General features: G+C 43.7%; 1 protein-coding gene and 1 pseudogene across 5 annotated transcripts; both read left to right on the top strand.

Annotated features, from left to right (window-relative positions):
• The first annotated feature begins 1,160 nt into the window (after nucleotides 1-1,160).
• LOC311104064 (uncharacterized protein) lies at nucleotides 1,161-12,526 on the top strand. Of its 4 annotated transcripts, none has more exons than XM_084145723.1 (5): nucleotides 1,161-1,283; nucleotides 1,619-1,697; nucleotides 2,064-2,168; nucleotides 6,284-6,413; nucleotides 11,355-12,171. In XM_084145723.1, exons 3-5 carry the CDS (start codon nucleotides 2,078-2,080, stop codon nucleotides 11,695-11,697), a joined length of 564 nt encoding a protein of 187 aa, XP_084001849.1. In that variant the 5' UTR covers nucleotides 1,161-1,283; nucleotides 1,619-1,697; nucleotides 2,064-2,077; the 3' UTR covers nucleotides 11,698-12,171. The 4 variants fall into 4 exon arrangements, with proteins under 4 accessions (XP_084001849.1, XP_084001850.1, XP_084001852.1 ...); XM_084145725.1 differs by having other exon boundaries at nucleotides 1,185-1,283; nucleotides 6,287-6,413; XM_084145724.1 differs by lacking the exon at nucleotides 1,619-1,697.
• A 24,113-nt stretch (nucleotides 12,527-36,639) lies between these two features.
• On the top strand, nucleotides 36,640-38,376 carry LOC311103252 (tetraspanin-10-like; annotated as a pseudogene). Its single transcript has 3 exons — nucleotides 36,640-36,711; nucleotides 37,115-37,731; nucleotides 38,077-38,376. The product of its transcript is annotated as a tetraspanin-10-like (transcript).
• Nucleotides 38,377-61,664: the final 23,288 nt, after the last annotated feature.

Below are 61,664 nucleotides of genomic sequence, written 5' to 3'. Positions count from 1 at the left end.
GTGTGTTTCAGTACTGGTTTTAGTCATGATCTTAGGTTAACTCCATGGGATCTTTAATTGAACTATAGGGTATTACATCATCTGGAATATCAGGCAACACTGTGTATAACCATGGAAACTGCAACAACATGACAGTAACAGAGTGTCTTATTTTCTGTGAACATGAACAGTGTATACAGTGTAGTTTGTTACATGTTTCATTTCTCCATCACATGATTCAGACTCGGCCCAAACAATGATGTAAGGTGTTATTCTCCTATGTTTACTGCTGAATAATCTCCTGATTAGAACTTTATGAGCTGTCAGTGTGTGTATGTGACTCCCTGGTTGTGAGACTGGGTTAACCGCTTTACTCTTGACAGTCTCAGACCCTTTTCACACTATCATGCCAACCTGAACCCTACTGAGCTGGCTCAGATATCAGACCCTTTTCACACTATCATGCCAACCTGAACCCTACTGAGCTGGCTCAGATATCAGACCCTTTTCACACTATCATGCCAACCTGAACCCTACTGAGCTGGCTCAGATATCAGACCCTTTTCACACTATCATGCCAACCTGAAACCTACTGAACAGGCTCAGATATTTTAGTTTCACATTGTCATTTGCAGGATTGTTCCAGCAACTATGGTGGTTGGATGGGGAACCAGGCCAGCGCAGCTGAGTTCAGCTCATCTTGTCTCGGCTCGGTTCGGTTCAACTCAGTAGTGTAAAAAGGGTATTAGAGAGCGGTCGGAGCTGGCTGGGCTGGGCTGCAGGCAGAGCCCAGATGTTCCACAGATGATTACAGTAGGCTTCAGGAACGTAGTTCTGGAGGAAGAGGAGGAGGAGCGGGGAGGTGGGGGGGGGGGGGGGGGGGGGGGGGGAGGAGGGATACTGCTGCTACATCAAACACCTCCACTGTATCTGTGGCCAGACAGCCTTTAGAGATGACATTTCACTGTAACACTACAGACCTCCAGACCAGCTTTTCTTTATGTGTGTGTGTGTGTGTGTGTGTGTGTGTGTGCACAGGAACCATGTGTGTGTGTGTGTGTGTGTGTGTGTGTGTGTGTGTGCGTTTACAGAGGGGTGTCCTGGTTATAAAGGGGAGGAGTCCAGCAGGTGGGGGATGGCTTAGAGAGTTTATAAGAGAGCTGTCCACATCATGTTCTTCTACAGAGCTTCAGTCATACTGGAATACTACCACACACTGTTCTGGTCTGGTCTAATCTGGTCTAGTCTGGTCTGGTCTGGTCTGGTCTGGGGATAAACAGCTCACATCTCAGCTTCACAGTCAGGTAGAGTATCTACAGATAAACCAGCTGTAATCACTGGATATTAGGGATCAATATTCAATATTATTTGATTGATATTAGATTTATTTACAGAGGAAAATGTTTTCTATTGTGAAACAATCATCCACTGGATATCTGCATGCCAAATGGAATGTGAACATGAACTAGTCTGAAAATAATGACTGTGTAAATAATATGACAGTATAACATCACATCAACTTCAGATAATAAATTGATTCTGCATGTAACTGATGGCGGGTTATTCTGTGCCGAACTGTAGTAACAACTTCCAGTTCAGCCAATCACATAATGATGGTGTTTTATCTGCTTTTGCCCAGAGAGACTATTCTCTGATAATCACCATTTGGGTCTGAGGGCTGGACTACAAAGACACAGACTAATCATCTACAGAACCAGGTCCAATCTCATCTATTCATCAACTATGACATGCTAACCAGTTCAGCATCTATCATGTTTTTACTGTGTTCTGCACCTGTTGTCACTGAGAGGTGACACTGGTTCCAGATCCTCACATGTAGGCTTGTCTATGTCAGACGTAGTGGAGGGGTTGAATGAATTATGTTGTTGTTGTTGATTATGTTGTTGTTGTTGTTGGTTGTGAGGATGATGATGATGATGATTATGATGATATTGTTGTTGTTGATGTTGTTGATGATGATGAGGATGATGATGATGAGGATGATGTTGTTGTTGTTGTTGATGATGATGATGATGATGATGATGATGATGATGATGATGATGATGTTGTTGTTGTTGTTGTAGTTTTCCTGAGGAAGATGATGATGAGGAGGGTTCTAGCCCTGCTGTCTCTGCTCTCTCTGTGTCTCTCTCAGAAGTGGAAGCAGGAGACATCAGAGTGGGATAGAGGTAAGGTAGACCAGATACAGTCACTAGTATGTAATCTACTTCCTGTATGTGTAGAGTCTCTTTGATAGAGGTAAGGCAGACCAGACACAGTCACTAGTATGTAATCTACTTCCTGTATGTGTAGAGTCTCTTTGATAGAGGTAAGGTAGACCAGACACAGTCACGAGTGTGTAATATACTTCTTGTAAACATTTACATTTACATCATTTAACAGACGCTCTTATCCAGAGCGACTTACAAATTGGTGCATTCAACTTATGATAGCCAGTGGGACAACCACTTTATTATTTTATTTATTATTATTATTATTATTATTATTATTATTATTATTATTATTATTATTATTATATATTTGTTATTTTTTTATGGGGGGTGGGGGAAGAAGGATTACTTTATACTATTCCAGGTATTCCTTAAAGAGGTAGGGTTTCAAGTGTCTCCGGAAGGTGATCAGTGACTCCACTGTCCTGGCGTCGTGGGGGAGCTTGTTCCACCATTGGGGTGCCAGAGCAGTGAATAGCTTTGACTGGGCTGAGCGGGACTGTGCTTCCGTAGAGGTAGGGGAGCTAGCAGGCCAGAGGTGGATGAAAGTAGTGCCCTCGTTTGGGTGTAGGGTCTGATCAGAGCCTGAAGGTAAGGAGGTGCCGTTCCCCTCACAGCTCCGTAGGCAAGCACCATGGTCTTGTAGTAGATGCGAGCCTCAACTGGAAGCCAGTGGAGTGTGCGGAGGAGCGGGGTGACATGAGAGAACTTGGGAAGGTTGAACACCAGACGGGCTGCAGCGTTATGGATAAGTTGTAGGGGTTTAATGGCACAGGCAGGGAGCCCAGCCAACAGCGAGTTGCAGTAATCCAGACTGGAGATGACAAGTGCCTGGATTAGGACCTGTGCCGCTTTCTGTGTAAGGTAGGGTCGTACTCTGCGAACGTTGTAGAGCATGAACCTGCAGGATCGGGTCACCGCTTTGATGTTAGCGGAGAATGACAGGGTGTTCTCCAGGGTCACGCCAAGGTTCTTTGCACTCTGGGAGGAGGACACAATGGAGTTGTCAACCGAGATGGTGAGATCATGGAGCGGGCAGTCCTTCCCCGGGAGGAAGAGTAGCTCCGTCTTGCCGAGGTTCAGCTTGAGGTGGTGATCCGACATCTAATATGTCTGCCAGACATGCAGAGATGCGATTCGCCACCTGGTTATCAGAAGGGGGAAAGGAGAAAATTAATTGTGTGTCGTCTGCGTGGCAATGATACGAGAGACCATGTGAGGATATGACAGAGCCAAGTGACTTGGTGTATAGAGAGAATAGGAGAGGGCCTAGAACTGAGCCCTGGGGGACAACAGTGGTGAGAGTACGTGGTGCGGAGACAGATTCTCACCACGCCACCTGGTAGGAGCGACCTGTCAGGTAGGACGCAATCCAAGAGTGAGCAGCGCTGGAGATGCCCAACTCGGAGAGGGTGGAGAGGAGGATCTGATGGTTCACAGTATCAAAGGCAGCGGATAGGTCTAGAAGGATAAGAGCAGAGGAGAGAGAGTTAGCTTTAGCAGTGCGGAGAGCCTCCGTGACACAGAGAAAAGCAGTCTCAGTTGAATGACCAGTCTTGAAACCTGACTGGTTTGGATCAAGAAGGTCATTCTGAGAGAGATAGCAGGAGAGTTGGCTAGAGACGGCACGCTCAAGAGTTTTGGAGAGAAAAGAAAGAAGGGATACTGGTCTGTAGTTGTTGACATCGGAGGGATCGAGTGTAGGTTTTTTGAGGAGGGGCGCAACTCTCGCTCTCTTGAAGACGGAAGGGACATGGCCAGCGGTCAAGAATGAGTTGATGAGCGAGGTGAGGTAAGGGAGAAGGTCTCCGGAAATGGTCTGGAGAAGAGAGGAGGGGATAGGGTCAAGCGGGCAGGTTGTTGGGCGGCCCGGCCGTCACAAGTCGCAAGATTTCATCTGGAGAGAGAAGGGAGAAAGAAGTCAAAGCATAGGGTAGGGCAGTGTGAGCAGGAGTGTCTGTCAAGTGGCTCAGTGACTCGTGTTTGCATCTCAATGTGAAAAAAACTGTTTGCATGTTCTTCACAAAGAGGGCAACAGATGCTACTGAGCCAGAAGTCTATGTGTCAGGGGAGAAGCTCCAGGGGGTATCTGATTTTAAGTACCTTGGCATCATACTTGATTCCAACCTCTCTTTTAAAAAGCATGTGAAAAAGGTAATTCAAATAACCAAATTCAACCTAGCTAATTTCCGATTTATACGAAATTGTTTGACTACAGAGGTAGCAAAACTGTACTTCAAATCTATGATACTCCCCCACTTAACATACTGCTTGACTAGTTGGGCCCAAGCTTGCTGTACAACAGTAAGACCTATTCAGTCTGTCTACAAACAGGCTCTCAAAGTGCTTAATAGGAAGCCCAATAGCCATCATCACTGTAACATCCTTAGAAAGCATGAGCTCCTGAGTTGGGAAAATCTTGTGCAATACACCGATGCATGTCTTGTATTCAAGATCCTAAATGGCTTGGCTCCCCCTCCACTCAGTATTTTTGTTAAACAGAAAACCCAAACATATGGCAGCAGATCCACAAGGTCTGCCATGAGAGGTGACTGTGTAGTTCCCCTAAGGAAAAGCACCTTTAGTAAATCTGCTTTTTCTGTGAGAGCTTCCCATGTCTGGAATACACTGCCATCAGACACACACAACTGCACCACATATCACACTTTCACAAAATGCTTGAAGACATGGCTAAAGGTCAATCAGATTTGTGAACATGGTCCCTAGCTGTGTGTTGCCGCTTTCCATGTCTGTTGTCTGTAACTTGTGAGGTGTGGAAACACTTTGTTGCTTTTATGAATTTTGTCTTGCTGCTTTTTGTTCTATGTTGCTCTGTCTGTATGCTACGTCTTGCTTGTCCTATGTTGCTATGTCTGTATGCTATGTCTTGTTCTATGTTGTTATTGTCTATATTGTAATTGTTTTTAATAACCTGCCCAGGGACTGCGGTTGAAAATTAGCCGGCTGGCTAAAACCGGCACTTTTACTGAAACGTTGATTAATGTGCACTGTCCCTGTAAAAATAAACTCAAACTCAAACTCAAACTTAATAAATGAGGATCGGATGTTGTCAACCTTCTTTTCAAAATGGTTGACGAAGTCATCCACAGAGAGGGAGGAGGGAGTGGGAGGAGGAGGAGGATTCAGCAGGGAGGAGAAGGTGGCAAAGAGCTTCCTAGGGTTAGAGGCAGAGGCTTGAAATTTAGAGTGGTAGAAAGTGGCTTTAGCAGCGGAAACAGAGGAAGAGAATGTAGAGAGGAGGGAGTGAATAGATGACAGGTCCGCAGGGAGTCTAGTTTTCCTCCATTTCCGCTCGGCTGCCCGGAGCCCTCTTCTATGAGCTCGCAATGATTCGTCAAGCCACGGAGCAGGAGGGGAGGACCGAGCCGGCCGGGAGGATAGGGGACATAGAGAGTCAAAAGATGCAGAAAGGGAGGAGAGGAGGGTTGAGGAGGCAGAATCAGGAGATCGGAGGGAGAAGGATTTAGTAGAGGGAAGAGATGATAGGATGGAAGAGGAGAGAGTAGCGGGAGAGAGAGAGCGAAGGTTGCGACGGCACATTACCATCTGAGTAGGGGCAGAGTGAGTAGTGTTGGAGGAGAGCGAGAGAGAAAAGGATACAAAGTAGTGGTCGGAGACTTGGAGGGGAGTTGCAGTGAGATTAGTAGAAGAACAGCATCTAGTAAAGCTGAGGTCAAGCGTATTGCCTGCCTTGTGAGTAGGGGGTGACGATGAGAGGGTGAGGTCAAAAGACGAAAGGAGTCTCTTTGATAGAGGTAAGGTAGACCAGACACAGTCACTATTATGTAATCTACATACTGTATGTGTGTAGTCTCTTTAATAGAGGTACGGCAGAACAGACACAGTCACTAGTTTGTAAACTACTTCCTGTATGTGTAGAGTCTCTTATGTAGCACACTTCAAGCAGTATGTTCTATACATCCATTGATATTGAATAGATATTGTGTTCTAATAGCTTGTTATCTTCAAGACATGAACAGCCAGTGGTACAGTACAGTATAGTCTACCTTCTGTATCTGAGTGGTGAATGAACATTCCCATGTCATCTCCAGCAGATAAAAGCCAGACTAAGATCTGCTCCAACCTGACCCAGGTGCTGGACAACTGGAAGTTTGCCATCATCAACCAGGTGAAGGACCTGCTGATCAACGATCACGCCTCCGTCCTTCCAGAATACGTCAGGTAGGTGACATCATCCCACGTGTCAGAAAGAAAGAGAGAAAGAGAAAAAGAGAGAGAGAGAGAGAGAGAGAGAGAGAGAGAGAGAGAGAGAGAGAGAGAGAGAGAGAGAGAGAGAGAGAGAGAGAGAGAGAGAGAGAGAGAGAGAGAGAGAGAAATATTGTGTTCAACAACAAACTACACATACCTCGGCCTAAACATCAGCGCCACAGGTAACTTCCACAAAGCTGTGAACGATCTGAGAGAGACAAGGCGAGAAGGGCCTTCTATGCCATCAAAAGGAACATAAAATTCGACATACCAATTAGGATCTGGCAAAAAATACTTGAATCAGTTATAGAACCCATTGCCCTTCATGGTTGTGAGGTCTGGGGTCTGCTCACAAACCAAGAATTCACAAAATGGGACAAACACCAAATTGAGACTCTGCATGCAGAATTCTGCAAAAATATCCTCCGTGTACAACGAAAAACACCAAATAATACATGTAGAGCAGAATTAGGCCGATACCCGCTAATTATCAAAATCCAGAAAATAGCAGTTAAATTCTACAACCACCTAAAAGGAAGCGATTCCCAAACCTTCCATAACAAAGCCATCACCTACAGAGGGCTGAACCTGGAGAAGAGTCCCCTAAGCAAACTGGTCCAGGGGCTCTGTTCACAAACACAAACAGACCCCACAGAGACCCAGGACAGCAGCACAATTAGATCCAACCAAATCATGAGAAAACAAAAAGATAATTACTTGACACATTGGAAAGAATTAACAAAAAACTGAGCAAACTAGAATGCAATTTGGCCTTAAACAGAGAGTACACAGCGGCAGAATACCTGACCACTGTGACTGACCCAAAGTTAGGAAAGCTTTGACTATGATCAGAATCAGTGAGCATAGCCTTGCTATTGAGAAAGGCCGCCGAAGGCAGACCTGGCTCTCAGAGGAGAAGACAGGCTATGTGCACACTGCCCACAAAAGGAGGTGGAAACTGAGCTGCACTTCCTAACCTCCTGCCAAATGTATGACCCTATTAGAGACACATATTTCCCTCAGATTACAAAGACCCACAAATAATTCGAAAACAAACCCAATTTTGATAAACTCCCATATCTATTGGGTGAAACACCACAGTGTGCCATCACAGCAGCAAGATTTGTGACCTGTTGCCAAAAGAAAAGGGCAACCAGTGAAGAACAAACACCATTGTATATACAACCCATATTTATGTTAATTTATTTTCCCTTTTGTACTTTAACTATTAGCACATAATATGATATTTGAAATGTCTTTATTCTTTTGGAACTTTTGTGAGTGTAAAGTTTACTGTCATTTTTTATTTAATTTTTTTCACTTTTGTTTATTATCTACTTCACTTGATTTGACAATGTTAACATATGTTTCCCATGCCAATAAAGCCCTTAAATTGAAATTGAATTGAATAGAGAGAGAGAGAGAGAGAGAGAGAGAGAGAGAGAGAGAGAGAGAGAGAGAGAGAGAGAGAGAGAGAGAAAGAGAGAGAGAGAGAGAGAGAGAGAGAGAGAGAGAGAGAGAGAGAGAGAGAGAGAGAGAGAGAGAGAGAGAGAGAGAGAGAGAGTGAGAGTGACGGTTGTTTGAGAGAGAAGAGAGAGAGAGCAGGAAAGAGAGCGAGAAGTTCATGATTATAGTACAGCGAGAACTTCACATTTTTTGCTTTACTATAAATGATTTGTTGACCTAACTTTTAGCTCATAGCTTGACTGCAGGCCAGTCATTGTTCATCAACGTGATGGATGAGTGTAGCGGTCCGTGCATGACGGGGTCTGTACGTGTAAGGACCTCACTATGGAAAGCTCCAGTCAGAAAATCTGTAACTGCAGCAGCCTCCTGGGCCTGTAATCACAAAGCATCTCAGAGTAGTGAGGAGTGCTGATCTAGGATCAGTTTTAGATCATAATGAATAATATTATGCTGAACAAAAGCATGAGCGCAACATGCAACAATTTCAAAGATTTTACTGAGTTACAGTTCATATAAGGAAATCAGTCAATTGAAATAAATTCATCAGGCCCTAATCTATGTATTTCACATGACTGGACAGGAGTGCAGCCATGAATGGGCCTGGGAGGGCAAAGGCCCACCCACTGGGGAGCCAGGCCCAGCCACTGGGAGCCAGGCCCAGCCAATCAGAATGTGTTTTTCCCCACAAAAGGGCTTTATTACAGACATAAATACTCCTCATTACCCTCGCCCCAACCCCCCTCAGACAATCCCACAGGTGAAGAAGCCGGATGTGGAGGTCCTTGGCTGGTGTGGTTACACGTGGTCTTTGGATCTGAGGCCAGTTGGAAGTACTGCCAAATTCTCTAAAACAACGTTGTAGGTAGCTTATGGTAGATAAATGAATATTCAATTCTCTGGCAACAGCTCTTGTGGACTTTCTTGCAGTCAGCATGACAATTGCACGCTCCCTCAAAACTTGAGACGTCTGTGGCATTGTGTTGTGTGACAAAACTGCACATTTTACATTTACATTTACGTCATTTAGCAGACGCTCTTATCCAGAGTGACTTACAAATTGCTGCATTCAACTTATGATAGCCAGTGGGACAACCACTTTTTTATTTTATGGGGGGGGGGGTAGAAGGATTACTTTTATACTATTCCAGGTATTCCTTAAAGAGGTAGGTTTTCAAGTGCCTTTTATTGTCCCCAGCACAAGGTGCACCTGTGTAATGATCATTCTGTTTAATCAGCTTGTTGATATGCCACTCCTGTCAGGTGGATAGATTATCATGACAAAGGAGAAATGCTCACTAACAAGGGTGTAAACAAACTTGTGCACAACATTTGCGTGAAAAAACGTTTTTGTCCATATCTTTTATTCAGCTCATGAAACAGGGGACCAACAATTTACATGTTGCGGTTGTATTTTTATTCAGTGTATATGGACAGAGAGGACCTGTTAAGTATTTATGCATAGTCACTTTAACTCTACCCACATGTACATATTACCTCAACTAGCCGGTGCCCCCGCACATTGACTATGCAACGGTACCCCCCTGTATATATAGCCTCCCTACTGTCACTTTATTCTATTGTATATATAGCCTCCCTACTGTCACTTTATTTTTTACTTCTGCTCTTTTTTTTCTCAACACTTTTTTGTTGTTGTTTTATTCTTACTTTTTTGTTTAAAATAAATGCACTGTTGGTTAAGGGCTGTAAGTAAGCATTTCACTGTAATGTCTGCACCTGTTGTATTCGGCGCATGTGACCAATAAAATTTGATTTGATTTGATTTGATTTGATCCTAGATCAGTGAACTAAGAGTTCTGGCTGAGACATCAAAGACGACTAGCTAGCAGCCATCCAACCAGTCCTGGAGAGACTCAGTGTTCCTACTCTGAGCCCTGCAGGCAGCCAATAACACATCACGTGTACCAGCATGTTTGCTGTAAGCGTTCACTCTCCAATATCAGGCCTGGATAGGCTGCAGTGCACGCACACAGTAACATAGCTTGACATTAAAGCCAGACATGTTTTCTCATTGATGAAGAATGTCATTGATGTTTAATGACGCTCTAGTTTCCCATGTCTTCTGTCCTGATGTTTCCTGCAAATTACACAATGAGACGTTTTCCATCATATTTTATTTTAATATATTCTAGCCTCTTTAGCAGCGTGGCCCATTAAAATGTAGTTGTCATTTCACAACGTGTAAAGCAGTGTGTAGACTACATCTTAGCAGCGTGGCTCATTAAATTGTAATAGGGATTTCACAATGTGTAAAGTGGTGTGTAGACTACGTAGTGTTATAATTTAGTGGGCGGCAGGTAGCTTAGTGGTTAAGAGCGTAGTGCCAGTAACCGAAAGGTCGCTGGTTCTAATCCCCGAGCCGACTAGGTGAAAAATCTGTCGATGTGCCCTTGAGCAAGGCACTTAACCCTAATTGCTCCTGTAAGTCGCTCTGGATAAGAGCGTCTGCTAAATAACTAAAATGTAAATGTAAATGTAGTGCACTAACATTTCAATTGCATTTCTAGTTCAAAACATATTGGGGTGGTTTCCCGGACACAGATGAAGCCTAAATCTGGACTGAAAAGCTTTTTAAATGGAGATTCTCCATTGATCATGCTTTTTTTTTTTTTTTTGCAGGACTGTTTCCAGGAACAGGCCCATAGTCCTTCGACTGACCCCTTCATGACAGTGGCCTGATCTAGTTAATTCCCTCTCTGTTGCTCTTCTCCTGTGTAGATCTGCTGGGCCTCTGCCTCTGTAACCGGCACCACTGTACTGCTAACAGTATAGCTTCCTTCACTGTCTCTGTTCCCTTACTGACCTCTGTAACCGGCACCACTGAACTGCTAACAGTATAGCTTCCTTCACTGTCCCTGTTCCTACCACTGCTAGAACTAGTGATCCTCTGCTTACTATCCAGCTGCACCACCACCACCTACCCACTGGGCACAGACGTTTGTTCAACGTTTAGTTTTGATTTACATTTGGTTGAGTTGTCAACTGACGTGAAATCAACAGAAAATGTCACCATGTCATTGGATTTAAGTAAAAAGTTGGATGAAGAAATACGTAATTCCCTTACGTTAATGACGTTTTTCTAATCCAATCAGTTTTCCACGTTGATTCAACGTCATCACATAGATTCTTTGGGTTGAAATGACGTGGAAACACTTTGATTCAACCAGTTTTTGCCCAGTTGGTAGCAATTCAGTGACACGACTTCTCTATTTCTCTCTCTCTCTCTCTCTCTCTCTCTCTCTCTCTCTCTCTCTCTCTCTCTCTCTCTCTCTCTCTCTCTCTCTCTCTCTCTCTCTCTCTCTCTCTCTCTCTCTCTCTCTCTCTCTCTCCCTCCCCCCTCTCTCTCTCTCTCTCTCTCTCTCTCTCTCTCTCTCTCTCTCTCTCTCTCTCTCTCTCTCTCTCTCTCTCTCTCTCTCTCTCCCTCTGCAGGATTCAGCCCCTGTCTGAGGCCCTGGGGGACCTCTACAAGCAGTTCAACTCTCTGAAGGATGAGCTGAGAAGGCTCAGCTCCAAGTTCGACAGGGTGGAGGGCTTCGTAGACGACCTGCAGGCTGGGAAACTCCCCCGACCCCCTGTGTGGACCCCTCAATGCCCCATACGGAGGGTCACTCCCTGGCCTCCGCTGAGGATGCCACTGAGGGCACCGTTAAGGGGAGAGGTGAGGGCACCACCAAGGGCACAGATGAGGGTACAGATGAGGATTCCAGAGCGGGGAAACGGCACGGGTCCAGGGTCCACAGGGACTAGAGGAAGGAGGGTCCCTAAACCTTAATCAGATGATTGACAGGTGTATTGTACAACGATAAACGATAAACTGTCATCTAGTGTGGATGCTCGCCAATGTTTTATAGTTATGAATAGTTTCTCATTACAGTTATCATTATATCTATCATTCTTGGTGTGGAAAGCCCTTCAGGACTAATATAGTCTCAACTACATCACTACACTCTTCTCTGAACCAGATCAACACAGAACTGATGAAAGCTTTGTACTGACAACAGAGCTACTGTACACTAACTATCAATAACATGATCATTGGTGATTGATTTGATATTGAAGGTGTGTGTTGATGATGTGTGATGGACATAGTGTAGTCTAGAAATGTTCTAATCATTGGATTCATCATCTCATATTATAAGAAGTGTATCCATACACAATATTTGTACGTATAGTATCTGTAAATACTGCAAATACAGAGTAAGGTACTACAGGACTACTTTACAAATAAACTGTTGAAATAAAACTCTTTCTCCCTGCTCGCAAATATACACATGCACAATCCATGCCTCAATTGTCTCAAGGCTTGAAAATCCTTCTTTAACCTGTCTCCTCCCCTTCATCTACACTGATTAAGTGGATCTAACAGGTGACATCAATAAGAGATCATAGCTTTAACCTGGATTCACCTGGTCAGTATATGGCATGGAAATAGCAGATGTTCCTAATGATTTGTCCACTCAGTATATACTGTTGAAATACAGCTCTTTCAGGCACAACGTGGCAGCATATTCAAACTTATTGAGCCACAAGGTGGCAGCATATTACAATATGATTCTATCTTCTCTTTCCACCTGCTGGCAAAGATATTAATGACTAAAATGTTATTGTACATCGTAGTAAGAATCAAGTTTATAACACTATTGAATATTGTAACTATAAACTATGAATATATTGAATATATCATGCTATTGTACTGTTCTTTTAATTCATCATACAGAGAAATATGATAGTACAAGAAAATTAGCCAGGAAATAATGTGATCCCCAATCACATGCTTTCTTTACAATTTTTTTTTTTTTTTAATATAGATATGGATGATTATTAAATAGGCACTTTTAGAATAATCTTATAATACAATCATATCGTACTAATGAAAGGTTCTCAATAATGTGAAGTTCTAATATAAACTAAACCTCTGGTCCATCTCTGGTTATTCATTAACATTACAGTAAACATGCCCTACATCCTGGATAGTTGATCAACAATTTCTGGATCTGGACAAATGTCAGAGAGCAGGCTACTGAATTTGGGTTCAGTTAAATTCCCCCTCATTTAGTGCTACTAACAATGATGCTCATCAACATGCTCAAATACAAACACTTGTTCTTTACAATGCTCTTTATTGAATATCCACAATACAGCAAAGCTCTAACAATTCCTCTATTATAAATCTGCAAAGCAACACATTTCAAATATACAGAGTCTACTTATCATATAGCCTAGCCTATGATATCAGTATTAGTAGCAATTTCTCTCTTTTTTGGACCCGAGTGTATATATGCAGGTAAACCTTCTGATGCATTAACAATAACTTGAAAAGCGATGTAGAATATCAAATTGACATTACAATGGTTCTCAAACTATTCAGTGCTGCATTCAGACTTCTTGATGCCTTTCTCAGCGAACTTGGAGCCCGCGGTGACTTTACATGAGAACACTTTGTCCTGGTTCCATTCTGACGTGTCAACCGTCAGACAGCTGCTGAGTTGGAACGTCTTGTCGGCTTGCGGCACGGGGCCACTCGTAGCGATGCCGCTGGTGACCGGATTCCCTCCCGCTGTCCAGCTCACATCAGCGTAGCCCATGGCCATCTGACTAGCCAGACACACCAGGGTGACAGAGCAGGTCTAGAACGATGACTTACTCAGTCCCCCCATCAGAGCAGGTCTATGAAGTTGAAGCCTTTATAGTGTACTCCTTTTGACCAGAGCCCATTTGTCCTTTCAAGTGCCCTTGTTAAAAGTAGTGCACTATAAAAGGAATGAAGAGCCATTTGGGCTCTGGTCAGCTGCAACCTCAGTTTCAGTTCACTTCTCCGGGCACCTGCAGATCTCCCCTCCTCTCCCCTCCTCTCCCACACAGTTCTGAGAGGAGATAAAATAACCTCTTCATTTACATGAAGCTATAAATAAGGAGAGGAGGAGGGGAAGCAGGTGTGTCCTGGGGGAGAAAGAGAGCAACACATCACTGCCTGTAACTCAGTGTCAGAGCTAGAACACGTCCCTGGTGAATTACTCTGATAACTACAGATAGTAGACATGAAACCATCATGTTTTTTATTTATTTTATTTATTTCACCTTTATTTAACCAGGTAAGCCAGTTGAGAACAAGTTCTCATTTACAACTGCGACCTGGCCAAAATAAAGCAAAGCAGTGCGATAAAAACAACAACACAGAGTTACATATGGGGTAAAAAAACATAAAGTAAAAAATACAACAGAAAATATATATACAGTGTGTGTTTTACTGGGGTGGGATGTAAGGATGGCCCAGCGAGACTAGGTGGGACTGAAACCAGTGGTCTGACCAGCACCAACTGGGCCTGCTGTAGAGTAGGTCTATCCTCAGTCATTAGTGGTGGTCCTATGTCTTTCTCTGGTGGACTTTAACAGAACTTCAGCCTTTATTCTGATCACTGATGCACAATGTAAAACATAACATGACACTGAGTGTACAAAACATTAAGAACATCTTCCTAATATTGAGTTGAATCTTACAAGGTCATAGTTCTTATTCATACTGAAAATAGTTCTTATTCATACTGAAAATTATACTGAGTCCAACATCTAATGTTAAAAATAGAGAACAGTTTAAACCATTTAATAATTGCAGCCAGGGGCGCAACTTGTCCCCCCCCACATTCTGAAATTGCATTTTTGTCCGCCCAGTTTTATCATTGCAATGTGATACAAAAAGCCGGGAGAGTTGAGCATAGTTCAGTGTGTATGTGTTGCGCTCTTTCACCAAGTTATAAAAGCAAGCAGAGCAGAAACTGGCTACTATTGAGTTGACTGATGTAGCTGGCAAGGTAACTGCTGTCAACTGAACAGAAAAAAACTAAACTAGTGATTATTCGCAGTACTGAGCTGGTATTGTAACCGACATGTTTCATCCCCTCTCCACTGAAGTGAATGAATAAGCTAAGCTAGCTAGTAGCTACCACAGCCAGGTCAGTTCTAGCCTCTAGTTATCCGACAGATAGCGATATGAGGTGGCTATTATTACAATCAAACAGCTGTTTTTTGTATGAAATGTTTTGTAGCCTTTGTTTTGTCTCGTTTCAGAAGTAAATGAACTTGGCTAATGTTGTATCTAAATAATAATGCTAATTATGCTGTTAGAACAAGGAGTCCGCTTACACTGTACTTTGATTATAAAGGTTTATTTATATCACAAGATTTCAGCGTAAGTTTACAGACATCTGCAGGCATCTGGAGAACAATGACCCAAAATAATATTATGTTCTGTCCTCCTTTGTCTCAACCAAGTATTTATACTTTTTAACATGATATGGGTGGTCTCTCCTAGAGACCAATCCCATGACTCCACACAACAGACTTCCTCTGTTTTATGGGGTGCCCCTATAAAACTGCTCCTCAGATGCTTCCCTAAGCTGAATCAACATCCTCCAAGATACCATTTGCAAACGTTAGCAAAGTCATAAATTCCTTAGACACCACATATTCCCCCCTTCGAGACAAATTAAGTCTCGAAAACAAAAAGAATAGGATTATGACAAATAACAATTTCTCTTATTGAGTATCTTTAACAATAAACCAAAAACACATTTTTCTATGGAGTGTAAATACATTTCTATGAAATATGAACAAATCTTTATGGTGTGTGAGAGCGAAAAACCTGTCTGGCAGCTTTCTTTCCAAATATCCATCAATCAATCAAGACAGTAAAATTCTCTCACGGCCCATCTGCCCCAGGCAACCACCTAAGTACTCCAGATCAATTCATAAATCTTTATCAATGCATTTGAAACTATGATGCAATTTGAATACACATGAAAGCCTCAGCAAACAAAATACAATCAAAAATGTCCACATTCAGGCTGGTCAACCCATCGGACCCTCCTGTGGATTCTCTCTATCCCTGTCTAGACCCAATATCCCTAAGCATCCACGAAATAAACAAAAACATCTGAGATCCCCACATGTACCCAATAACAGCAAATATCATTCTACAAAAATTCATACAGAAAGAATATGACACAAATTATGTATTACACATGCAAATATGTCTATATATCATTGCAGACACTGGAATGTAGTCCACTACACTTCATCTCCTCAGCAGTGTCGACTTCCAATGCAATGTTGATGATGGAATCGGAACATTTCCACACCTTCCTTGTTCCACTTCCTCCAGTCCATTCATATTGTCCTTTCATATTGTCCATGTTTGAGTATTTGAATCCCCTCTACACATTCCCCCATATGCTTCTGGAAGAAAAGAAAAGACCAAACAGTATCTTTTGCAAAACAACACATTCAAATTAAAACATCAATATCAACTAAAAATGATATATACAATTATATATAAAATGAATCACATACCATTACCCCCCTTTGATTCATCACAAAATACTAAAATCACACTAATATTTAAAAACATTTGAAAAATGATTGGATATTCAAAATGGATATCTATCCATCAATACTCCATCCAGTCCCACTTGTTCATCTTCATCTAGATCAGTAACAGTTAACAACGGCATCTGAGTGTTTTCTCCAGGCATCACAACTCCAACCCATCTCAATATCATAGCCTTCGCAAAAGTCAATAACAAAGTACAAAAGCAAAACATCACACACAGCGCTATCAGAGCTGCTACTAAAATCTGAACCATCACTGCTCCCACTGGGCCTAACTGATCTTGCAACCAAGCCTTCGCTGACCATCCAGCTCCTTCAGATCTACCAAATGCATCCCTTATATTCTTCAATGCATCTATAACACTAGTGATATTATCGGAACTATCTGGGATCAAAGTATAACAATCATCCCCCGTCAAATTCATAGCCAAACATAAGCCACCTTGTTTTGCTAAAATATAGTCAAGAGCCATGTCATGTTTCAACAGCGTCAGTCTGTGACTTCTTTGAGTATTCGACAGAAGGTTAAACCCTCTTATCGTTTCATTTGCAAAACCCTGCAAAGTATAGGTAATATTATCAATGTGATCTGCCAAAAATGTTACACCATACCATGGAAAAAGTCCCAGTCCCCACTTCTCTCCTAGACTTATCCTCCAATGGTAGGCTTCTAGACTATGAAATTCCGCCATGTCCCTTTTCACCCTATTTCCAAACCTAGACTCAGATTTATCTGTGTCCGGTGCTTCCCCTCTTTTAATGGTAAAAACCTTAAATGGAAGCTTCAACGTCGACATGTAACAACATCCTGTCCACCCATAGGGTAAGAATATATACTCTTTCTCACCACAAACCCACCAAATATCTCTAAAATTCCCAATAGTCACATTACCAGGCAAAAGCTGATCTTTCACCATCAAAGTCCTGCTCTTCTTACTAACTGGAACATGAAAAGTTACATTATATTTCTCATTACTAACCTTATGTTCATGCTTACCCAAAGTCATCATATAATCATCACAATCTGATATTCCCATAAACATCCCCTTTCCATCATATGTTTTAATAGAACAAAAACAGCTTTTAGCCCTCACTGGTTTCACCTCCAATGCTTCAGGAATCGCTGTTAACTGATTTTCCTTCCTATCTAACAAATTCACATAGGGTAATTCATTTAACCAAGAACACTTAAACCTAGGCCTAAACAAATGTTTCGACAACGACATTAATGTATCTGTTAATGATTGTTGCTGATACAACAGCCATGATAAAGCATAAGATTGACACATACTTGATAGAGGTTGAGCTACCTTCTCTAAGATTCAACCCCATGTTCCTTGTGCTAGAATTCTCAACAGACATGGACCCTCAAGATTCCTCACTGATCTTACAGTATGAGTTAACTGCTGGAACCAAAGATTCCTACCTGCCCATCCATCTTTAATTTGCAAAACAGAAGAATCAAATCCATATGCCTTCCATTTAGTTTCTCTCTTCCCTAACGGGCGGTATTGATCAGATATATCTTCTTGTCTTCCATTAAAATAAAAAAACTCATCCTGTACCTCCATGATAGTATTCTGCACTATTTCAGATGAATCTACATCATTCTCCCCTACCATCTGCTCTCCTATTTCAACACTATCCCTACTACCATTGACAGCATTCTCCATCCGTATCATAAACTCCTGAGTCACTCTTGCTACATCCTTTAGTTTCAGAAAAGTTGTTGTTGGTGTCTGTGTCATATTTCCTAAATTTGTTATTGCCGTCGTACCATTAATCTCTTTCAAAGTTGCTATTAAAATAGTTGCTTTAGTTGATGTATTAACACTCTTAACTATTTCCAGTGGGAAAGTTACAGATATCCTCTGTGTATTATTTACTGTTGGAGTGGCTACTGTAATATACTTCTCCTGAACTCCTTTGGTGACTGTGGAAGCTTGTGAAATCTTCCATCATAAGCGTCACCTTACGAGTTACATAGCTTTTAACCAATAATTCTTAGCCGGAACAAATGTTAATGCTTGCACTAAATAAGTACACATATATTCTCCCTGATCTTTCCATGTAACATTACGCAAAATAAGTGAGCAATCACTCATAACCCTCTTCCACTTCATATCGTTGTACAAAATATACTTCCTTTGACTAGGGGTCACAGCTTCTACTTCTGGTCCTGATAACAACACTTCTTCTCCATAATTATCTCTCCATGTGGGAGGAACGTCACCACCCCCACTCCATCTCTCACATCTACAAGGAAGATGAGCTGTACCACCCATCCTAACCCTAATGACAGTCTTTTCCTCTAAAATTGGTGCTGGAGCGATAGGCTCCCTTGTATTCAAATGTGATACATTTATAGCTTTAATAACTGTCAATGTTGAAAGAGTTGAATTGCTTCTCACTGTTGTTATAATAGGCTGAAGTGTTGATGTCATTGTTGTTGATTCATCCATTTTCCCTAAAGCTTTTAACTCTTTACTTGTATTTCCATCTATCACCACTAGTGTCACTACATTAACTCTCAGTCCCAACTCTAATCCCTCACTTTCAAACTGTTGATTATAAAAAATACATTTATAATCACCTTGATCTTCCTGCTGGGAATTGTAAATATAGATACTGCAATCACCCTCAATCTTCACTCTTCTCTTATCATTCAGCAACGCATACTTTCTCAATGCAACTGCTCCTAACATATCTAAACTCCTGCCATATCTATCTTCCCACTGAACTCTAAATTTCCCTTCACCACTGTTCTCTCTCGTGCACTTACATTGAAGCTGAGCTGACCGTCCTAGAGTTCCTTCAACTCTAGTTTTCTTAACTTTTTAATCTTACTTTTCTCCTAACTTTTCAAAAACCATTTCGCTGATTTATCCACAAATTCCTTTCCCACTAATTTGAGGATATGTGATCGGGAAGTCCCCACCTGCTTATGACTTCTTTACACAAAAACTTGGCAAACGACTGAGCATATTTTAGCTCAGTTTGACATCTTATTCACATCTATGTGTAGGAATGTAACCAAGAATAACAGTCACCCCCTGTAAACATTATTTTGCAGACAGACTGTCCTCCTTCCTATGATATAGTCAATCTGTTCAAGCAAATATGGTTCCCAAAAACCCTACTCCTTTGTGATCTTTCTCCTAATCTCCCCCCTTGCAACATTAGCTAACCCCTAGCTTCCTAAATCATCAGACCTAAGAGGTCTAGAGGCGCTACTATCAACCCCTTATGGTTTCTCCCAAAACAACAATTGATTGTTACTCTAAGGATTTTTTCTTGTCTTCAAAAACACCTGCTTTCGAAAGTCCTTCAATTTGTGGTTCAATCCCTTGGATTGCTTCATCTTTCAATGGATACTGATTCTTCCAAGGAGGTCTGGCTCCTGGTCGAAGTTCAACTTTCACAGATTGGGCTGATTTCACAAGTCCAATATCGGTACTGTGTTGAGACCACAAACATTCTGGAACTTGTTCCAACATCTTCTCTTTCATAGGGTCTGAATTCATCTGCACACTGCAAATAGATTAATGTGTCATCCGTACAGCTTGTGGCTCTCCTTGTCCTTGAGCCGAAATCATTATTTTGAGAAATCGCTGATCTTCACTCCTCCAAATCGCCAAATTCTCTTTCATCGGTATGAAAACAGCTTTCTCTGCTTCTGTCATAATTTCTCCTATTTGCTTCTGCTCATAGCCTTCCGAAACCAACAAGGTCACATGTGGCACACTCTTCTCAATCTCAAATTCTTTATTCAGATAATCGTCTGTGTTTATCTTCATAGCTGCTCCTTGTGGTCCTAAAATAATGCAACATGAGCTGAGTTGAACATTCTTTGGTTGAAGACTCAACCATTCCCCTGAGTTCGATTGGGCTGCATTCTTGAAATACTTGAGCATACAATGAAATGGATATTCCGGAAGCCTCGCATCTGGCATATTTGCCACAATAAATTTCTCCCATATCTTAGCCTGCTTCAAAAAATCTTCACTGAGATTTACAATCCAGAATACTGAAGACAAATCCATCTCTGTCATCATCAACAATTGGTAAACCTTTTCCTTTGGCACTTCTACCAGACAGCCGTCTGGTGTACATCTTATTGTACAGTTCAACTTACACAATGCATCTCTTCCCAACAATGCAATAGGTGTATGTTCTGATACCAGTATGGGTATTGTAATTTTTTGATTTTTATAGCAGAACTCAATTGGTTCCTTAAGAGTAATCAGCTGTTCCACTCCCTCAAATCCCTGTCCTAATTAGTTGATTTGACATAGTGAGATGTTAAACCTCTTAAGGCTGAACACAGATAAAAGCCTTAACGCTATCCATCATCACTTCCCATGGTCCGTTGTTTATTTTCACTTCAATTGTTGGATATTTTTTCCCTAACTGGTGCTACCAGCTGACACCCCCCTTTCGGATCTTCTAGGCACCCCTAGAATCCTTGCTCCGGGCCCCTATAGGGGTTCACCTGTCCTCCAGATGATCTTGACTTGCTCCTGTATCTTCCTCTGAAATTCCCTCTGATGTTTCCTTCTGGCCCATTACACTCACAGCAAAGTCACCAACCTGTCCACAATTATAAACACTTCTGGAGATTGCTGGAAGTATGGCTTAAATCTTCCTCCTCTTCCTCTTTCTAAGCCTTCTCATCCTCTTCCTCTCCAATTATGTGTCTGTCCAGAAACTGGCTGTGGATATGAAACAACTGGTACCGCCATTGGTGGCTGGTACAATTGCGGTTGGAACTGGTCCGGTTGAAGCTGTGGCAGTGATTGTTGATTTGGTGCACACTGATTCTGCATAACCAAAGCTTGTTTCTTCTCCTTCTTATTCTCCACCAGTTGTATTTGATTGAGTTTTCTGAGAGTTTCTTGGTCCTGTTCTTTCTGGTTGTGTTCCTTTTTCCTGTACAGATCCACTTGATGGGCTATATGATCTGTATAGACGCCTTTTGTCATGCTTCCAAGTCCAACCACCTCTGCCAGTTTGCTCCTTACTGGTGAGGGCAGTCCCATCTGCAGTTTAGCTCTCAAAATTGACTGCTCAATTTGACTCACATCTGGATCATTTCCAGTAATATTTCTCCACACTTGATGAACTCTTGACACATAGGCTCTCGGATTTTCTTGTTGTCCTAGTGGATCAATCAGAATGTTGTCAGGATGCACATTTGTTGGAAACGTATCTTTCAGTGCTCTCCACAGCCGATTCCTACTTGCAGCCAACAATTCAGGGTCGTTCACTGCAGTCCCCACATATCTATTGAGTCCAGCTCTCTGAAATATTTCTTCCATATCTGGAATCCCAAGGAGATTAGCCAAAAGTCTCTTAATGTCTCCTATGGCTGACTGTGTTCCCACCGTAATTTCTTCCAATTTTGAAATCCAAGGATAGGCTCCATCTTGAAGAGTAGGCAGCTTCTCAAGTATATCTGACATATCGGTATTTTGTAAAGGCTTATATTCTAGGTTTTGTCCTCGAATGATCACTGGCATCATCTTCTTACTGGTGCCCTCTTTCCTTGGCCTCAATGTATACTTTTTCTCCAATTCTTGGGATCCTTTCCTCAGCAGTTTTTTATTCTGTATCTTCAGCTTCTTGAGTTGTTGTTCCAGTTCTCTTACTTCTTCTAAATTATTCGCTTTATCCAGGCATGATACGCATCGGTCTATATCTCTTTCTATTTCTTCTGTGCTAGTCATTGTAGGATAAAATCCTCTTGAATATGAAGCACCTTTAATCTCCAAATCTTTATCGCTGTCTTCATCTTCGCTTTCATCAGAACTAGAATATCTTGTATTCTTCTTCTTCAAACATCCATCAGAGATCAAATCTCTAGTATCCTTCTTCTTCCTTCAACTTCCATCACCCCTTCTTTCCTCTCTTGCCAACTTCCTTCTGATCACAGAGTCATATCCACCCATGATCTCCTCTCAATCACTCTGATCATCATCATCATCTTCATCTTCAAGTTCCATCTTCCTTAACCTCACTCCACCCTTAGTTTCCAGACATCTCGTTTTCTTCCTACTTTTGGAGTTTTGATTCATCTTTATGGTCGTTTCTGCTTTTCCTCTCTCTATTATTCAATCACTTTTATCATGTTGATGACGTCAGGGTTAAGAGTCCCTTCCACTAGCCATGGTTGTTCAATGTCAGGCCAACATTTATTCCCTTTCCAGATAACCTTGCAATACCATTAACTAAAGGATTACTATTTTCTACTACCTCAACAGGAGTAATTACTTTCATAGTTTTGATGTCCTTTTTCCCCATTGTAACAACTCTTTTATATTCCTTTATTGTGAAGAAAAAAAATATTTTTCTTTTTTTCCCCAAATTAATTAATTAATCAATTATTTATTCATCAATATATTTATTTGTATCAATTTATTTTAATTTATTTTATTTTACCAAATTATTGATTAGTGGCAATCTTACCACATTCAATCAGGAAAGTAAATGAAAGTAGTCAACTTCAGAGCAATCCAAAAAAATAAAGACCTCTAATCCTGCAACACTACAGCACTCACAAATCAATTGCCTAATAAGCACCCAATGACCTTAATTTTACAGAATAATGTCAGTACTCGATTCCCAACACAACTCTAATCAAACCAACTTATGCACAAAAACTCCAATATGCAATCAATTGATCAGTCTGTTGCCAAGTCCCTGTCAAATTGTCACAACATCAAATATGCTAGGCACACAAAATATCCTGTATGGGAATGTAAGTTCTGTAAATAGAACAGTACTGGCCTTAGTTTGACTGGATCCGTTGCAGCACACCCTGTCGCGTGATGTACTTGTCAGCACTTCCTCTCTCTCTCTGTCTCCTCCTTCTCGTCTCTCATATGTCTCTCATATGACAGAAAAACAAAGGACAAGAATTTAGTATTTTATGCACTCACTGAGTTATTTCAACCATTCAATACTCCTCTGTTCACATTCGCGCTAAGAAATAAGCAAACAACTTAACTCAGGAATATTTATAGATCAATAACATTTGATTTTATTTATTTTTTATTATTTTTTATTTTTAATCCGTCAACATATCTCTCTCATTTATCAATTCAATAGATCTCAACAAATAGTTTCATCATTAAGTAACAGCCGATTTAACAAACAGAACATTCTATTCGTGTTCAAATCTCCCCCACTCCCTGTCTGTCTGCTCTGTTCTGAGTCTGCATCTCCCAGCAACTCAGTGCAGGCAGAGGAGTGGCACATTTGCCCTACGTAACTCTAAACTCATAAAATCACACGCATGCGTAGTACATTCACCAGTGCGATTTCAGAGTGGATGGAGCTCTCTCCCAGCTAAACAACAGAAAGTAGACACGCCAACTTTACCTCCGTTCTTCATGAGGCAAACAGTAACATTTAACAGAGCTCACAAACCAACATAAAACATTGAACACAAATCCTACTTTGAAGTTTCTTAACTTCCCTTTATCCTAATCTGCAGATTTATAGTTATTTTCTTATCCATTACAAAACATCTCTATACACTGTTAAAACTCCTCCCTGTAGGCTCATGATATTCTAATAGTTAGTAAACGTTCTCTTTTTATAGAGAGTCATGACATTTTTAACCTTAACGTCCTTCCAGGGGGCTCACATATAGTTACCAACCACCAACGTTCTCACCCACGGAGACTCACAAGATCTCCAACACAAATTCCATCCCAACATGAGTCAACACACAGCTCAGACACAACAGAGACGTCTCCACTCCACCATTTTTCTCTCTCCCACACACACACACACACACACATACACATACAGTTTAAGAGGCTTTTTCCGTTCCTACGGACCTCTAAGGCAGTATTATACCTCCATTGCGCCGTATATTTCCATTGTTCCTACATTTCTGCTACCACAAGTTTCGCGGACATTCGATGAGCGGTCACATCAAACATATAATTCGTCAACCATAAATTGAGCGGTAACTTGCAACCGAATATATATACCACAACCTCAAGTCCCCGGGACTTACCTAAATTCACCTAACATGCTTTTAGGATTTTTCATCCCATCCTAATGATCGCCTCGTTTGAGGGCTTCCATAGATTCGCAATGGCCTAATTTGTATACATTTACCTTGGCCTTATTCCTTCATTCTATTCTTCAATAGTTATAGACACTCCCCCCTGTTTGCGTTGTTACCAGCGCAAACAAATTTAGATTTTTAGAACGGACTCCTATCCCACAGCAAATAACAGCAAAATTTGCACACATAAGTCTTTTAAACGGTACATTTCTCCAGCGCACACACCCATAAGCAAGCGAACCAACCAGCGCACAAAATTGTGAGTAATCTCACCTTATGAACCGTCGTCTTGAGCGGGAGTCACTTCGCAGCTCATGAATGGAACACTGGAGAGACGCATCACGTCCCAAACGTTCCTCGTCGCCATTTCTGTTGTATCTAAATAATAATGCTAATTATGCTGTTAGAACAAGGAGTCCGCTTACACTGTACTTTGATTATAAAGGTTTATTTATATCACAAGATTTCAGCGTAACTTTACAGACATCTGCAGGCATCTGGAGAACAATGACCCAAAATAATATGTTGTCCTGTCCTCCTTTGTCTCAACCAAGTATTTATACTTTTTAACATGATATGGGTGGTCTCTCCTAGAGACCAATCCCATGACTCCACACAACAGACTTCCTCTGTTTTATGGGGTGCCCCTATAAAACTGCTCCCCAGATGCTTCCCTAAGCTGAATCAACATCCTCCAAGATACCATTTGCAAACGTTAGCAAAGTCATAAATTCCTTAGACACCACACTAACTTTCGCCAGGTGATGTACGGTTAGAGAAAGAGCTGGCCAAAAGTTGGCTAACATTAGCTATTATTTTTGCCTCAATCACACTAGACCTGAATGAAACGATGAAACCATCGGCCAAACGATTGAAGATTGATATTCTGACGTTTTTTCAGTGCAACGTGAGTTGTATTAGTCAGTATGGCAATGTAAAGTTATTGATCTGTCAGTTTCCCTAGCTAATTCCCTACTTTTCAGACTGACACAGTAACAAACAACTCTAACATTACATACGTCACTGTCATGGTGCACAGCAGAGGTCTGCACAGGACCGATTTCTTCATCTCGCTCCTGCCCGCATCCTGCTCCCTCCCGCACCTACTGGCGTTCGTCTGACTCCCACACGCTACCGCAAGAACTGGTCCCAAACCCAACCGCAGTCCTGCAATGTTATTTTAGGTCTATGTGATGCAGCTCACTTGCCAGCCATGGTCCGAGCAATTTTGCACCCTATAAGCAATATCAAATGCGCAAAAATAACTTAAGAAATAGGTTAGCAGAGATTCTCACATGGCCCGTACATTGTATTACTGGGATATATCAGTCAATATGCTAGATGTAGTTTCAAGAGAGCAGAGTTGGAGAGACTTGCACTTTCTCTTGAGCTATTTGTATAGCCTACCTTTTAGGAGTGGGAAGATTTTCAGACTGAGAAATATGGGTGATCAATATTTATACCGCAGGAGGCTGCTGAGGGGAGAACAGCTCATAATAATGGCCAGAATGGAGCAAATGGAATGGTATCAAACAACTGGAAACCATGTGTTTGATGTATTTGATACCATTCCACCTATTCCGCTCCAGTCATTACCACGAGCACGTCCTCCCAAATTAAGGTGCCACCAACCTCCTGTGATTTATACGTATTTCTAGGCAATGTAGTAAACTATAGTCTAATCATAGGCCTATTAGGAAGTACATTTCCTTGGAAAGATAACTGCTCCCTGCTTCTACGCCCATGCATAGGCTGTAGCCTACAATATTTAATTGAGACCACACGCGCACCTGATCTCGTAGGTATGGCTACTGAACTGGAAGCAGCAAGAATGATGACAGCAACACTTGCTACGTTTTGCATCTTTTAGGATGATGATTTGCAGGCAAAGAAATGGGCAATCAATACTTTGAAAATGAAAAGACGCAACGCTCGCTCACCATAGTAGCCTAACCTATGGTCACCATGGTAACTTAACCTACGGTCACCATCAGTGGCAACCCATCAGCCCCACCTGTTTTGAGCCCCACATGTTTAGCAAAAAATTAAATAAAATGAAAAATAAAATACAACATTTTGCCTGTTTTGCATGTTATTTGGTGTTAATATTAATACGTGTCACATATCAGTTTGCAAACAATGTGAAACGCATACAAACATGGTCTCTTTTTTACTGTCTTGAGTAAGGCAGCTCCAAAATACAGGTGTTTCAGCCTAGCTCAGTGCTTTCTGTGGTGGTGGGGCAAGCCAGCAGAAAATACAGCGTGTTGAGCCGTGATTGGCTCAGTGTTCTGTCACTCATGGGGACACTACATCGCCACCAAGTCTAAGGGTAGACCTAAAAAATTCTAGCCCCTTGGGTGCTGTCATAAAGTTACATTAGAAGTGCCCATCCAAGTAGGCTCAAGGTCATTGGCCACAGACAAAATGACATCAAATCACATTATATCTACAGTAGCTTTGATTGGACTGATCATGTCAGCATCATACTTTCAGAATCTTAGCTAGCAGTCATGAATCAAGTTGACAATCTACTGGCAAATCCTTTTTAATCCTTGTCATATAAAGAGAAATAATGAAGAGAAATTATCAGCCATTGGACATAAACATTACCCAACAAGTTGGAAATCGCAAATTCAACAACGAGTGGTTTGGAAGGAATCAGTGTCTAACTGCAAGCATTGCAAATCGATTATTAGCTTGCTGTTCAGTGGAGGGGCAGTGTGGTACCAAGTCTAAGATTAAGGGTCTCTTTTCCTAGTTTAAAATTATAAACGTTCAACATTGGCCATGCTGTCAATGAAGCACGTACAAAACAACTGTTAACTCGGAGCTGCAAAATCTGGCTTTAGTGAGTTCAAGACAACTGGGAACTTGGGGAAAACGAACTACGACTGGGAAAATTAATGTTGAACTTTCATCCAACTCGGAATTGTAAATCCGGAACTCAGGCCTCTTTCTAGAGCTACGACCTGAAGATCACTGACGTCATCATGATTCAAACTTTTTTATTTTCGAGTTCCTAGTTGTCTTAAAAGCACCATGAATCCAGAGAATGGCAGACTTTGATGACAAAGTTTGATGACAAAATTTGCCCACCTTCCTGTTCAAGTGAGCACAGCACAACAAAGTGAGTCCAAAAATATATTGTATGCTGCTGCATATATGATGTTATATGCCAGGGAGATATGTATACTGTAGCTAAGAAAGTAATACTAAGTGTATGTTGTTTAGTAAGCTGTTAGTAGCCCATGTGCCTCACTCTAATAATTGGTCTATTTTCACCTCTTAATTTCGCCTACAGTTTTGACTTGGTGGTGTACATGTACCCTATTACCTGTTTTTGAGAAATGTAATCATTGAATATTGTAAGAGCTTTCATTGTCTGCTTATATGCCCTCTATATTTATCCTACGGTTCGACTTGGTGTACATGGAGAACACTGTAAGAACGGCACATGTTCTGAATTCTGTCGCTGTACATTTCAAAAGTGCTGAACAAATCGTTATATTGACTACATCCGTCCTAGCTCGCACATTAATGCCTCTTATCCGCTTGTCGTCCCCTTATGCCATAGTTTGTACATCTCAATTGTCAATAGAAACCACATTTGTTTAAGCAAGTCAGCCATATCAGCTATGTTTTTTTAAAAGGCAGTAAATGAGGCTAAATGAATTGTTTCGCTGCCAGACAAGGCTCCACTGATAGCCAGGTGTAGCAATGGTAAGGTTGTTGGGACTCTGTTGGGACTCTGCTGTTGGGACAGCTTTATGTAGGCCCTAACAGTTTGTGGGCACCGTTTTTCACCTTTTTACAGCGATTAATGTATTGTTTAGTGTTGTGTTGTGTAGTGGCTTTGCTTGCATCCCACTTTTTTTTTTTTGCCCCACCAAGATTTACATGCTAAAATCGCCACTGGTCACCATAGTAACCTAACCTATGTGCTTGCACTTCGACTCACGTTGGTTGAGTGCCCTGCACTTCTTTTCAATTATCAATATTTATTTACAGACACTGTAGTAAACTACAGTCTGATCATATTCAACTTAACAGCTACGTAATTCTCCCCCCATTTAGGCAGCCTACCAGTGGTGTAAAGTCCTTAAGTAAAAATATTTGTAAGTACTACTTAAGTATTTCGGGGGGGTATCTGTACTTTACTATTTATATTTTTGACAATTTTCACTTTTACTTCACTATATTCCTAAAAAAGAACATCCCTGGTCATCCCTACTGTCTCTGATCTGGGTCACTAAACACAAAATGTGCCTTTGGCTATCTGTAAATGAATAAATAAAATGAAAAAATGGTGCCCCCTGGTTTGCTTAATATAAGGATTTTGAAATAATTTATACTTTTAGATTTACTTTTACTCAAGTAGTATTTTATTGGGTCACATTTACTTGAGTCATTTTCTGTTAGGTATCTTTACTTTTACTCAAGTATGACAATGGGTACCTTTTCCACCACTGCAGCCAACTCTATTTCAGTAAGACCACACATACTAGGCACACTTGAACTCTCACGCCCAACTAGGAGGTAGGCTGCTGAAGTTGAAGCAGCAAATTCGTAGAATGTGAATAATGGGAAAATTATGTGATTTTAATACAATAGGTAGGCTAACGCATACAAAACAGAAAGATGACCGTTTCCAAATAATCTGTAGGACAACAAAAATATTTTAATCCCAAAGTTGTCTGTCTGACCGCTCGCTACCGCCCGCAGCATGAAAACTGTCGACCGCACCGCAATGATCTCTGTGGGAACCGGCAGGTAGCGCAGGCATCCGGCGGGAATGCAGCCCTCTAGTGCAGTCAATACACAACACTATGCTCATCATGTCTTAGCAGGATCAGATGGTGACAGCGGTCCCAGCAGGGTCAGACAGGGAGCTCAGGTGAATTTTGCAGTACAGAGCCTTGCAAAAGTATTCATCCCCCTTTGCGTTTTTCCTATTTTGTTGCATTACAACCTGTAATTGAAAATACATTTTTATTTGGATTTCATGTAATGGACATACACAAAATAGTCCAAATTGGTGAAGGGAAATGAAAAAAATAACTTGTTTCAAAAAATTCTACAAAATAAATAACGGAAAAGTGGTGCGTGCACATGTAGTCACCCCCTTTGCTATGAAGCCCCTGAATAAGATTTGGTGCAACCAATTACCTTCAGAAGTCACATAATTAGTTAAATAAAGTCCACCTGTGTGCAATCTAAGTGTCACATGATCTGTCACATTATCTAAGTATATATACACCTGCTCTGAAAGGCCCCAGAGTCTGCAATACCAGTAAGCAAGGGGCACCACCAAGCAAGCAGCACCATGAAGACCAAGGAGCTCTCCAAACAGGTCAGGGACAAAGTTGTGGAGAAGTACAGATCAGGGTTGGGTTATAAAAAAATGTCAGAAACGTTGAACATCCCACGGAGCACCATTAAATCGATTATTAAAACATTGAAAGAATATGGCACCACAACAAACCTGCCTAGAGAGGGCCGCCCACCAAAACTCACGGACCAGGCAAGGGGGTCATTAATCAGAGAGGCAACATAGAGACCAAAGATAACCCTTAAGGAGCTGCAAAACTCCACAGTGGAGATTGGAGTATCTGTCCATAGGACCACTTTCAGCCGTACACTCCACAGAGCTGGGCTTTACGGAAAAGTGGCCAGAAAAAACCCATTGCTGTCACGGTTTCGGCCGAGGCTGCTCCTTCTCCTTGTTCGGGCAGGCTTCGGCGGTCGTCGTCTCCGGAGTACTAGCTGCCACCGTTCTATGTTTCTATGTTCTATGTCACGTGTAGTAGTTGGTTCGCTGTTCTGTGCTCTCTGTATTTCGTTTTGTTTGAGAGAGTCCTGCACGTTGTGCGCACTTACTTTGGTTCTTCCAGTGTGCGTATGTTTCGCCTGTGGCCTGTTGCCGTGTTTGGCTTGTATTTTCGGACTTCACTAAATACATCTGTTTCGAATCTCTGTGTGTCCTGCGTGTGATTCCACGTTACCTCTACACTCAACCCTGACAGAATTACACACCATCTCTATGGAATCAGCAGGAGCACCCGCACCCACAGAGATCATCGAGGAGCGCCTTCGTGGACAGGAGGACAGGATCAACCAAATCGGGCACGCCCTGGACCGAGTGATGAACACCCTCCATCGATGGGAGACCAGCGGGGTACCCACACCCCCACCTACCGCACCATCACCATCGGTCAGCCCGCCTGTCCAACTTCCGGAACCCAGTGGGATTCGGCTCTCGCTCCCGAGGGCGTACGACGGCACCGCTGCCGGGTGTCAGGGGTTCCTGTTGCAAGTTGAACTCTACCTCGCCACCGTACACCCGGCGCCCTCGGGACACGAGAGCGTTTCCGCCCTCATCTCCTGTCTCACCGGCAAGGCGTTGGAGTGGGCCAACGCCGAATGGAGGAGAATAGACGCCGCTACCATCACCTATGCGGAGTTCTCCCGCCGCTTCCGTGCTGTGTTTGACCATCCACCGGAAGGGAAGGCGGCGGGGGAGCGTCTATTCTACCTCCGGCAGGGGATGAGGAGCCCTCAGGAGTTTGCAAATTTTATAGATCGCAAATTCTGTGTAGAGTTAGGGATTCCCCTCCTTCCGGTAAATAATCATTTCCCTGTACATGCCCTAGATAGTCGTCCGTTAGGATCCGGGTTGATTAGGGAGGTCAGTGCCACTTAGGATGGAGACGCAGGGGGGTCATGAGGAGACGATTCAGCTCTATCTGATCGACTCTCCTGCGTATCCGGTGGTGCTGGGGCTTCCCTGGTTGATTACCCATGATCCTACTATTTCGTGGCGAGAGAGGGCTCTTAAGGGGTGGTCTGCTCAGTGTGAGGGGCTATGTCTGGGTGTTTCCGTAGGGGCGACCTCGGTGGAGAGTCCGAACCAAATGCCCGCATTGCACATTCCCCCCGAGTATGAGGATTTGGCACTCGTGTTTAGCAAGACGAGAGCGGCACGGTTGCCACCTCATAGACAGGGGGATTGTGCGATAGACCTCCAGGCAGGAGCTGCGCTCCCGCGGAGCCATGTGTATCCTTTGTCACAGGAGGAGAAGAGGGCAATGGAGACATACATTGCCGAGTCTCTGAGACAGGGATACATACGGCCCTCCACTTCACCCGCGTCCTCGAGCTTCTTTTTTGTGAAGAAAAAGGATGGAGGTTTGCGCCCGTGTATTGATTACCGCGGTCTCAATCAGATTACTGTGAAATATAGTTATCCACTCCCGCTGATTGCGACTATGACGGAGTCATTACACGGGGCACGGTTCTTCACAAAATTGGACCTCAGGAGCGCATATAACTTGGTGCGCATTAGAGAGGGCGATGAATGGAAGACAGCATTTAGTACTACCTCCGGTCATTACGAGTATCTCGTCATGCCATACGGGTTAATGAATGCTCCATCAGTCTTCCAATCCTTTGTAGATGAGATTTTCCGGGACATGCAGGGGCAGGAAGTAGTCGTGTACATAGACGATATTCTGGTGTACAGTTCTACCCGGGCCGAACATGTAGCCCTGGTGCGCCGAGTATTGAGGAGGCTGTTGGAGCATGACCTGTATGTCAAAGCCGAGAAATGTCTGTTCTTCCAGGAGTCGGTCTCCTTTTTGGGTTATCAGTTGTCTGCGTCAGGGGTGAGGATGGAGGTTGACCGTGTGTCAGCCGTGCGTATTTGGCAAACCCCAACCACGGTTAAAGAGGTGCAGCAGTTCTTGGGTTTTGCGAATTACTACCGGAGGTTTATCCGGGGTTTTGGACAAGTGGCAGCTCCCATAACGTCCCTTCTGAAAGGGGGTCCGGTGCGCTTGCGGTGGTCAGCTGAGGCGGACAGGGCTTTTGGGAGACTGAAGGACCTGTTTACCTCGGCTCCAGTGCTGGCGCATCCGGATCCCGCTTTACCATTCCAAGTGGAAGTGGACGCGTCTGAAGCCGGTATCGGGGCTGTTCTCTCACAACGGTCCGGCACACCACCTAAACTCCGCCCCTGTGCCTTTTATTCGAAAAAGCTCAGTCCGGCGGAGCGTAATTATGACGTAGGGGACAGGGAGCTGTTAGCCGTGGTACAAGCCCTAAAGGTGTGGAGGCATTGGCTTGAGGGGGCTCAACACCCTTTTCTCATTCTGACTGACCACCGTAACCTGGAATACATTCGGGCAGCTAGGAGACTGAATCCTCGCCAGGCTCGTTGGACTATGTTTCTAGCCCGGTTCGTGTTTAAGATCACTTACATCCCTGGGTCCCAGAACGGGAAGGCAGATGCCCTGTCTCGGCGGTATGACACGGAGGAGAGGTCCGTTGAGCCCACTCCCATACTACCTAAGTCTTGTCTGGTTGCACCGGTGGTATGGGAGATCGATACGGACATCGAGCGGGCATTACGCACCGACCCTAGCCCTCCACAGTGTCCGGTGGGTCGGACGTACGTCCCGCTCGAGGTCCGGGATCGGCTCATTTATTGGGCTCACACGTCACCCTCCTCTGGGCATCCAGGTATTGGCCGGACAGTGCACTGCCTTAGCACAAAGTACTGGTGGCTAACGTTAGCCAGGGATGTGAGGATTTATGTCTCCTCCTGCTCGGTGTGTGCCCAGTGTAAGGCGCCCAGACACTTGCCCAGGGGTAAGTTACAACCCCTGCCCGTTCCACAACGACCCTGGTCTCACCTCTCGGTGGATTTCGTTACAGACCTTCCCTCCTCACAGGGGAATACCACCATCCTGGTCGTTGTGGATCGGTTCTCGAAGGCCTGTCGTCTCCTTCCCATGCCGGGTCTTCCTACTGCCCTACAGACCGCTGAGGCTCTATTTACCCACGTCTTCCGGCATTACGGGGTACCCGAGGATATAGTGTCTGATCGAGGCCCCCAGTTTACCTCCAGAGTCTGGAGAGCGATTATGGAACGGTTGGGGGTTTCGGTGAGCCTTACCTCGGGTTACCACCCGGAGAGTAATGGGCAGGTCGAACGTGTCAACCAGGATGTGGGTAGGTTTCTGAGGTCATATTGCCAGGGCCGGCCGGAGGAGTGGGCGAGATATGTTCCCTGGGCCGAGATGGCACAGAACTCTCTCCGCCACTCCTCCACTAAACTAACCCCTTTCCAGTGTGTGTTGGGGTACCAGCCGGTTCTGGCACCTTGGCATGAGAGCCAGATCAAGGCCCCTGCGGTGGATGAGTGGGTGCGGCGCTCGGAGGAGACGTGGAACGCTGCACACATCCATCTGCAGCGAGCCATCCGTCGACAGAAGACGAGCGCCGATCTCCACCGCAGTGAGGGGCCAGTGTACGCACCTGGAGATCGAGTCTGGCTCTCAACCAGAAACCTGCCCCTCCGCCTGCCCTGCCGGAAGCTGGGTCGGCGGTTTGTGGGGCCTTTTAAAGTCCTGAGGAGATTGAACGAGGTGTGTTACAGGTTACAACTGCCCATTGATTACAAGAATATTAACCCCTCGTTCCATGTGTCTCTCCTCAGGCCGGTGGTAGCTGGTCCACTCCAGGACTATGAGATAGAAGAGACTCCTCCGCCCCCGTTGGACATCGAGGGGGCTCCGGCGTACACTGTTCGGTCCATCCTAGATTCGAGACGCCGGATGGGGGGTCTCCAATATCTCGTGGAGTGGGAGGGGTACGGCCCGGAGGAGCGGTGCTGGGTGCCGAGGAGGGACATCCTAGACCCGTCTCTTCTGACCGAGTTCCATCGTGGTCATCCTACGCGCCCTGCTCCGCGTCCTCCTGGTCGTCCCCGAGGCCGGGGTCGGCGCACGGCTGGAGCCACGCGTCAAGGGGGGGGTACTGTCACGGTTTCGGCCGAGGCTGCTCCTTCTCCTTGTTCGGGCAGGCTTCGGCGGTCGTCGTCTCCGGAGTACTAGCTGCCACCGTTCTATGTTTCTATGTTCTATGTCACGTGTAGTAGTTGGTTCGCTGTTCTGTTCTCTCTGTATTTCGTTTTGTTTGAGAGAGTCCTGCACGTTGTGCGCACTTACTTTGGTTCTTCCAGTGTGCGTATGTTTCGCCTGTGGCCTGTTGCCGTGTTTGGCTTGTATTTTCGGACTTCACTAAAGACATCTGTTTCGAATCTCTGTGTGTCCTGCGTGTGATTCCACGTTACCTCTACACTCAACCCTGACAATTGCTTAAAGAAAAAAATAAGCAAACATGTTTGGTGTTCTCCAAAAGGCATGTGGGAGACTCACCAAACATATGGAAGAAGGTACTCTGGTCAGATTAGACTAAAATTGAGCTTTTTGGCCATCAAGGAAAACGCTATGTCTGGCGCAAACCCAACACCTCTCATCACCCCAAGAACACCATCCCCACAGTGAAGCATGGTGGTGGCAGCATCATGCTGTGGGGATGTTTTTCATCAGCAGGGACTGGGAAACTGGTCAGAATTGAAGGAATGATGGATGGTGCTAAATACAGGGAAATTCTTAAGGAAAACCTGTTTCAGTCTTCCAGAGATTTGAGAATGGGACAGAGGTTCACCTTCCAGCAGGACAATGACCCTGAGCATACTGCTAAAGCAACACTCAAATGGTTTAAGGGGAAACATTTAGATGTCTTGGAATGGCCTAGTCAAAGCCCAGACCTCAATCCAATTGAGAATCTGTGGTATGACTTAAAGATTGCTGTACACCAGCGGAACCCATCCAACTTGAAGGAGCTGGAGCAGTTTTATATACTGTATACTATATGGGGGATTGGAAATTATGCAGACAATTACATTAATGGAAGCTACAATCTATCCACAATATTAAAGCTGTTCTTCCACAGTGTGTTCAGTATGGAGTAATTGAGTTGTAACTGTCTGGCCTCTACTGAGCTGTTCCTCCACAGTGTGTTCAGTATGGAGTAATGGAGTTGTAACTGTCTGGCCTGTACTGAGCTGTTCCTCCACAGTGTGTTCAGTATGGAGTAATGGAGTTGTAACTGTCTGGCCTGTACTGAGCTGTTCCTCCACAGTGTGTTCAGTATGGAGTAATGGAGTTGTAACTGTCTGGCCTGTACTGAGCTGTTCCTCACAGTGTGTTCAGTATGGAGTGATGGAGTTGTAACTGTCTGGCCTGTACTGAGCTGTTCCTCACAGTGTGTTCAGTATGGAGTAATGGAGTTGTAATTGTCTGGCCTGTACTGAGCTGTTCCTCCACAGTGTGTTCAGTATGGAGTAATGGAGTTGTAACTGTCTGGCCTGTACTGAGCTGTTCCTCACAGTGTGTTCAGTATGGAGTAATGGAGTTGTAACTGTCTGGCCTGTACTGAGCTGTTCCTCACAGTGTGTTCAGTATGGAGTAATGGAGTTGTAACTGTCTGGCCTGTACTGAGCTGTTCCTCACAGTGTGTTCAGTATGGAGTAATGGAGTTGTAACTGTCTGGCCTGTACTGAGCTGTTCCTCACAGTGTGTTCAGTATGGAGTAATGGAGTTGTTTATGTCCTCCTCTGAAGGAGCACTAAACTGCACAGTGCACACACTGCATGGCTTCTGGAGTCAGACTGGTTCCATGCTGAGAGGTGATAAGCTATTTAACGTGTTCATATACAGTTGCTATAACAACACCACCAGTCAGCTGTTTAACATGTTCATATACCAGCTACCTACTGGGACAAACCTGGACCTGAGACCTACCAGCTACCTACTGGGACAAACCTGGACCTGAGACCTACCAGCTACCTACTGGGACAAACCTGGACCTGAGACCTACCAGCTACCTACTGGGACAATTCTGGACCTGAGACCTACCATCTACCTACTGGGACAAACCTGGACCTGAGACCTACCATCTACCTACTGGGACAAACCTGGACCTGAGACCTACCATCTACCTACTGGGACAAACCTGGACCTGAGACCTACCAGCTACCTACTGGGACAAACCTGGACCTCCTCTCCTCTCCTCTCCTCTCCTCTCCTCTCCTCTCCTCTCCTCTCCTCTCCTCTCCTCTCCTCTCATTTACATTTACATCATTTAGCTCCTATCCAGAGTGACTTACAAATTGGTGCATTCACCTTATGATAGCCAGTGGGACAACCACTTTACAATATATATATATTTCCTCTCCTCTCCTCTCCTCTCTGTCCTGTAGTCTCTTAAACTGACTGGAAGACAGGGGGAGAACCGCCTCTCACACATTGATTAGTTGAAAGGACAGGGGAAGAATATTTTCTGAGAGGACAGAGGGAGAACCGTTTCCTGGCAGCTAGGAAGATGAGGAGGTTCTAGTCCATGAGATGGTTTCGTTTTCCCTGGTTGAGGAGAGAGACCACACAGTCTGAGACCAGCCCACTCATACCAAAGGTACAGGAACTGTCTGTCTGTCTGTCTGTCTGTCTGTCTGTCTGTCTGTCTGTCTGTCTGACAACCTGTATGCTGTTAGTTATATACTCACTGTACATCATACTGAATAGAGTTTACAGTCCCTTCAACGTTGCAAGCATAGAAAAACAATCTAGAAAGCACTTGCAACCTTTAACCCTGTCAATTTGACTGGTAAACACACGGGTACACTCACAATGGCTAGCAGTCCACCCATTATGCCATTCTTGACTTGAATGGGGGGACCTGTTCTATAGATTATATTTCTATGGTTGAGAGTAGGCTAAACCTAAAGACAATGACCACTATAGACTGAACTTGATAAGTTGTTTTGGTCTCAGGGAAACCTAATTGTGTATTGTCCGTCCTGTATTCCTCTCTGAAGACAGACACAGATAGAGAGTTGTCAGGAGTCCTTCAGGGGAGTGAGGACAGCAGCACAGAAGAACAGGCTCCAGAACCAGGACCTAATGATGGACCAGAGAACCAGGGTAGAACCAGGGAGGTAGAACCCAGAGCCCATAGCAGGCCCTTCTCCCTGAGCGACTGCCTTCTCAAGTACCTCCTGTTCTTCAGCAACCTCCTCTTCACGGTGCTAGGCCTGTTGGTCCTGGCCCTGGGTCTGTGGGGGCTCATCAACAAGGAATCCTTCGCTCAGGAGAAAATAGGACAGATCAGCACCGACCCCATGCTGGTGTTTGTGATGCTGGGCTTGGTGCTGTCCACCCTCTGCCTGTCAGGCTGTGTGGGGGCTCTGAGAGAGAACTGCTGCCTGCTCCAGGTCTTCTCAGCCACGGTGCTGGTCCTAGTAGTAGCCTAGGTCCTAGCGGCCATCTTGGCCTACAGCCTGCAGGGACAGATAGAGGGATACCTGAGGTCAGGTATGCTGGCTGCCATGGTGCGTTACCAGGATGACCTGGACCTGAGGTTCATCACAGATGAGATCCAGATAGGACTGCAGTGCTGCGGGGCCAACAACTACAGAGACTGGCAGGTCAACATGTGAGTGAGATGTGACTGACCAGACCACTGACATGATGACTTGTGATGACATGGTTCATTGACTGACACATAGCCTTGTGAACTGATGTCTGTCAATGGGGGTTGTTAGGGTTTCATCATTTTGATAATTTTGATAGTTTGATAGTTTTGATAGTTTTAAAAGAGATTTTATCTCAGAGAATAACCTGTATGAATAAAGATGAAATAAAATAAATAAAATATAAATCTGTCAAAGATGTTACAAAACTAGGGTTATTGCTTTTATGTCACATAACATTATCCAAGCAGCCAATTTGATTAGTTACAATCCTTGACTTCTCCCCTCCCACGTCCTCTCCCTCCCAGGTACTATAACTGCTCTGCCCCGGGGGTGCTGTCCTGTGGGGTCCCTGCTGTGTGGACCCCCTAGAGAACGTCACGGTGTGGAACTCCCAGTGTGGAGTAGGAGCCCAGCAGATGGATGAGTTCTCTGCCCAGAGCGTCATCTTCCTGGGGGGCTGTCTGGGGGGCATGTCCTGCTGGATAGAGCAGCACACAGAGCTGATAGGAGCTGTGGGTATCGTCCTACTGGGGGTTCAGATCATCACTCTGTTCATCACCACACGACGGACTGAAAACATCCAGTTCAGTAAAGCTACAAGATAACATCTAGTGGAGTAAAGCTACAAGATAATAACATCTAGTGGAGTAAAGCTACAATATAATATCTAGTGGAGTAAAGCTACAATATAACATCTAGTGGAGTAAAGCTACAACATAACATCTAGTGGAGTAAAGCTACAAGATAACATATAGCAGAGTAAAGCTACAAGATAACATCTAGTGGAGTAAAGCTACAAGATAATTATATCCAGTGGAATAAAGCTACAAGATAATTACATCCAGTGGAGTAAAGATACAAGACAACATCTAGTGGAGTAAAGCTACAAGATGATAACATCTAGTGGAGTAAAGCTACAAGATAATTACATTCAGTGGAATAAAGCTACAAGATAATTACATCCAGTGGAGTAAAGCTACAAGATAACATCTAGCGGAGTAAAGCTACAAGATAACATCCATCTGGTTTGGGCTTAGTGGGACTATCATTTGTTTTTCAACAGGACAATGACCCAACACACCTCCAGGCTGTGTAAGTGCTATTTTACCAAGAAGGAGAGAGATGGAGGGCTGCATCAGATGACCTGGACTCCACAATCCCCCAACCTCAACCAAATTGAGATGGTTTGGGATGAGTCGGATCGCAGAGTAAAGGAAAAGCATCCAACAAGTGCTAAGCAAATGTGGGAACTCCTTCAAGACTGTTGGAAAAACATTCCAGGTGAAGCTGGTTGAGAGAATGCCAAGAGTGTGCAAAGCTGCCATGAAGGCAAGGGGTGGCTATTTAAATAATCTAAAATCTAAAATATATGTTGATTTGGTTAACACTTTTTTGGTTACTACATGATTCCCTATGTGTTATTTCATAGTTGTGATGTCTTCACTATTATCCTACAATGTAGAAAATAGTAAAAATAAAGAAAAACCCTTGAATGAGTAGGTGTGTCCAAACTTTTGACTGGTACCGTATATATCTCTCTCTCACACACACATACACACACACACACACACACACACACACACACACACACACACACACACACACACACACACACACACACACACACACACACACACACACACACACACACACACACACACATGACATGACCTCATGTAATAGGAAAAGTATGATCTTGATTATTGCTCTATCCACCCTTTATGGTTGTGAGGTGTGTGCCAGGTGATAGTATTACCTCAAATTGACTTGGTCATTAAAATAATGAACTCAGCTCTTAAATCATTTATCTCCTGATTGATTTTGTTTGGTCTTATTTCCAATGTAATGATGGGCCCTTTTTCCAGTTAAGGAAGGAAGTAGATTTCTGATATCATGATTATTGTGTATATTCTCAATCAGTGTTATGGTAATAAGTATATCTGTGCCGATGTAGAGCAAAAGCCATCTTCAGTTAGTTGTTTGTTGTGATTGAATCAGTGAGTTTATGAGGCCGGTAACCTGAGCCAAGCTAAGCTCCTGGTCATCACAACCGATACAGCTGCTCCCAGTTACCACTCCACCCACACAGACAGATATGCACACTGAGGCATCTACAAAACCCCACCTTCAGCACTCAATACATCATGGACATGACGTATCAAAATGGCCGCTTGACAGTGAGTAGGAAAATACTATCTACAGTATAAAAGAATACAGGCCGTATAAATTGTATGCAATACATGCCATGGAGAATGGCTGTAAAGAGTTAACAATTCACAGATACATTATTGTAATACTGCAATAGGTAGTTATATAATACAGGACAACGTATTCAGAGTAGGGTGTGTCTAAGAGATTAGGAACCCTTGGAACTGCAGAACTATACTCTGGAAAAGAAGGATCAGACATTTATACAGCAGGTACTGGTAGTTGGGAAAAGAAGGATCAGACATTTATACAGCAGGTACTGGTAGTTGGGAAAAGAAGGATCAGACATTTATACAGCAGGTACTGGTAGTTGGGAAAAGAAGGATCAGACATTTATACAGCAGGTACTGGTAGTTGGGAAAAGAAGGATCAGACATTTATACAGCAGGTACTGGTAGTTGGGAAAAGAAAGATCAGACATTTATACAGCAGGTACTGGTAGTTGGGAAAAGAAGGATCAGACATTTATACAGCAGGTACTGGTAGTTGGGAAAAGAAGGATCAGACATTTATACAGCAGGTACTGGTAGTTGGGAAAAGAAGGATCAGACATTTATACAGCAGGTACTGGTAGTTGGGAAAAGAAGGATCAGACATTTATACAGCAGGTACTGGTAGTTGGGAAAAGAAGGATCAGACATTTATACAGCGGGTACTGGTAGTTGGGAAAAGAAGGATCAGACATGTATACAGCGGGTACTGGTAGTTGGGAAAAGAAAGATCAGACATTTATACAGCGGGTACTGGTAGTTGGGAAAAGAAGGATCAGACATTTATACAGCGGGTACTGGTAGTTGGGAAAAGAAGGATCAGACATTTATACAGCGGGTACTGGTAGTTGGGAAAAGAAGGATCAGACATTTATACAGCGGGTACTGGTAGTTGGGAAAAGAAGGATCAGACATTTATACAGCGGGTACTGGTAGTTGGGAAAAGAAGGATCAGACATTTATCCAGCAGGTACTGGTAGTTGGGAAAAGAAGGATCAGACATTTATACAGCGGGTACTGGTAGTTGGGAAAAGAAGGATCAGAAATGTATACAGCAGGTACTGATAGTTGGGAAAAGAAGGATCAGACATTTATACAGCGGGTACTGGTAGTTGGGAAAAGAAGGATCAGACATTTATACAGCGGGTACTGGTAGTTGGGAAAAGAAGGATCAGACATTTATACAGCAGGTACTGGTAGTTGGGAAAAGAAGGATCAGACATTTATACAGCAGGTACTGGTAGTTGGGAAAAGAAGGATCAGACATTTATACAACGGGTACTGGTAGTTGGGAAAATAAGGATCAGACATTTATACAGCGGGTACTGGTAGTTGGAAAAAGAAGGATCAGACATTTATACAGCGGGTACTGGTAGTTGGGAAAAGAAGGATCAGACATTTATACAGCAGGTACTGATAGTTGGGAAAAGAAGGATCAGACATTTGTACAGCGGGTACTGATAGTTGGGAAAAGCACTAGAATCCCTGAGTGAGTAAAGTGTCAATAGTTTAACTTAACATGGCAGAAAATCAGAAAGAACTGTCAGATGTCAGACAGAAATAAATCCCACAGGAGGAAGTATGTGTGGGAGACTTCACATTACACTAAAGGGAGAGGGAAGTAGACTGGCTAGTGTGTTAGTGGAACACTACAATGTAGTGGCTAGTGTGTTAGTGGAACACTAAAATGTAGTGGCTAGTGTGTTAGTGGAACACTACAATGTAGTGGCTGGTGTGTTAGTGGAACACTACAATGTACTGGCTAGTGTGTTAGTGAAACACTACAATGTATTGGCTAGTGTGTTAGTGGAACACTACAATGTATTGGCTAGTGTGTTAGTGGAACACTACAATGTAGTGACAATTGTGTTAGTGGAACACTACAATGTAGTGGCTAATGTGTTAGTGGAACACTACAATGTATTGACTAGTGTGTTAGTGGAACACTACAATGTATTGACTAGTGTGTTAGTGGAACACTACAATGTAGTGGCTAGTGTGTTAGTGGAACACTACAATGTACTGGCTAGACCACAACAATACAAAAACAAACAGTCAGGCAGCCCCCAAAATATGTTGTTGTTGTTGTTGTCTGACTCTGATCAGTCCAAATTCTGCTGTGATTGATCCAGTTGCTACAGAGACTCCCTCTTTAATTGTAGCTGACGACAGACAGAGAGGATTGTGGGTGTTGTAGAACTCAGATGATTCCGTACTGCGCCAGCTCATGCAGCTCCATGTGACTGTAAGCCTCCTAAGGGCAGATCTGAAATGGAAATTGGGTTTTTATTTTAGAAATACGGGCAGGATTCAATCTCCAATGTGTTTAAATCTAAAGGTAATTTCTGATTGAGCCGACATACAGTATGCAGCAGTTACCGTGAATGCAGTCTCAGCGAACGCTGCAACGGGGATCTACCATGAAACTTTGGTGATACGGAATGAATCCAGCCTTAAGTCTTGTTTTTCAATGTCAGTCAGCCAGAATTGTTATTTTATTAGATCACTGTGATATCTATGAAAGGAAACATACAGAATATTTAAATAATGCACAATAGCCTGGGAACCGAAGTGAATAATCTCTCAGTTTCACTATAGTTTAACTCACTGATTGGAGTGAAAATATATAGTGCAACAGAGCAGTGTTCAGTCAGGATTCTGTTAGGATTCAGTTAGTATTCAGTTAAGATTAATTTAGGATTAATTTAGGATTCAGTTAAGATTCAGTTAGGATTCAGTTAGGATTCATTTACGATTCAGTTAGGATTCAGTTAAGATTCAGTTAGGATTCAGTTAGGATTCAGTTAAGATTCAGTTAGCATTCTGTTAAGATTCTGATAGGATTCAGTTAGGATTCAACGTGTATTCCATTGGGGACCACGTTGGAAACAAGTTGAATCTCTTTAACGTGTGAGTCCCTGTTATGATGAGTTTCTCGGTTATCAAGTAATCAAGGGTGTAAGAATATACTTAGACACTTTGTAGAAAGTTAATGCAAATGTTTTATTAGTCGGTACCGGGTTAGATACAACAAGGACAGAGCTTTGCCTTTTGCTGTTTCCAACTGACTCTAACAAAGATTCAATCTCCCTTATATTCCCTTGGTTATCATTTCCTTAACCTACATCTGGTAACCCTCCATGGGCACTCCCTTTCTCTGATGTTAGTACCCTTTGCCCCAAGTCAGTATATCCTGTCCATCCATCATGCTATCATAAACATCAGTAATCTCCTTTGACATAAGGAATGTAGAATCCGTAGCCCCAAACCACTTATCTAGTAACTCTAACCTGGTCCCCACGATACTATGACATGACATCATTACAGTCCCTTATTTTATTGTTCTTAAAAACAGTAAGCTGTAATAGTTTAGAATGTCTGCCAACAGTGATCTTACCAGTACCAAGAAAATCCATCCCAGGAATATCATCTCCAAACCTGAGGAAAACAATCAACATGACTTTGTTATTATGGAACATTATTAGGACAACTAGAATAGTGCTGGAGTCAGGTCTAGAGGTAACACTGCTGACTAGAATAGTGCTGGAGTCAGCTCTAGTGGTAACACTGCTGAATAGAATAGTGCTGGAGTCAGGTCTAGTGGTAACACTGCTGACTAGAATAGTGCTGGAGTCAGCTCTAGTGGTAACACTGCTGAATAGAATAGTGCTGGAGTCAGGTCTAGTGGTAACACTGCTGACTAGAATAGTGCTGGAGTCAGGTGTAGTGGTAACACTGCTGACTAGAATAGTGCTGGAGTCAGGTCTGGAGGTAACACTGCTGACTCCAGACAACACATATACAGTGGGCTCCAAAATTACTGGCACCCCTGACTGGCAATGCACAATCAATACTGTAAAAAAGATCAACAATATAATTATAGAGATAAACTCAAAATTACCAACATGTGAGAAATACTGTACTATATTAATGTTCCAATGGAACCCACCAAAATCATTTATTGATTTAATTAAAAATCAATGTCCTCCAAATCAAGGTTTCACAATTAATGGCACCCTTAAATATTATTGTAAATAACATCTACCAAAATTAAACCAGGAATCAAATTCCATGTATTTAAGTTTATCTAAGTCTTAAGGAATTATATTGAGCCATTACATCACTTCCTGTTTACTAGGGTATAAAAATGACACGCATGCAATATCCCTTTGTCATCCAACACCATGAAGAAAACAAAAGAACTGGCAGTTCAAAAGAGACAGATGGTCGTAGACCTTCATAAATCTGGTAATGGCTACAAGAAGATCCCCAAACGATTGAATATACCACTGAGCACTGTCAGGGCAATTATTCAAAAATAAAAAAGATAAGGTACAGTTAAAAACCTCACGGGTAGAGGACGCAAATGCATATTGCCCCCCAGGATAGGGAGGAGGATGGTGAGAGAAGCAACAAAATCCCCCAAAATCACTGTGAAAGAATTGCAGGCCTTGGTGGCATCTTGGGGTCATCAGGTTTCAAAAAGCACCAACAGACGCCACCTCCACAACCACATGCTCTTTGGAAGGGTTGCCAGAAGAAAGTCATTTCTGACCCCAAGACACAGATGCAAGCGCTTGGAGTTTAAATTATGACTGGAAGAAGGTGCTCTGGGTAGATGTGACCAAAATTGAACATTTTGGTCAGATACAGCATCGGCATGTTTGGCGTCGAAACAGAGATGCATACAAGGAGAGGCACCTCATACCCACGGTGAAATATGGTGGTGGGTCAGTGATGTTTTGGGGCTGGTCCAGGGGCACTGGTTAAGATTGATGGCATAATGAATTCCACTAAGTATCAGGCAATTCTGGCTGACAATCTGGTTGCCTCTGCCAAAAGGCTGGGACTTGGCCGTAGGTGGACTTTCCAACAAGACAATGACTCAAAACAAACCTCAAGATCCACACAGAAATGGTTCTGTGACAACAAAATGTTCTACCATGGCCATCTCAGTCGCCGGACCTCAATCCAATCAAAAATCTATGGACTGAGTTGAAGAGGGCAGTTGATAAGCGCAAACCCAAGAATGTGAAGGATCTTGAAAGTATCTGCATAGAGGAATGGTCCAAAATCCCTCCAAATGTGTTCCTTAACCTTGTCAAACATTACAGGAAAAGACTCCATGCTGTTATCCTTGCCAGAGGTGGTTGCACTAAGTACTAAATGAGGGGTGCCAATAATTATGATACCTTGAATTTGGTGACATTTCTTTTGTATTAAATAATTGCATGATTTTGGTTGGTTCCTGTGATGAGTGTGATAGAAGGAGTCAGGCGCAGGAGGGTAAATCACCGAATACAGAGTTTATTCCGTCGTACACAATTGCGCCTGGATAGCGACACACGAAAACAGGCACAGGGGAAACTATCTACCCTGGCAATACACGGTACGGGATACTCCAACAATATAGAGGCACAGGGGAAATATCTACCCCGGCAATACAAAGTACGAGTAGCTCCACCGAGCTACACTACTCTCACAAATAACAATCACCCACAAGGACAAGGGGGGTAGAGGGACACTTATACAGGGACTAATGCGGGGATAAGAACCAGGTGTGTGTAATTGACAGGACAAGACAAATGGAATGATGATATATGGAGCGGCAGTGGCTAGTAAGCCGGTGATGACGAACGCCGAAGCCTGCCTGAACAAGGAGTGGAGGCAGCCTCAGTGGAAGTCGTGACACTACCCCCCCCCCCCCCCCCCCCCCTTGACACGCAGCTCCAGCAGCGCGCCGACCCCAGCCTTGGGGACGGCCAGGAGAACGCGGAGCAGGGCGAGCCGGATGGCAACGGTGGAAATCCCGCAACAGGGAGGGATCGAGGATATCCCTCACCGGGACCTAGCACCGTTCCTCCGGACCGTACCCCTCCCACTCCACGAGGTACTGAAGGCCCCCCACCCGACGCTTTGAATCCAGGATGGAACGGATAGAGTACGCCTGGGCCCCCTCGATGTCCAGAGGAGGTGGAGGAACCTCCTGCACCTCAGACTCCTGGAGCGGACCAACCACCACCGGCCTGAGGAGAGACACATGAAACGAGGGGTTAATACCGTAATCAGGGGGAAGTAATAACCTTATAAGTGACCTCGTTGATTCTCCTCAGGACTTTGAACGGCCCCACAAACCGCAGGCTCAGATTCCGGGTCGAGAGCCAGACCAGATCCCCCGGTACGAAGACCGGGGCCTCATTGCGGTGGCAGTCAGCGTTGTCCTTCTGACGACGCACAGCGCGCTGGAGGTGAACGTGGGCAGTCCCACGTCTCCTCCACGCGCCGAAACCAGTCATCCACCGCAGGAGCCTCGGTCTGGCTCTGGTGCCACGGTGCCAGAACCGGTTGGTAACCTAAAACACATTGGAATGGCGTTAGGTTAGTAGAGGAGTGGCAGAGTGAGTTCTGGGCATATTCTGCCCATGGCAAGAACACCGACCACTCCCCCGGCCGGTCCTGGCAGTAGGACCGCAGGAACCTACCCACATCCTGATTTACCCATGCCACCTGCCCATTTGACTCGGGGTGGATTCCAGAGGTCAGGCTGACCGAGACCCCCAGACGTTCCTTGAACGCTTTCCAGACCTTGGACGAGAACTGGGGACCTCGGTCGGACACTATATCCTCTGGTACCCCGTAGTGCCGGAAGACGTGAGTAAACAGGGCATCCGCAGACTGCAGGGCCGTGGGGAGACCGGGCAGAGGAAGGAGGCGGCATGACTTGGAAAAGCGGTCCACAACGACCAGGATGGTGGTGTTACCTTGGGAGAGGGGAAGATCAGTCAAAAAATCAACACTTAGGTGAGACCATGGTCGTTGTCGAACTGGTAAAGGTTGTAACTTACCCGCTGGGAGGCGCCTATGTGCCTTACTCTGGGCGCACACCAAGCAGGAGGAGACGTACATCCTCACGTCCTCAGCCAAGGTAGCCACCAGTACTTTCCGGTCAGGCAGCGCACTGTACGACCTATACCAGAGGAGGGTGACGTGTGTGCCCAGTAAATCAGATGATCACGGATAAGAGCAGGCACGTACCGCAGCCCAGCTGGACACTGAGGTGGAGATGGATCTGAGCATAATGCCTCCTCTATATCCGCGTCCATCGCCCATACTACCGGCGCCACAATGCATTAGGCCGGGAGTATGGGGGTGTTGTCTCTGGGCCTCTTCTCTGTGTCATACAGCCGGGACAGTGTGTCTGCCTTCACGTTCTTCATACCCGGAATGTATGACAGTGTAAAATCAAACCGGGTGAAGAATAGGGCCCACCTGGCCTGGCGAGGATTCAGCCTCCTCGCTGCCCAGATGTACTCCAGGTTATGGTGGTCCGTCCAGACGAGGAAAGGGTGTTTCGCCCCTTCGAGCCAATGCCTCCACACGGTCAAAACTCGGACAACAGCCAACAGCTCCCAATCACCAACGTCGTAGTTCTGCTCCGCCGGGCTGAGCTTCTTAGAGAAGAAGGCACAGGGGCGGAGCTTGGGTGACGTGCCCGAGCGTTGAGACAGGACAGCGCCTATCCCTACCTCGGACGCATCCACCTCCACTACGAACGGTAGTGATGGATTGGGGTGTAATTTTGGAGCCCACTGTACATACAAATACACATTCATATATACATATATTTTTAAAATATATTTTCCTTTATTATTTCACACAAACCCTACCACCCCTCCCCTAATTGGAGTAAACTAATAAACAATAACACTTAGGCTTCTACTTCCAGCTTATACATACTATATACATTTTACAGACACTATTTATTTTATAATACCTAGATGTTGTTTGTTTTAGTCCTGGCCTTCCTCTATTTCTGAGACCATCCAGTTTGATTTCTATTTGCCATATATTTTTAACTGTGCTATTTCACAAAAGTTCTGAACCTATATACATTTTACAGACACAGCATATTTTACGTTTGTTATCTTGTTGTTATTAGTCCCACCTTTCAGCTCTATTTAACCCCTCCCATCTATCTCTTAACACCATCCATATTGGATTTCTATTTGCCATATATTTTTCAACTGTGCTGTGATGCTTCACAAAAGTTCTGAACCTTTCTATTCTTATAGTTTCTACAGATTGTAAATTAAAGATACATTTTTTTGCTAAAAGTATTATCATGTTATTGATCGATTGACTCTGACATTTCAAATCACCCAGTATTGCTATCTGCATAGTTAGCTCCAGGTAAATGTTACAATTATTCAGCCATTCATGGACCTGTGACCAAAAATGAGCTACATATGGACAGTACCAAAATAAATGATCTAATGACTCTGACTCCTCGCAGCAAAATCTGCAGAGCTGGGAATGGTCTATCCCCCTATATATACAGTGAGGGAAAAAAGTATTTGATCCCCTGCTGATTTTGTACGTTTGCCCACTGACAAAGAAATGATCAGTCTATAATTTTAATGGTAGGTTTATTTGAACAGTGAGAGACAGAATAACAACAAAACAATCCAGAAAAACGCATGTCAAAAATGTTATAAATTGATTTGCATTTTAATGAGGGAAATAAGTATTTGACCCCTCTGCAAAACATGACTTAGTACTTGGTGGCAAAACCCTTGTTGGCAATCACAGAGGTCAGACGTTTCTTGTAGTTGGCCACCAGGTTTGCACACATCTCAGGAGGGATTTTGTCCCAATCCTCTTTGCAGATCTTCTCCAAGTCATTAAGGTTTCAAGGCTGACGTTTGGCAACTCGAACCTTCAGCTCCCTCCACAGATTTTCTATGGGATTAAGGTCTGGAGACTGGCTAGGCCACTCCAGGATCTTAATGTGCTTCTTCTTGAGCCACTCCTTTGTTGCCACTCCTTTGTTGCCTTGGCCGTGTGTTTTGGGTCATTGTCATGCTGGAATACCCATCCACGACCCATTTTCAATGCCCTGGCTGAGGGAAGGAGGTTCTCACCTAAGATTTGACTGTACATGGCCCCGTCCATCGTCCCTTTGATGCGGTGAAGTTGTCCTGTCCCCTTAGCAGAAAAACACCCCCAAATTGATAATGTTTCCACCTCCATGTTTGATGGTGGGGATGGTGTTCTTGGGGTCATAGGCAGCATTCCTCCTCCTCCAAACACGGCGAGTTGAGTTGATGCCAAAGAGCTCCATTTTGGTCTCATCTGACCACAACACTTTCACCCAGTTCTCCTCTGAATCATTCAGATGTTCATTGGCAAACTTCAGACGGGCATGTATATGTGCTTTCTTGAGCAGGGGGACATTGCAGGCGCTGCAGGATTTCAGTCCTTCACGGCGTAGTGTGTTACCAATTGTTTTCTTGGTGACTATGGTCCCAGCTGCCTTGAGATCATTGACAAGATCCTCTCGTGTAGTTCTGGGCTGATTCCTCACCGTTCTCATGATCATTGCAACTCCACGAGGTGAGATCTTGCATGGAGCCCCAGGCCGAGGGAGATTGACAGTTATTTTGTGTTTCTTCCATTTGCAAATAATCGCACCAACTGTTGTCACCTTCTCACCAAGCTGCTTGGCGATGGTCTTGTAGCCCATTCCAGCCTTGTGTAGGTCTACAATCTTGTCCCTGACATCCTTGGAGAGCTCTTTGGTCTTGGTTATGGTGGAGAGTTTGGAATCTGATTGATTGATTGCTTCTGTGGACAGGTGTCTTTTATACAGGTAACAAGCTGAGATTAGAAGCACTCCCTTCAAGAGTGTGCTCCTAATCTCAGCTTGTTACCTGTATAAAAGACACCTGGGAGCCAGAAATCTTTCTGATTGAGAGGGGGTCAAATACTTATTTCCCTCATTAAAATGCAAATCAATTTATAACATTTTGACATGTGTTTTTCTTTTAATGGTAGGTTCAAATAAACCTACCATTAAAATTATAGACTGACCATTTCTTTGTCAGTGGGCAAACGTACAAATTCAGCAGGGGATCAAATACTTGTTTCCCTAACTGTAACATTCTATTGATTGCATGAATATTGTATGATAATTTAAATTTAGAATCCGGTGTCGTTTTGCGTGTCAATTCATATACCATGTGCCATGGAATCGGTACATCGAAAATCTCTTCCCAACTATTTTGCAATCTATATGGCACATCTGTCAATTTTTTGGTCCTTAAATGAAACTGGTATATGTTTTTATTTATCACAATTTTCTTTAACCAATTTTGGTCTTTGATGCAGGGCCGATAGACAAGTTCCTTGCTTTTTCCCTCTTCCACTTGCCTCTTCCATTTTTGCGTTAATGCTGCAATTAGTTGGTTGTGATTTTGGGTAGAGCAGACATTTCCATATATTTGTGTTAGCTGCAAGTGTGACATAACTCCACCAGTCCTATTTATGATATCATTTACAAAGATTCTACTTTTTTTTTTATGTATCGATTTTTATTTTTTATTTTTAACTATTAGTATATTTGAGTTCAACCACAATATTTGTTGTATTATTTGTTCTGTCTTTTCTGGTGGATTAAACTGAAATTTCAACCAACTTTCTATGACTTGTTTAAAAAATAGCTATATTTTGGAGATTATTTCGTTTTCAAATGACTACAAGTGAGAGGTTGTAATCTGAATAAAGGGAAAAAGGCCATTCTTGAACATGTCGTGAAACATTCTTACTAATTTTCTAGAGAATCAGTTCAGATTTAAGTATAACTTTTGTATGACTGACGCCTTTAGTGAGAGGTCTAATGCTTTAATATTTAATAATTTCTGCCCTCCGGAGTCATATTAATTATATAACTAGGCCCTTGTAATTTTGTATGGCTTGCCATTCAAAATAAAATGGAATATTTTTTGCTCATATAATTTAAAAAACAGGTCGCTAGGTGTAGGCAAAACCATAAGCAAATAGGTAAACTGGGATATGACTAAAGAGCTAATCAGGATGATTTTCCCACAAATAGACAGGTATTTTCCATTCCATGGTAGCAAGATCAATTTTTGCTAACTTTCTATTAAAATGTATTGGAGTGAGATCATTTCTTTATTTCGGGATATGTATACCGAGTATGTCCACATCCTCGTCAGACTATTTTATTGGTAAACTACACAGTAATGTAAAAGTTATATATTTTTGTGATCCAATACAGTGGGGAAAAAAAGTATTTAGTCAGCCACCAATTGTGCAAGTTCTCCCACTTAAAAAGATGAGAGAGGCCTGTAATTTTCATCATAGGTACACGTCAACTATGACAGACTAAATGAGAATTTTTTTCTCCAGAAAATCACATTGAAGGATTTTTTATGAATTTATTTGCAAATTATGGTGGAAAATAAGTATTTGGTCAATAACAAAAGTTTCTCAATACTTTGTCATATACCCTTTGTTGGCAATGACACAGGTCAAACGTTTTCTGTAAGTCTTCACAAGGTTTTCACACACTGTTGCTGGTATTTTGGCCCATTCCTCCATGCAGATCTCCTCTAGAGCAGTGATGTTTTGGGGCTGTCGCTGGGCAACACAGACTTTCAACTCCCTCCAAAGATTTTCTATGGGGTTGAGATCTGGAGACTGGCTAGGCCACTCCAGGACCTTGAAATGCTTCTTACGAAGCCACTCCTTCGTTGCCCGGGCGGTGTGTTTGGGATCATTGTCATGCTGAAAGACCCAGCCACGTTTCATCTTCAATGCCCTTGCTGATGGAAGGAGGTTTTCAATCAAAATCTCACGATACATGGCCCCATTCATTCTTTCCTTTACACAGATCAGTCGTCCTGGTCCCTTTGCAGAAAAACAGCCCCAAAGCATGATGTTTCCACCCCCATGCTTCACAGTAGGTATGGTGTTCTTTGGATGCAACTCAGCATTCTTTGTCCTCCAAACACGACGAGTTGAGTTTTTACCAAAAAGTTATATTTTGGTTTCATCTGACCATATGACATTCTCTCAATCCTCTTCTGGATCATCCAAATGCACTCTAGCAAACTTCAGACGGACCTGGACATGTACTGGCTTAAGCAGAGGGACACGTCTGGCACTGCAGGATTTGAGTCCCTGGCGGCGTAGTGTGTTACTGATGGTAGGCTTTGTTACTTTGGTCCCAGCTCTCTGCAGGTCATTCACTAGGTCCCCCCGTGTGGTTCTGGGATTTTTGCTCACCGTTCTTGTGATCATTTTGACCCCACGGGGTGAGATCTTGCGTGGAGCCCCAGATCGAGGGAGATTATCAGTGGTCTTGTATGTCTTCCATTTCCTAATAATTGCTCCCACAGTTGATTTCTTCAAACCAAGCTGCTTACCTATTGCAGATTCAGTCTTCCCAGCCTGGTGCAGGTCTACAATTTTGTTTCTGGTGTCCTTTGACAGCTCTTTGGTCTTGGCCATAGTGGAGTTTGGAGTGTGACTGTTTGAGGTTGTGGACAGGTGTCTTTTATACTGATAACAAGTTCAAACAGGTGCCATTAATACAGGTAACGAGTGGAGGACAGAGGAGCCTCTTAAAGAAGAAGTTACAGGTCTGTGAGAGCCAGAAATCTTGCTTATTTGTAGGTGACCAAATACTTATTTTCCACCATAATTTGCAAATAAATTCATTAAAAATCCTACAATGTGATTTTCTGGAATTTTTTTCTCAATTTCTCTGTCATAGTTGACGTGTACCTATGATGAAAATTACAGGCCTCTCTCATCTTTTTAAGTGGGAGAACTTGCACAATTGGTGGCTGACTAAATACTTTTTTCCCCACTGTACGTAATATCGTACACTTATCATAATTTGGTTTTAATCCAGAGAGGTTAGAAAAAGTATCTAGATCCTCTATGAGGCTGTGGAGGGATTCTAATTGTGGATTGAAAAGAAAAGATGAATCATCAGCGTACAATGACACCTTTGTTTTTAAGCCCTGGATTTCTAATCCGTTATTATTATTGTTGGATCTGATTTTAACAACTAACATTTCGATTGCAGTAATAAATAGATATGCCGATAGGGGACAACCTTGTTTTACTCCTCTTGACAGTTTAAAACGTTTTGAGATGTAGCCATTACTTACTATTTTACACCTAGGGTAACTATACATAACTTTAACCCATTTTATAAGAGATTCTCCAAAATGTAAAAATTCCAGGCATTTATATATAAACTCCAGTCATACTTTATCAAAGGCCTTTTCAAAGTCAGCTATGAATACCAGGCCTGGTTTCCCAGATATACAGAGGCTGCCTGGGCCCACAGAGTTAGAACACAGAGGCTGCCTGGGCCCACAGAGTTAGAACACAGAGGCTGCCTGGGCCCCCAGAGTTAGAACACAGAGGCTGCCTGGGACCCCAGAGTTAGAGCAGGGAGGATGTTATTCTCCATTATAGGACATCACCTAAACTGAGATGTCTTGCCATCACCAACAAACATGAACATGATGAGAGACAGAGAGAGACAGGGGGAGAAGGTAAAGTAAAAAACATAGAGAAAGAAAGAGAGAGAAAGAGAGAGAGACAGAGAGAGACAGAGAGAGATAGAGAGAGAAAGAGAGAGAGAGAGAGAGAGAGAGAGAGAGAGGGAGATAGAGAGAGAGAGAGAGAGAGAGAGAGAGAGAGAGAGAGAGAGAGAGAGAGAGAGAGAGAGAGAGAGGGAGAGAGAGAGAGAGAGAGTGGGAGGGGGAGAGAGAGAGAGAGAGAGAGAGAGAGAGATGCTGTGATATCCCTCTTCTTCTTGGCACCTTGTTCCTGTGCTGTCATTCTTTCCCCAGTCAGGACTGTGCTGCGTTGGTCTGGGCTGTAGTTGGCTGCTTGATGAAGCTGCTGGAGCTGGCCCTGCACCCAGGTTTACAGTTTTACTGATTACAGTTTTACTGCTCAGGATCAAGCTGGCCGGGGTTGGAAGAACCACCAGCTCAGGCCAGGACAAAGCTTGGGGTTGTGGTGTAGGATGGTGGGGCTGAGGCCCCTACTCTCTGTCTCCTTCTCTACCTTACCACTTTCACTGACCTTAAACAATAAAATATTTAAAATTCTGTATATATGTAAAAAAAAAAATATATATATATATATATATATATATATATATATATATATATATATATATATATATATATATATATAAATAAATCGGATATACAATTTGAAATACATTTAGAAATGTTTAGATATGTTTATTTAGGACTAAAACAAATGAATAGTGACTCACCCAAATGACCCCCCCTCTTCGGGGGCTTGCTCTTGAACTGGAGAGTGTTCCTCTGCTTAAACATGGGATGCCCCTTGGTTGGGGAGCGAGGACAGGTGGCTCGGATGGTGTCCAGGTTATTCATGGTTCTGTTGGTCTGTGTGGGGACAATGGGTCTGTAGACTGTCTGTCTGTGGTGGTTTCTGGTTTGGTTACACTGATGAAATGTAGAAGAGAAGAGATGTCAGGTATCTTGTATGGTTTGAATAAATATCTATGGCACTTCATTTAATTCATTTCGACACTCTTTTAAAACGAGATGATGCATCTCAAGAGATTTCATCCTGCAAAATGTAAATTAAATAACTAAATGTAATCTCTCTCATAGCTCATAGCCCTTTAAACTATTCTAAACGTCACTAGTCACTCCTTATCACCACTGAACCATATATTAGTATATTACACAGACATATCAAATCAAATCAAATCAAATTTTATTGGTCACATGCGCCGAATACAACAGGTGCAGACATTACAGTGAAATGCTTACTTACAGCCCTTAACCAACAGTGCATTTAGTTTAAACAAAAAAGTAAGAATAAAACAACAACAAAAAAGTGTTGAGAAAAAAAGAGCAGAAGTAAAATAAAGTGACAGTAGGGAGGCTATATATACAGTAAAATAAAGTGACAGTAGGGAGGCTATATATACAGGGGGGTACCGTTGCATAGTCAATGTGCGGGGGCACCGGCTAGTTGAGGTAGTTGAGGTAATATGTACATGTGGGTAGAGTTAAAGTGACTATGCATAAATACTTAACAGAGTAGCAGCAGAGTAAAAAGGATGGGGTGGGGGGGCAGTGCAAATAGTCCGGGTAGCCATGATTAGCTGTTCAGGAGTCTTATGGCTTGGGGGTAGAAGCTGTTGAGAAGTCTTTTGGACCTAGACTTGGCACTCCGGTACCGCTTGCCGTGCGGTAGCAGAGAGAACAGTCTATGACTAGGGTGGCTGGAGTCTTTGACAATTTTGAGGGCCTTCCTCTGACACCGCCTGGTATAGAGGTCCTGGATGGCAGGGAGCTTTGCCCCAGTGATGTACTGGGCCGTACGCACTACCCTCTGTAGTGCCTTGCGGTCAGAGGCCAAGCAGTTGCCATACCAGGCGGTGATGCAACCAGTCAGGATGCTCTCGATGGTGCAGCTGTAGAATTTTTTGAGGATCTGAGGACCCATGCCAAATCTTTTTAGTCTCCTGAGGGGGAATAGGCTTTGTCGTGCCCTCTTCACGACTGTCTTGGTGTGTTTGGACCATGATAGTTCGTTGGTGATGTGGACACCAAGGAACTTGAAGCTCTCAACCTGTTCCACTACAGGAGATTTGTTTTGACGAGATTTGACGTGACTTCCGTCTCGCTTCCGCATTGTCTCCGTACTGCTGTGCTGTTTGTTGCTACTTGGCTACCTGCCAAACTATTCACGTTTTACTTTTAATAAACGTTTAATCAATCTTTGTGTTCAACAAATTTACCAACTTTTTAGTTTTGTCCTCACTCATCTTTTTTCGTTAAACTTTTTCACCCCGGACGTTTATCCCGAGACAGAAGAGTCATTTTCCTGTGCGTTTTAGCTGCCAACTTTACGTTATTTTCCTTTTTTCCATCGCAACTTTTTTCCCTTATTCAACTTTTTCACTCCGGACGCTTTATCTGGACATGGTTCATCAACATCTTCAACAGCCGAAGCTAAGTAGTAACATTAACACGATGTCTTCTAATTGCAGTCGCTGTACTCATAATATACAGGAGAACGATCGCCTTACGGCGAAAATAGCTGTGCTACAAGCCCAGCTTCAGACGCAATCGTTAGGCAAGGGTAATCTCAGTGTAGGAAAGGAAGAAACAGCGTCTGTGCCACCAGTAAGTACAGACAGTAACGTTAGTATAAATCCCCCCGCACAGTCCCTGCAGCCGGACAACTTTCTCATGGCTTCTGGAGGGAAATACTGTTGGAATGCTCAACCGGTGTCGCTCATTCAGCCGACAGAAACCTTCAACCGGTTTTCCCCATTATGTAGCGAGTCGGAGTCTGAGTCTGAGTCTTCTCTAGTCTCTACTCCTCCCGTTACGGGGTCTGAGACGCCGAAGGCTCCCACCATTAGCTCTGACAAATTGAAAACCCTAGTCATTGGCGACTCCATTACCCGCAGTATTAGACTTAAAACGAATCACCCAGCGATCATACACTGTTTACCAGGGGGCAGGGCTACCGACGTTAAGGCTAATCTAAAGATGGTGCTGGCTAAAGCTAAAACTGGCGAGTGTAGAGAGTATAGAGATATTGTTATCCACGTCGGCGCCAACGATGTTAGGATGAAACAGTCAGAGGTCACCAAGTGCAACATAGCTTCAGTGTGTAAATTAGCTAGAAAGATGTGTCGGCATCGAGTAATTGTCTCTGGCCCCCTCCCAGTTAGGGGAAGTGACGAGCTCTACAGCAGAGTCTCAGCACTTAATCGCTGGTTGAAAACTGTTTTCTGCCCCTCCCAAAAGATAACATTTGTGGATAATTGGCCCTCTTTCTGGGACTCACCCACAAACAGGACCAAGCCTGACCTGCTGAGGAGTGACGGACTCCATCCTAGCTGGAGGGGTGCTCTCCTCTTATCTACCAACATAGATAGGGCTCTAACTCCTCTAACTCCTCTAGCCCCACAGTGAAATAGGGTGCAGGCCAGGCAGCAGGCTGTTAGCCAACCTGCCAGCTTAGTGGAGTCTGCCAATAGCACAGTCAGTGTAGTCAGCTCAGCCATACCCATTGAGACTGTGTCTGTGCCTCGACCTAGGTTGGGCAAAACTAAACATGGCGGTGTTCACCCTAGCAATCTTATTAGGATAAAGACCTCCTCCATTCCTGCCATTATTGAAAGAGATCGTGATACCTCACATCTCAAAATAGGGTTACTTAATGTTAGATCCCTCACTTCAAAGGCAGTCATAGTCAATGAACTAATCACTGATCATAATCTTGATGTGATTGGCCTGACTGAAACATGGCTTAAGCCTGATGAATTTGCTGTGTTAAATGAGGCCTCACCTCCTGGTTACACTAGTGACCATATTCCCCGTGCATCCCGCAAAGGCGGAGGTGTTGCTAACATTTACGATAGCAAATTTCAATTTACAAAAAAAAAAATGGCGTTTTCATCTTTTGAGCTTCTAGTCATGAAACCTATGCAGCCTACTCAATCACTTTTTATAGCTACTGTTTACAGGCCTCCTGGGCCATATACAGCGTTCCTCTCTGAGTTTCCTGAATTCCTATCAGACCTTGTAGTCATAGCAGATCATATTCTAATTTTTGGTGATTTTAATATTCACATGGAGAAGTCCACAGACCCACTCCAAAAGTCTTTCGGAGCCATTATCGACTCAGTGGGTTTTGTCCAACATGTCTCTGGACCTACTCACTGCCACAGTCATACTCTGGACCTAGTTTTGTCCCATGGAATAAATGTTGTAGATCTTAATGTTTTTCCACAAAATCCTGGACTATCGGACCACCATTTTATTACATTTGCAATCGCAACAAATAATCTGCTCAGACCCCAACCAAGGAGCATCAAAAGTCGTGCTATAAATTCTCAAACAACACAAAAATTCATTGATGCCCTTCCAGACTCCTTCTGCCTACCCAAGGACGTCAGAGGACAAAAATCAGTTAACCACTTAACTGAGGAACTCAATTTAACCTTGCGCAATACCCTAGATGCAGTTGCACCCCTAAAAACGAAAAACATTTGTCATAAGAAACTAGCTCCCTGGTATACAGAAAATACCCGAGCTTTGAAGCAAGCTTCCAGGAAATTGGAACGGAAATGGCGCCACACCAAACTGGAAGTCTTCCGACTAGCTTGGAAAGACAGTACCGTGCAGTACCGAAGAGCCCTCACTGCTGCTCGATCATCCTACTTTTCCAACTTAATTGAGGAAAATAAGAACAATCCAAAATTTCTTTTTGATACTGTTGCAAAGCTAACTAAAAAGCAGCATTCCCCAAGAGAGGATGGCTTTCACTTCAGCAGTGATAAATTCATGAACTTCTTTGAGGAAAAGATCATGACCATTAGAAAGCAAATTACGGACTCCTCTTTGAATCTGCGTATTCCTCCAGGGCTTAGCTGTCCTGGATCTGCACAGCTCTGCGAGGGCCTGGGATCGGGAGAGACACTTAAGTGTTTTAGTACTATATCTCTTGACACAATGATGAAAATAATCATGGCCTCTAAACCTTCAAGCTGCATACTGGATCCTATTCCTACTAAACTGCTGAAGGAGCTGCTTCCTGTGCTTGGCCCTCCTATGTTGAACATAATAAACAGCTCTCTATCCACCGGATGTGTACCAAACTCACTAAAAGTGGCAGTGATAAAGCCTCTCTTGAAAAAGCCAAACCTTGACCCGGAAAATATAAAAAACTATCGGCCTATATCGAATCTTCCATTCCTCTCAAAAATTTTAGAAAAAGCTGTTGCGCAGCAACTCACTGCCTTTCTGAAGACAAACAATGTATACGAAATGCTTCAGTCTGGTTTTAGACCCCATCATAGCACTGAGACTGCACTTGTGAAGGTGGTAAATGACCTTTTAATGGCGTCAGACCGAGGCTCTGCATCTGTCCTCGTGCTACTAGACCTTAGTGCTGCCTTTGACACCATCGATCACCACATTCTTTTGGAGAGACTGGAAACCCAAATTGGTCTACACGGACAAGTTCTGGCCTGGTTTAGATCCTACCTGTCGGAAAGATATCAGTTTGTCTCTGTGAATGGTCTGTCCTCCGACAAATCAACTGTACATTTCGGTGTTCCTCAAGGTTCCGTTTTAGGACCACTATTGTTTTCACTATATATTTTACCTCTTGGGGATGTTATTCGAAAACATAATGTTAACTTTCACTGCTATGCGGATGACACACAGCTGTACATTTCAATGAAACATGGTGAAGCCCCAAAATTGCCCTCGCTAGAAGCCTGTGTTTCAGACATAAGGAAGTGGATGGCTGAAAACTTTTTACTTTTAAACTCGGACAAAACAGAGATGCTTGTTCTAGGTCCCAAGAAACAAAGAGATCTTCTGTTAAATCTGACAATTCATCTTGATGGTTGTAAAGTCGTCTCAAATAAAACTGTGAAGGACCTCGGCGTTACTCTTGACCCTGATCTCTCTTTTGACGAACATATCAAGACTGTTTCAAGGACAGCTTTTTTCCATCTACGTAACATTGCAAAAATCAGAAATTTTCTGTCCAAAAATGATGCAGAAAAATTAATCCATGCATTTGTTACTTCTAGGTTAGACTACTGCAATGCTCTATTTTCCGGCTACCCGGATAAAGCACTAAATAAACTTCAGTTAGTGCTAAATACGGCTGCTAGAATCCTGACTAGAACCAAGAAATTTGATCATATTACTCCAGTGCTAGCTTCCCTACACTGGCTTCCTGTTAAGGCAAGGGCTGATTTCAAGGTTTTACTGTTAACCTATAAAGCGTTACATGGGCTTGCTCCTACCTATCTTTCCGAGTTGGTCCTGCCGTACATACCAATACGTACGCTACGGTCACAAGACGCAGGCCTCCTAATTGTCCCTAGAATTTCTAAGCAAACAGCGGGAGGCAGGGCTTTCTCCTATAGATCTCCATTTTTATGGAACAGTCTGCCTACCCATGTGAGAGACGCAGACTCGGTCTCAACCTTTAAGTCTTTACTGAAGACTTATCTCTTCAGTAGGTCATATGATTGAGTGTAGTCTGGCCCAGGAGTGTGAAGGTGAACGGAAAGGCTGGAGCAACGAACAGCCCTTGCTGTCTCTGCCGGGCCGGTTCCCCTCTCCACTGGGGTTCTCTGCCTCTAACCCTGTTGCAGGGGCTGAGTCACTGGCTTGCTGGTGCTCTTTCATGCCGTCCCTGGGAGGGGTGCGTCACTTGAGTGGGTTGAGTTACTGACGTGATCTTCCTGTCTGGGTTGGCGCCCCCCCCTTGGTTTGTGCTGTGGTGGAGACCTCTGTGGGCTATACTCGGCCTTGTCTCAGGATTGTAAGTTGGTGGTTGGGGATATCCCTCTAGTGGTGCGGGGGCTGTGCTTTGGCGGAGTGGGTGGGGTTATATCCTTCCTGTTTGGCCCTGTCCGGGGGTTTCTTCGGATGGGGCCACAGTGTCTCCGGACCGCTCCTGTCTCAGCCTCCAGTATTTATGCTGCAGTAGTTTATGTGTCGGGGGGCTGGGGTTAGTTGGTTATACCTGGAGTACTTCTCCTGTCTTATCCAGTGTCCTGTGTGAATTTAAGTATGCTCTCTCTAATTCTCTCGTTCTCTCTTTCTCTCTGAGAACCTGAGCCCTAGGACCATACGTCAGGACTACCGGGCATGATGACACCTTGCTGTCCCCAGTCCGCCTGGCCTTGCTGCTATTCCAGTTTCAACTGTTCTGCCTGCGGCTACGAAACCCCTACCTGTCCCAGACCTGCTGTTTTCAACTCTTTAATGATCGGCTATGAAAAGCCAACTGAGAGACCTGAGCCCTAGGACCATACGTCGGGACTACCGGCCGTGGTGACTCCTTGCTGTCCCCAGTCCGCCTGGCCTTGCTGCTATTCCAGTTTCAACTGTTCTGCCTGCGGTTATGGAACCCCTACCTGTCCCAGACCTGCTGTTTTCAACTCTTAATGATCGGCTATGAAAAGCCAACTGAGATTTATTCCTGATTATTATTTGACCATGCTTGTCACTTATGAACATTTTTGAACATCTTGGCATGGTTCTGTTATAATCTCCACCCGGCACAGCCAGAAGAGGACTGGCCACCCCTCATAGCCTGGTTCCTCTCTAGGTTTCTTCCTAGGTTTTCGCCTTTCTAGGGAGTTTTTCCTAGCCACCGTGCTTCTACACCTGCATTACTAGCTGTTTGGGGTTTTAGGCTGGGTTTCTGTACAGCACTTCGAGATATTAGCTGATGTAAGAAGGGCTATATAAAATAAAATTGATTGATTGATTGATACAGCCCCGTCGATGAGAATGGGGGCGTGCTCAGTCCTCTTTTTTTTCCTGTAGTCCACAATCATCTCCTTTGTCTTGGTCACGTTGAGGGAGAGGTTGTTGTCCTGGCACCACACGGCCAGATCTCTGACCTCCTACCTATAGGCTGTCTCATCGTTGTCGGTGATCAGGCCTACCACTGTTGTGTCGTCGGCAAACTTAATGATGGTGTTGGAGTCGTGCCTGGCCATGCAGTCATGGGTGAACAGAGAGTACAGGAGGGGACTGAGCACGCACCCCTGAGGGGCCCCCGTGTTGATGATCAGTGTGGCAGATGTGTTGTTACCTACCCTTACCACCTGGGGGCGGCCCGTCAGGAAGTCCAGGATCCAGTTGCAGAGGGAGGTGTTTAGTCCCAGGATCCTTAGCTTAGTGATGAGCTTAGAGGGCACTATGGTGTTGAATGCTGAGCTGTAGTCAATGAATAGCATTCTCACGTAGGTGTTCCTCTTGTCCAGGTGGGAAAGGGCAGTGTGGAGTGCGATAGAGATTGCATCATCTGTGGATCTGTTGGGG

The sequence above is a fragment of the Coregonus lavaretus genome (genome assembly GCF_964263955.1).
Source record: "Coregonus lavaretus genome assembly, chromosome: 28".
Taxonomy (NCBI): domain Eukaryota; kingdom Metazoa; phylum Chordata; class Actinopteri; order Salmoniformes; family Salmonidae; genus Coregonus; species Coregonus lavaretus.
This window is presented reverse-complemented; position numbering and strand designations above follow the sequence as displayed.

What these genes read in the sequence shown, in the direction of transcription:
- LOC311104064 (XM_084145724.1), top strand. Translation starts at nt 2,078, where the DNA reads ATGATGATGAGGAGGGTTCTAGCCCTGCTGTCTCTGCTCTCTCTGTGT. An exon ending in GACATCAGAGTGGGATAGAG is followed by an intron (nt 2,169 to 6,283) that starts GTAAGGTAGACC and finishes TGTCATCTCCAG; the next exon opens with CAGATAAAAGCCAGACTAAG. An exon ending in GTCCTTCCAGAATACGTCAG is followed by an intron (nt 6,414 to 11,354) that starts GTAGGTGACATC and finishes CTCCCTCTGCAG; the next exon opens with GATTCAGCCCCTGTCTGAGG.